At 43.6% G+C, this 71,806-nt stretch overlaps 4 protein-coding genes, 1 long non-coding RNA gene, 1 other non-coding gene and 1 pseudogene across 6 annotated transcripts; 5 read left to right on the top strand and 2 right to left on the bottom strand.

Annotated features, from left to right (window-relative positions):
* Positions 1–25,343: 25,343 nt before the first annotated feature.
* On the bottom strand, positions 25,344–26,797 carry LOC147960310 (uncharacterized; annotated as a pseudogene).
* Positions 26,307–26,413, top strand: LOC147960311 (small nucleolar RNA R71). Its single transcript, XR_015612463.1, has one exon. It is a non-coding gene; the product is annotated as a small nucleolar RNA R71 (small nucleolar RNA).
* Positions 26,798–47,515: 20,718 nt separating the features above from the next.
* Positions 47,516–52,957, top strand: LOC147960309 (uncharacterized). Its single transcript, XM_087533268.1, has 5 exons — positions 47,516–47,596; positions 47,924–48,201; positions 52,117–52,580; positions 52,680–52,738; positions 52,805–52,957. The coding sequence occupies exons 1-5, from the start codon at positions 47,516–47,518 to the stop codon at positions 52,814–52,816; spliced, it is 894 nt and encodes a 297-aa protein (XP_087389394.1). The 3' UTR covers positions 52,817–52,957.
* A 436-nt stretch (positions 52,958–53,393) lies between these two features.
* On the top strand, positions 53,394–56,726 carry LOC125546836 (uncharacterized). Its single transcript, XM_087537407.1, has 5 exons — positions 53,394–53,479; positions 53,867–54,377; positions 54,470–55,764; positions 55,854–55,964; positions 56,049–56,726. The coding sequence occupies exons 2-5, from the start codon at positions 53,907–53,909 to the stop codon at positions 56,200–56,202; spliced, it is 2,031 nt and encodes a 676-aa protein (XP_087393533.1). The 5' UTR covers positions 53,394–53,479; positions 53,867–53,906; the 3' UTR covers positions 56,203–56,726.
* On the bottom strand, positions 53,478–57,329 carry LOC147960308 (uncharacterized). The gene is made up of 2 exons (XM_087537408.1): positions 56,762–57,329; positions 53,478–53,615 (listed from the first exon to the last, which is right to left on the bottom strand). Exons 1-2 carry the CDS (start codon positions 57,238–57,240, stop codon positions 53,573–53,575), a joined length of 522 nt encoding a protein of 173 aa, XP_087393534.1. The 5' UTR covers positions 57,241–57,329; the 3' UTR covers positions 53,478–53,572.
* Positions 57,330–57,422: 93 nt separating this feature from the next.
* LOC125526553 (uncharacterized) lies at positions 57,423–63,146 on the top strand. The gene is made up of 5 exons (XR_007291771.2): positions 57,423–61,320; positions 61,405–61,703; positions 61,782–62,078; positions 62,200–62,602; positions 62,733–63,146. It is a non-coding gene; the product is annotated as an uncharacterized LOC125526553 (long non-coding RNA).
* Positions 63,147–69,585: 6,439 nt separating this feature from the next.
* Positions 69,586–70,392, top strand: LOC147960307 (uncharacterized). Its single transcript, XM_087533267.1, has one exon. The coding sequence runs from the start codon at positions 69,586–69,588 to the stop codon at positions 70,390–70,392; it is 807 nt and encodes a 268-aa protein (XP_087389393.1).
* Positions 70,393–71,806: the final 1,414 nt, after the last annotated feature.

Genomic DNA, 71,806 nt, shown 5'->3' with positions numbered 1-71,806 from the left:
ACGAACTTGGCGAAGGACGGGTTGGGGATGAGGCTGAGGTTCCCCGCGGCGTTGCCGAAGTCCTCATTAAGCCCGGCGTTGAGCGTGCTGAGAAGGAGGTCATCATGGTAAAGTTTCTCTGTAGGTCGAGCTACATGGAACCTCTTATCTTCAGCCCTCCAACATTGCTTTGAGATCCGTACTCTCCAACTAACTCACAACAAGAAGATTTTTCTTTTTTGTTTCTCTCAAATGAAATAACATATAGACTTTAAACTTTCCAGATCAAACAAACTTTACAACTTCAATGTATGAAAAAACTTTTAGATTTTTTGGACCGACATAAATATACAAAATGAGAATTTTCTTGATTAAAAAAATAATTTTTAGCATTTAAAATGCATGAAAAAATCTGAAAGTTTTTTCCCACATAGTAATTAGAATGTTTTGTTGTCCTGCGAAGTTTGAAGTTTATACGTTGTTCCGTTTGAGAGAAACAAAAATGACAAATGTTTCTACATGGATCCTGATGCAAAAATGGATGGCTAAGATAAGGGGTACCACGTAGCTCAAGCTACACAAAACCGCACTCAGGTCATCATCGACCTTGGCGCCGATATCGCGAAGCTCGTCAGCGAGAGTCTTAAGGCGGCGACAATAGTCGTCGATGGAGGTGTTGTCCTGATGACACCCAAAGAACTCTTGTTGTAAAAAAACGCGACGCTGGAGCTTGTTGTTGGTGAAGAGCCCGTTCAGCTTGGTCCACACGGCGCAGGCATCGTCACCGTCCGTCACGACCGTCTGGAAGAGGTCGGGCGTGATGGTGAGAAAAAACCAGCGGATGATCGTGATGTCGATGGTGGACCAGTCGTGAAACTCGGGGACGAGGCTGGAGTCAACGGTGCCGTCCACGTGGTCCATGAGATGATACTTCTGGAACACGAGGGAGAAGTACGTCTTCCATGTGTGGTAGGAGGAATCCGCCTGGGAGAGATGAACCGGCACCCGTTCGAAAATGTTGAGTTTGCGGATGTCGTTGACGTCGGCGAACGGGTTGGAGTTGATAGACGCGGATGACGTGACGGACGACATGATGAGGACGAGACGGCGTGGGTGTTGCGGTGAAAGCTAAGGGGAAGGGGATGGCTACGACACGGAGCAGCGGCGGCGGCACTAGGTAGCGGCGGCGGCTGCTTGGTGGAGCGGCTCGGACTAGCAGGCGTTTGGGGGCGGCGTGGCGCTTCGGTGCATTGGCCGCGATTGATCTGGTGGCTTGCGGAGCGAGCTAGCGATGGATGTGGTGGCTTGCGTAGGTATTGATCTGGTGGCTTGCGTAGCTAGCTGGCGATTGATCTGGTGACGGGCGGTGTTGGCGGCTAGCGGGAGCGATTGGGAGATGCACAGCTCGCGGGAGCGGGTAGCGCTAGCGTGCGCGACCGGCGTAGGAGACGCACGGGCGGCGGCGGCGCGGGAGGAGGCGCGTGGCGGCGGCGGCAGCGGAAGATTAGGGTTAGAATCTAAAAACTGATATCATATTGGATGTGAGAATTGCACGATGTATTAATTCGGTGCAATGTGCACGGTATATATGAGTACAATGTGGGGCCTTTATCTCAATCTATACAATAAACTAAAGAGGTGGGCCTAATGTATAAAAGACAATATACATGCACAAATAATATCCTCAACAACGTCGGCGGCTAGGATGCCCGATCTGGATCCCATTTGGATCTGGGTGGTGGTTCCTCGAGTCGTCGTGCGCACCCTTTGTTCCGGCGCGGCAAGCGGCCTCTGGACTAGGCCCGTGACACGAGGACGTTGAGGGCTCCGGCCCTGGGCGTGGAGGTGGTGGCCATCTTCTTCGCCGGAGGTGGTCGGCTACATAGAGATATTGTCTATGGACCAAAAGGCCACATGAAAAGTTTTTAGACATTGTAGGGTGACAAGGAAGAATATATATGGATTGTAGGAGGCCGGAGGGAGTATACAAATTATTCTCATTGTAGGGTGACAAGGAAGAATATAGACAAAACTCATCTAGTAAGCTACCTTACACGGTTCTTGAGTTAAACAAATTTGACCTTGTGTCTTACGGTTTTGTGGCATATATAGCAAGTTGCTAGTATATATAAATGAATCAAGATAGCTAAAATAGACTAGACAAAGCTCGGAATTTTGTAGGCATACAAAAGGGATCAGGAGAGGAGCAGTCTAGACCGACTATGTTGGGTGATCGGAGAAAGTGTCAAAATGTTGAAGGAGCGCCGGAGCTAAAGTTCCGGCACGGTTCATCAAACATCATCTCACCGTCTATTTTCTGGAATGGTCCAGTCTGTAAAATCCTAACCAAAATCCTCACATATGGTAACAACTAACAATATGCTTGATACTAACGGACAAGGATGTGAAGTAGGACTGGCATCGATCATGAGCATGTCAAACAGCTTTACAGGGCACGTTGGTGCATTGCATCAGGACGCAACGGCGCATAATGCATGCCTGTGTGTTTGGATAAGAAGAGAGTGGGGACGAGCGCGCGTGCACATTGCATGCATTCACACATGTTTCGTCGATCATTTCTTCCTGAGACGTACCATCATATATGCTTCGTGCATGCTCAGCTATTGGAGGAACCAAGCCACCAACTGAAAACTACTTTGGCATAAAGCACTAACAGCAAGATAGATAGATTGATGAGCAATGACTCTGACGTTATTGCTCCATTCGTAGTACTCCCTCTATTAAAAAACATAAGATGTTTCGGATATTACAAAATAGACTACATACACAAATGAGTGAAGAAACACACTGAAACAAGTCTATATACATCCGATTCAGAAAAAAGTTAGAACATCTTATAACTTGAAATGAATGGAGTAGTACGCAAGGAGGTAGACAAACAAATATCCACGTATCAGGCGTTGAGAACTGAATATGACTCGTTAGGAAGTTCGCATGAGACAATACATTAGGAACTGTTACATTTGCAACATCCATAATCTTCCATTCGATCCCTAGCTAACTAAGAAACCAATTGCAAATGAGACGCTATGTGCTAAGATCCTAAACCCTAGGATTATGCTGCTAGCTAGCTAGCTATACATATACTCCTAGGGTTGAGCCGCTCATTATCAAGCTAACCGAAGTGTAGCTCGCCTCAGCGCATATGCATATGATGATGTGCACCTCTAGCTAGGCCAGTGCGCTACATATATGGTGTGGTCCGGCAGGCTCGATCCTGAGGTGTGAACTGTGTAAAGTTGGGTTCAACCACCTGTGCATCAAGTCCACCGTGCTCATGAAAAGATCAATGTAGTACAGCTACTAGCACCAATGCAGTGGCTAGATACTAGGAGGAGGAGGAGCAAATTAAGGATTGGAGAGACCACCCTGAGCCTGGAGCAAGTAGAAGTGGACCACGAAAAAGAAATCTAGGAGGGGCCAAAAGGACGCTGCATATAAGTGGCCTCATGCAATGTTAGATTCATGCAAAAGTTGATCTTGACTTTGGTGCGAGCAATGTGTGCCACTGAGGTGGTGTTTGGTTCTCTAGTCCTATGACTTTTTGAAAAAGACTCTCAAAGAGGTGCTTTTAAGAACTTTTAGCAAGAATCTCAAAAAAGTCGCACCGTGTTTGTTTTGCTAGGGACTTTTTCTAGTCCCAACATAAAAAAGTCCCTGAAACCAAACACCCCCTGACTAACTGACACAGACTTCGCGTGCATGGATGCTTGCATGCATTAGCATTAGCATTAATTAGGGTTTGTTCCACCTAATTGGAAAAGGCCTTCCATTCTTTTTTGTAAGAATATTCATCCAACCTCTAACCAATTCTAGTTTTTGGAGTAGTGCTTGGGTTACAATCTCGAAAACATTTATCTCTTAAGTTACTAAGCTTCCTAGGAATGGAACCTCCGGGTGCATCCAGGTATTTTCTGCATTGGTGGTCCGAATAGATAGATGTTAGGGAGTGAATTGGATGTGCGCTGCGGTTCGGCCTATTCACACATGAATGTGATGCTCCTACGCTGATCCATAGAAAATCTTTAAACATTTTTAAAATTTATGAATATTTTAAAATTCATTAACATTTCTGAAATTCAGGGAACTTTTTTTGAAATGCAGGAATATTTTCTGAATTTGTGAATATATTTTTAATTAGCAAACTTTTTTGAACTTTGGAAACATTTTTTATATTCAATAAAATTTTGCAAATTTAAGATCATTTTCTAAATTTGTGAACATTTTAAAATTCATGGAAAGTTTTTAATTGACAAACATTTTTCGAGAAACATATTTTCCAGAAAGTTTTTAAAATTCATGGAAAGACGTGTGTGGGTTATTTCGCTGTCGAGGGAGGTGTGGTACTGGTTTTCTGCTCTGCGCGTTCCTAAGAGGGTGGCTTCAGCTTGCTGCTTGTACGTCGATCTGTCGAGTCGCTACTTTCGTCTTCCTCCTCGTCGGGCTCCTCGGTTGGCGGATTCGCAGTGGTAGACCAATGTCGTGCTAATGCTAGGGGAAGGACCCGGACATCCAAGCCGAGATTAGCACCTCTTGGAGAGTCGTTGTAGCTAGGCTCTATGGCAGTGAATCTAACCTCAAGGTTGTGAGGCGACTGGGTTGAGGGACTGGAGTCCTCTGGGGGATGAACATCAGTGCAAAGAGAGTGATTCTTAGAGGCAGAGGCATGAGTGGATTGGGTTGGGTTGTATGAGGGGCGTGCATTGTACATGGGCCTAGGACCATGCGCCCATGTGCCAGCAGGGTAGGAAAGTTAGAGAAAAGGAAGGTCGATTCCCATGCATATGGTCTGACAGTCAATTTAGTTTATGCTGGATGAAAACTGGGAATACACCCAAACACTGTGATAGAAACACCGAACCGAATACCACAAATCAATAAGCCAGGAATGTCAGTCAACTTAGTTCAGTTCGGTTCTTCGATTTTCAGTGTAAAAGTGCTCACCTTTAACCATAATAATCAGAAGAAATAAAGACTTAACTCACAACCAAGAAACGGCGCGGCAAAGCGCGTGTTGCCCTCTAGTGACTATCTGAAAGCTCAAGGTCAAAACTTTGGCTACCCGACATTTATCAAATATTTATGGAATACTACTACGAAAACTTGGAATTTGAACTTCCAAAGATGGGAATCCTATTTTATGGGCAGATTATCTTTTGAGCTACAAGATAAATTCATTGGTGCTCTCTACAAAGTGTGGAGGATCATGCATTTATGACCTTTGGGTGCAACCATTGAAGAATGGTAGCATATGATGTCTTCAACCAGTATGGATGATGGTCCAACAATAGATTATTTGTAAGAGTAATATTATTTGTTTGTTTTATTTTTATTTTTCTTTTGGACGACATACACACACTGTGTTGTGCTATCCCGCTAGTAGAAAAACCCCTTATAGAATTTTTCACATCAGCAGCTCCCGTCAGTACCGAAAGTTGCAGCTATTTTGACGAAGATCTAGTTGTGTGTGTTGCAGCAGTAAACGCTGCTAGCAACTTTCTACTTGCAGCATGGTACGAAACGTTGCCAATAGGTGGTGCCCAGAAGATTCCGTGGGTGAAAGAACTAGTAGCATACCATCACATCTGAACGTCGCAAGTGATCGTAGAGCTTGCAACATTCTTTCAAAAGGCAAGCGCCGCTATAGTTTAGTTCCTGACATGGCTGTCAGGCCCGAGCTTTAGTAGCGTTCGGTTGATATGGACGCTGCTAACTTTTCTAGTATTAGCAGCGTTCAGTTTGTGTGAACGCCTATAATATATACGGCCGATCCACTTCTAGCCACACTTTCTTCTACGCCCTATCCTCTCTCTCACTTCTTCTTCCTCTCTCACTTCTTCCCCCTCTCACTTCTTCCTCTCTCACTTCTCCCCCCCTCTCACTTCTCTTCCTCTAGCTATATTCTCTCTCTAACATAGAACTTAAATTTTTTTTGTGAGGGAACTTAGAACTTAATTAGTGTCTCTCTCCCACCCTCTCCATGCAATAAATTAAGTAGATCTCTCTCCCCTCCTCAATATTAATTAGGGCATGATTACCTAAATAAGTTCTTTTGAGGGATCTACCTCTTTTATTCGAGTGACAATGTACTATGTGGTGCAATGCATTTTTCAGGTATATATGCATGAGTGGCCAGTGTTTTGAAAAAATATTGACACTTCACCATTTTGTCGAATTTCTGGCAAACTCCATTTTGTAATTTTTTTAGAAAAGGTCATATCAGAATTTTCTATGATTCATATGCCATAATATACGTTGGTTCTAACTTTCTTCCTTACATAATTAGGTGATTTCCCCGCGCATTGCTGCGGGATTTTAAAGATTAATTTTGGATACATTCTATATGAATGAAATGATCTAACTCGAAAACTATTATTTTCAAAACTAATTATATGTGAACAAAGAGTATGCATGTACGTTGGACTATTGGTGATGGAACAATTAAATTGTGGTATGCATGTGTATAAAATAGTTCTAGTGGATGATGACATGGCATATTTGATGATGTGGAGGGCTGCATGTTGAGAGAATTAGACTTAGTGGGGATCAACTATTTATGTATTATAGATGCATGTTAGGTAGACGAGAGATCTAATGGATCGCAGTATTAAGGGGTTCTTATCATTTGTCTTGGAACACATGAAGCAAATGGGTCACAAATAATTACGGTGTCCATGTCGTAAATGTGACAACACGAATCTATAAACGGCCATTTCTAGCGAAGTGGAGACTCATCTGCTAACGCATGGTATCATAAAAAATTACACAAGGTGGACACGTCACGGAGAGGAGGATGTTGACGATGTAAAATATTATCAAGAGGCTGGAAATGAGCAAGGAATGATGGATCGTGATCATGTCGGAGATGATGAGGAGGCTGGACATGATGAAGAGGCCATAAATGGTGAAGAGGCCGAACATGATGAAGAGGCTGGACATGATGAAGAGGCCGAAAATGATGAGGAGGCCGAAGTGGAGGGCACACAGGAGACGATGTCCACAATGTTGCGGTACCCGAACTTTGTCAAGCTGCTTCACAGGAAGACGACTAACAAAGCAACTGCTTCTCGAGAGGAAGTAAGGTTGGTCAAATTATTGGAAGCCTCAAAAACTCCATTGTATCATGGTTGCAAAGAGAAGCACACGAAATTGAATGTCACGCTTAAACTTCTAAAAATGAAGGCAAAACACAAAATTTCATATGCAAGCGCCGATGACACATTGGAGTATCTGCATGAATTTCTTCCCGAGGGTAACACATTGCCTGGTAGTTTCTAGCGGTGTGGGTTGCGGGTGGTTGCTGCCACAGAGCCATCAGCCCGGGATTTAACACAGAGCCATCAGCGAAGGGCATAGGCTTGAGTATGTTCGTGCCAACCAAACATAGCACATGCTCAACTATATACTCCAACAAAGTGTTCTATCTTTTTATTTTTATTTTTACTTTAGTTTTATGTGTCTCTTCAAGAATGGATAGATTGAGGCAAATCACCTCACCCGATACGAAAAGACTACGTCACCTACAACTGAACTATGGGCCGACCCACTATAGCACTAGCGGAAGTATGCATCGCATTTGTATCCCTAGAAACAATTGTACTCCCTATGATCCGTATTAATTGTCACTGATTTAGCATAACTTTGTGCTAAACAGCGACAAATAATATGGATCAGAGAGAGTAGAACATTTGCATTATTTTCTTTTTGTTAGCCATTTTCTCACGAACAATGACAAAATGTTCACAAATATGAAAAAAAAGTTCATACATTTGAAAATGTTCGTGAATTATCATAAATACTAGGTAAATTTTTTAAAATGTTCACAGGTTCAAAAGATATTCATGAATTTGAAAAAAAAATGAATTTGAAAAGTATTCTCGTATTAAAAAATGGTTCAGGAATTTACAAGAATGCACGCAGATTAAAAAAGCCCGTGGATTCATAAATTGTTCATGAATCTTAACAAATATTTGCAAATTTAAAAATATGTTCACAGGTTCAAAAATTATTCATGAATTCAAAAATCATTTACAAATTCAAAATATGTTCACTAGTTTAAAAGCAGTGTTGATGGTTTCGAAAAAAGTGTTCTTATATATAAAAAATGTTCACAAATTTCAAAATATGATCTGGATACAAAAAATGATAATGAATTTGAAAATATTCCAAATTCAAAAACTATTCAGGATTAAAAAAAATGCTGAATTTGAAAGTCCTTCATGATTTAAAATTATGTTCGAGTATTCAAAAACTATTCATGAATATGAAAAAATTTCGCTAATCCCCAAAAATATTCACCAATTCGCAATATGTTTAAGAATATGAAAAATCTTCACGACTTTAAAATTATGCTCGTGAATTTAAAAAAATATGAATTTAAAAAAATTCTTGAATCTAAAAAGTTTCATGAAGTCAAAACATGTTCATGGATTTAAAAACATTCACAAAATTCAAATATGTTTGTGGATTCAAAAAATGTTGATGAATTTGAAATTTATTCTTGAATTCATAAAATGTCCACCAATTCTTGAATTTCTAACGGTTTCAAAAATTATTTGTTAATTTAAAAAATCATGATTTTTAAAATTATTAAAGAATTTAATAAATTGTTCGTAAAGTTAAAAAAATTGACATATTTGTACAATTTTCTTAAATTTACTAAACATTCATTTATTTCATGAAAGGAAAAAATAAAATAGAAAGGAGAAAGGGGTAATAATTGAAAATTAAATAAGAAACTGATCAGAAACTAGTAAACCAGTTAACCAACAAAGAAAAAAATCATCCTACTAAGATGGTTAGGTGGAGGCAAGCGCGGACAAAAGAATATCAGCCTACGAAACCAGTCCGGGCAGGAGCTAGCACATACACCGGCGATGAACTAGCGCGTGAAGGGGGAAACCTGTCGTATTGGGCCGACAAAATGGGGAAACAATTGTGGGCTACGCCAATGTATTTCTCATACCAGGCAACGTATAGCATTGTATCACCTGTTTCGAGACCAAAGAAGGTCTCGCTTCAAGGGCACCATCCCGTATCTACTATTGGGCCAGCCCAAGTATCTCTTGCAAGTTAGTTTGTTTTCCATTTTTGTTGTCTTCTTCGTTCATAATTTTGAAAGAGAATTTATAAATACATGTATTCCAAAAACTTAAAAAGAAACTAAAACAATTCTATAAACCATGGATTTGATGCAATGTAAAAAAATGTTAGCGTTGTTTAAAGTAATGTTGGTAACATTCATAAAAAAATTCGTGACACTTTAAGAAATATTGACATGTTTTTAAAAAATATAAGTGAAAATTTTAAAATATTTTTATAAATAAAAAAATTGTCCATGTAATTCACAAAAAAGGCTTTGTACATTGAGTATGTAGTCAATATTGGAATCTCTTAAAAAGACCTATATTTAGGAACGGAAAGAGTACATTTTTATAAATATTCACGTGTTTCAAAAATAATTGTTGTATACAATATAACAAATGTTCGCATGGTTTAAACAAAATGGAGTCCTCGCGGCTGCAAATGGAGTTGCTTTGGCACCTGCCGTCCATAGTGAATCCAAGAAATATCAACTGATTAGATCTATTGGGTGGGGCACTGATAAACGGTGGGTACTCATCTTATGGAACAAATCAATGGCTTGTAATTGCTTCTGAGTCTTGGCGGATAGGTAAACCCAATTCAAAAAATGTTTTACATGAATTCAAGAAAAAAATCAGAAAATGTTAAACATGCATAAAAACGTTTTAAGATGTATACTAAAATTGTAAATGTGTATGAAAAACAAGAATACATCAAACATATATATGAAAAAAAATTAATCGTATTTGAAAAATGTTAGACGTGTGTGAAAATGTTTTAGATGTATACAAAAAAATATACATTGTGTATGAAAAAGCTAGACATCAAAACATATATTTCAAAAAAAAAATTAGTCATGTATTATTATTTTTTATGTGTAAAAAAATGTTCTTGTTGTATACGAATATGTACAATATGTAGAAAAAAGTAGACATGTTTTCAAGAAAAGAAAAAACAAAGTAAACCACAGAAATTCAGTGAAAACCCCAAGAAAGAAAGAAAGAAAGAAACTTAAAAATCCAAAAAAATAAAAGAAAAAACAAAGAGAAACCAAAAACATGATGCAAATGGTCAAACCCGATAAGATAAACAACAGAGAGAGAGAGAGAGAAACTCAAGCAAGAGGCGCTGAAGTTCTGGGCTGGCCCGCTCCCTCGCATCCAGAAGCAAGACTGAGTTACGTCTCGATACGGGCGATATATAGCGCTGTCGACATCAGTTGGGCGAACTGCATGGTAGTATACCTTGTTGGCCATAACTTGCGAAATCACTAATTGAGGAGTACCCATTGCAAAGATCACTCCCACTTTCCCAGGTTGTGACAAGTGGCGCGCTGCATATGCGCCACTAGTCGCAACCTGAGAGTTTATCATTTTTTTCGTAGATGTGTTTATTCAAAACGTTCTATCTCTTAAACCGTGCGTCCAAATCTAGAATCGTTTTCACCGTTGGATTCCTCGCGCCGAGATTTTCAAAACTAGATCATATGTTGATAGGTTTTGTGATACGTCTCCAACGTATCTATAATTTTTATTGTTTTATGCTATTATATTATCTGTTTTGGATGTTTATATGCATTAATATGCCATTTTATATTATTTTTGAAGAAAATATGCCCTAGGGGCAATAATAAAGTTGTTATTTATATTTACTTATATCATGATAAATGTTTATTATTCATGCTAGAATTGTATTAACCAGAAACTTAGTACATATGTGAATACATAGACAAAACAGAGTATCCGTAGTATGCCTCTACTTGACTAGCTCATTAATCAAAGATGGTTAAGTTTCCTAACCATAGACATGTGTTGTCATTTAATGAACGGGGTCACATCATTAGAGAATGATGTGATGGAAAAGACCCATCCATTAGCTTAGCATAATGATCATTCAGTTTTATTGCTATTGCTTTCTTCATGACTTATAAATGTTCCTCTGACTATGAGATTATGCAACTCCCGAATACCGGAGGAACACCTTGTGTGCTATCAAACGTCACAATATAACTGGGTGATTATAAAGATGCTCTACAGGTGTCTCCGAAGGTGTTTGTTGGGTTGGCATAGATCGTGATTAGGATTTGTCACTCCGAGTATCAGAGAGGTATTTTGGGCCCTCTCGGTAATGCACATCATGATGACCCTTGCAAGCAATGTGACTAATGAGTTAGTTGCGGGATGATGCATTACGGAACGAGTAAAGATACTTGCCGGTAACGAGATTGAACTAGGTATGAGGATACCGACGATCGAATCTTGGGCAAGTAACATACCGATGACAAAGGGAATTACGTATGTTGTCATTGCGGTTTGACCGATAAAGATCCTCGTAGAATATGTAGGAACCAATATGAGCATCCAGGTTCCGCTATTGGTTATTGACCGGAGATGTGTCTCAGTCATGTCTACATAGTTCTTGAACCCGTAGGGTCCACACGATTAACGTTCGATGCCGATTTGTATTATGAGTTATGTGTTTTGGTGACCGAAGTTTGTATGGAGTCCCAGATGAGATCACGGACATGACGATGAGTCTCGAAATGGTCGAGAGGAAAAGATTGATATATTGGACGAATGTATTCGGACACCGGAATGTTTCCGGATCATTTCGGGTATTTTTGGGAGTACCGGGAGGTTACCGGAACCCCCCGGGGAAGTGATGGGCCAACATGGGCCATAGGGGAGAGAGAGGGAAGCCCACAAGGGAAGGCGCGCGCCCCGCATGGGCTGTCCGAATTGGACAAGGGGAAGGGGGTGCGGCCCCCCGTTCCTTCCCACTCTCCTCTCCTTCCCCTTTCCCCCTTCGAAAGAAAGGAAGGGGGGCCGACTTGGACTAGGAGTCCTAGTCGGTCCCCCCCCATGGAGCACCCCCTAGGCCGGCCGCATCCTCCCCTCCTTTATATACGGGGGCAGGGGCACCCCAAAACACAACAATTGTTCTCTTAGCCGTGTGCGGTGCCCCCCTCCACAGTTTACTCTTGCGGTCATAGCGTCGTAGTGCTTAGGCAAAGCCCTGCGTGGATCACATCACCATCACCGTCACCACGCCGTCGTGCTGACGAAACTCTCCCTCGACCCTCTGCTGGATCAAGTGTTAGAGGGACGTCATCGAGCTGTACATGTGCTGAACTCGGAGGTGTCGTACATTCGATACTAGATCGGTTGGATCGTGAAGACGTTCGACTACATCAACCGCATTAACCTAACGCTTCCGCTTTTGGTCTACGAGGGTATATGGACACACTCTCCCCCTCTCGTTGCTATGCATCTCCTAGATAGATCTTGCGTGATCATAGGAATTTTTTTTGAAATTGCATGCTACGTTCCCCAACAGTGGCATCCGAGCCAGGTCTATGCGTAGATGATATGCACGAGTAGAACACAAAGAGTTGTAGGCGATCATAGTCATACTGCTTACCACCAACGTCTTACTTTGATTCGGCGGCATTGTTGGATGAAGCGGCCCGGACCAACCTTACATGACCACGTTCATGAGACCGGTTCCACCGAAAGACATGCAACTTGTTTTGCATATAGGTGACTAGCGGGTGTCTGTTTCTCCAACTTTAATTGAATCGAGTTTGACTACGGCCAGTCCTTGTTGAAGGTTAAAACAGCACACTTGACGAAATATCGTTGTGGTTTTGATGCGTAGGTAAGAACGGTTCTTGCTAGAAGCCCATAGCAGCCATGTAAAACTTGCAACAACAAAGTAGAGGATGTCTAACTTATTTTTGCAGGGCTTGTTGTGATGTGATATGGTCAAGACATGATGTGATATAAGTTATTGTACGAGATGATCATGTGTTGTAGAAGTTATCGGCAACTGGCAGGAGCCTTATGGTTGTCGCTTTATTGTATGAAATGCAATCGCCATGTAATTGCTTTACTTTATCACTATGCGTTAGCGATAGTCGTAGAAGCAATAGTTGGCGAGACGACACGACGCTACAATGGAGATCAAGGTGTCAAGCTGGTGACGATGGAGATCATGACGTTGCTTTGGAGATGGAGATCAAAGGCACAAGATGATGATGGACATATCATTTCACATATTTTGATTGCATGTGATGTTTATCTTTTATGCATCTTATTTTGCTTAGTACGGCGGTAGCATTATAAGATGATCCCTCACTAAAATTCAAGGTATAGGTGTTCTCCCTGACTATGCACCGTTGCTACAGTTCGTCGTGCTGAGACACCACATGATGATCGGGTGTGATAAGCTCTACGTTCACATACAATGGGTGTAAGACAGTTTTGCACATGCAGAATACTCAGGTTAAACTTGACGAGCCTAGCATGTACAGAGATGGCCTCGGAACACTGAGGCCGAAAGGTGGAACGTGAATCAAATAGTATATATGATCAACATAGAGATGTTCACCATTGAAAACTACTCCATTTCATGTGATGATCGGACATGATTTAGTTGATATGGATCACGTGATCATTTAGATGACTAGAGGGATGTCTATCTAAGTGGGAGTTCTTTAGTAATATGATTAATTGAACTTAAATTTATCTTAGTCCCGATAGTTTTTGCATATCTATGTTGTTGTAGATCAATAGCCCGTGCTACCGTTCCCTTGAATTTTAATGTGTTCCTAGAGAAAGCTAAGTTGAAAGATGATGGTAGCAACTACACGGACTGGGTCCGTAACTTGAGGATTATCCTCATTGCTGCATAGAAGAATTACGTCCTTAAAGCACCGCTGGGTGCAAGGCCTGCTGCAGGAGCAACACCGGACGTTATGAACGTCTGGCAAGCTAAATCTGATGACTACTCGATAGTTTAGTGTGATCAAATGTAAGTATAGTGGGGTTTTACGCCCAAACTGCGAGTGCCGTGTACTCCTCAGGGACTAGGCAACGGCAACTATGCTCGACTAAAGCTAGATAACACAATTAGGGTGGTGATCGCAAGAAAATATAAACCTAAAATAATCAAGGATGATGACAAAATAAAATGACAAACAACATGGAGAGATTAAGATTGAAACTCACTGTATTTTTGGTATTATTTTTTTACTAGAGACACTAAAAAATTAACGTAAAGGGAAGCAACGGGACATGAACATATATATTACTATCATACAAGTAACTAAGGGGAAGAAAGAGTACTGTGATAGAGACAGAAATATATCACAACACAAACATATATATTTTCACATGAAAGTAATTAACATAGGGACTACAAAACACACATCACACACATGCAAACAGGGGGAGGTTACAAGACATAATTCTAGTACTCTGAGATGAACAACATAAGTACTATTAATCAAGCACAAGTCTGAAACTGAACAAGTTTCAAGCACTACTCAAATCTGAACATTACAGAGCATTACACAACTTAGCTTACAGAAAATTCAGAAAATGGGAGGGTGTGTGTGTGAGAGAGAGAGGTTGAAAGAGAATAGCAGTTGTAGGGGATTTAGACTTCAGAGAAGAAGGAAGCAACAAATAGATTCAGGAAGAGAAGAAGAACAGCAGCAAAGGGGCGAAGGGAGTAGAAGAATAGGAGCAGCATAGGTTGGAGTTCAGAGAAGTAAGAGAGGCAGCAGGGAGCGTTGAGGAGGAGCAGCAATAGTAGTGCAATGAGAGGAGAGGAGCGGCAGCAAAAGGCAGGGGAGCAGCAGCAGTTTTGGGGAAGAAGCAGCAGTTGTAGGCATTGAGGGAGAAGAGGGAGCAGCTGAAGGAAATATGCCCTAGAGGCAATAATAAAGTTATTATTTATTTCCTTATATCATGATAAATGTTTATTATTCATGCTAGAATTGTATTAACCGGAAACATAATACATGTGTGAATACATAGACAAACAAAGTGTCACTAGCATGCCTCTACTTGACTAGCTCGTTAATCAAAGATGGTTATGTTTCCTAACCATGAACAAGGAGTTGTTATTTGATTAACGGGATCACATCATTAAGTGAATGATCTGATTGACATGACCCATTCCATTAGCTTAGCACCCGATCGTTTAGTATGTTGCTATTGCTTTCTTCATGACTTATACATGTTCCTATGACTATGAGATTATGCAACTCCCGTTTACCAGAGGAACACTTCGTGTGCTACCAAACGTCACAACGTAACTGGTGATTATAAAGGAGCTCTACTGGTGTCTCCAAAGGTACATGTTGGGTTGGCGTATTTCGAGATTAGGATTTGTCACTCCGATTGTCGGAGAGGTATCTCTGGGCCCTCTCGGTAATGCACATCACTTAAGCCTTGCAAGCATTGCAACTAATGAGTTAGTTGCGGGATGATGTATTACAAAACGAGTAAAGAGACTTGCCGGTAACGAGATTGAACTAGGTATTGGAATACCGACGATCAAATCTCGGGCAAGTAACATACCGATGACAAAGGGAACAACGTATGTTGTTATGCGGTCTGACCGATAAAGATCTTCGAAGAATATGTAGGAGCCAATATGAGCATCCAGGTTCCGCTATTGGTTATTGACCGGAGACATGTCTCGGTCATGTCTACATTGTTCTCGAACCCGTAGGGTCCGCACGCTTAAGGTTACGATGACAGTTATATTATGAGTTTATGCATTTTGATGTACCGAAGTTTGTTCGGAGTCCCGGATGTGATCACGGACATGACGAGGAGTCTCGAAATGGTCGAGACATAAAGATTGATATATTGGAAGCCTATGTTTGGGTATCGGAAGTGTTCCGGGTGAAATCGGGATTTTACCAGAGTACCGGGAGGTTACCGGAACCTCCCGGGAGCTATATGGGCCTTAGTGGGCCTTAGTGGAAAAGAGAAGGGGCATCCCTAGATGGGCCACGCGCCCCTCCCCTCCCTTGGTCCGAATAGGACAAGGAGAGGGGGCCGGCCTCCCTCTCTCTTTTCCCCCTCCACGAATCCTATTCCAACTAGGATTGGGGGGGGATCCTACTCCCAGAGGGAGTAGGACTCTCCTGGCGCGCCTCTCCTAGGCCGGCCGCACCCCCCCCCTCTTTAGTCCTTTATATACGGAGGCAGGGGCTCCCCAGAAACACACAAGTTGATCCACGTGATTTATTCTTAGCCGTGTGCGGCGCCCCCAGCCACCATAGTCCTCGATAATATTGTAGCGGTGCTTAGGCGAAGCCCTGCGGCAGTAGTACATCAAGATCATCACCACGCCGTCGTGCTGACGGAACTCTTCCCCGACACTTTGCTAGATCGGAGTCCGGGGATCGTCATCTAGCCGAACGTGTGCTAAAACTCGGAGGTGCCGTAGTTTCGATGCTTGATCAGTCGGGCCGTGAAGACGTACGACTACATCAACCAAACGCTTCCGTTATCGATCTACAAGGGTACGTAGATCACACTCTCCCCTCTCGTTGCTATGCATCACCATGATCTTGCGTGTGCGTAGGAAATTTTTTGAAATTACTACGTTCCCCAACAGTGGCATCCGAGCCTAGGTTTTATATGTTGATGTTATATGCACGAGTAGAACACAAGTGAGTTGTGGGCGATATAAGTCATACTGCTTACCAGCATGTCATACTTTGGTTCGGCGGTATTGTTGGACGAAGCGGCCCGGACCGACATTACGCGTACGCTTACGCAAGACCGGTTCTCCCGACGTGCTTTGCACATAGGTGGCTTGCGGGTGACAGTTTCTCCAACTTTAGTTGAATCGAGTGTGGCTACGCCTGGTCCTTCGAAGATTAAAACAGCACCAACTTGACAAACTATCGTTGTGGTTTTGATGCGTAGGTAAGATTGGTTCTTGCTTAAGCCCGTAGCAGCCACGTAAAACTTGCAACAACAAAGTAGAGGACGTCTAACTTGTTTTTGCAGGGCATGTTGTGATGTGATATGGTCAAGACATGATGCTAAATTTTATTGTATGAGATGATCATGTTTTGTAACCGAGTTATCGGCAACTGGCAGGAGCCATATGGTTGTCGCTTTATTGTATGCAATGCAATCGCGCTGTAATGATTTACTTTATCACTAAACGGTAGCGATAGTCGTGGAAGCACAAGCTTGGCGAGACGACAACAATGCTACGATGGAGATCAAGGTGTCGCACCGGTGACGATGGTGATCACGACGGTGCTTCGGAGATGGAGATCACAAGCACAAGATGATGGCCATATCATATCACTTATATTGATTGCATATGATGTTTATCTTTTATGCATCTTATCTTGCTTTGATTGACGGTAGCATTATAAGATGATCTCTCACTAATTATCAAGAAGTGCTCTCCCTGAGTATGCACCGTTGCGAAAGTTCTTCGTGCTGAGACACCACGTGATGATCGGGTGTGATAGGCTCTACGTTCAAATACAACGGGTGCAAAACAGTTGCACACGCGGAATACTTAGGTTATACTTGACGAGCCAAGCATATACAGATATGGCCTCGGAACACGGAGACCGAAAGGTCGAGCGTGAATCATATAGTAGATATGATCAACATAATGATGTTCACCAATGAAACTACTCCATCTCACGTGATGATCGAACATGGTTTAGTTGATTTGGATCACGTAATCACTTAGAGGATTAGAGGGATGTCTATCTAAGTGGGAGTTCTTAAGTAAATTAACTGAACTTAAATTTATCATGAAACTTAGTACCTGATAAGTATCTTGCTTGTTTATGCTTTTTTGTAGATAGATGGCTTGTGCTGTTGTTCCGTTGAATTTTAATGCGTTCCTTGAGAAAGCAAAGTTGAAAGATGATGGTAGCAATTACACGGACTGGGTCCGTAACTTGAGGATTATCCTCATTGCTGCACAGAAGAATTACGTCCTGGAAGCACCGCTGGGTGCCAGGCCTGCTGCTGGAGCAACGCCGGATGTTATGAACGTCTGGCAGAGCAAAGCTGATGACTACTCAATAGTTCAGTGTGCCATGCTTTACGGCTTAGAATCGGGACTTCAACGGTGTTTTGAACGTCATGGAGCATATGAGATGTTCCAGGAGTTGAAGTTAATATTTCAAGCAAATGCCCAGATTGAGAGATATGAAGTCTCCAATAAGTTTTATAGCTGCAAGATGGAGGAGAACAGTTCTGTCAGTGAGCATATACTCAAAATGTCTGGGTATAATAATCACTTGATTCAATTGGGAGTTAATCTTCCAGATGATTGTGTCATTGACAGAATTCTCCAATCACTGTCACCAAGCTACAAGAGCTTCGTGATGAACTATAATATGCAAGGGATGAATAAGACTATTCCCGAGCTCTTCGCAATGCTGAAAGCTGCGGAGGTAGAAATCAAGAAGGAGCATCAAGTGTTGATGGTCAACAAGACCACTAGTTTCAAGAAAAAGGGCAAAGGGAAGAAGAAGGGGAACTTCAAAAAGAACGGCAAGCAAGTTGCTACTCAAGAGAAGAAACCCAAACCTGGACCTAAGCCTAAAACTGAGTGCTTCTATTGCAAGCAGACTGGTCACTGGAAGCGGAACTGCCCCAAGTATTTGGCGGATAAGAAGGATGGCAAGGTGAACAAAGGTATATGTGATATACATGTTATTGATGTGTACCTTACTAATGCTCGCAGTAGCACCTGGGTATTTGATACTGGTTCTGTTGCTAATATTTGCAACTCGAAACAGGGACTACGGATTAAGCGAAAATTGGCTAGGGACGAGGTGACGATGCGCGTGGGAAACGGTTCCAAAGTCGATGTGATCGCAGTCGGCACGCTACCTCTACATCTACCTTCGGGATTAATATTAGACCTAAATAATTGTTATTTGGTGCCAGCGTTAAGCATGAACATTATATCTGGATCTTGTTTGATGCGAGACGGTTATTCATTTAAATCAGAGAATAATGGTTGTTCTATTTATATGAGTAATATCTTTTATGGTCATGCACCCTTGAAGAGTGGTCTATTCTTGTTGAATCTCGATAGTAGTAACACACATATTCATAATGTTGAAGCCAAAAGATGCAGAGTTGATAATGATAGTGCAACATATTTGTGGCACTGCCGTTTAGGCCATATCGGTGTAAAGCGCATGAAGAAACTCCATACTGATGGACTTTTGGAACCACTTGATTATGAATCACTTGGTACTTGTGAACCGTGCCTCATGGGCAAGATGACCAAAACACCTCTCCGGTACTATGGAGAGAGCAACAGATTTGTTGGAAATCATACATACAGATGTATGTGGTCCAATGAATATTGAGGCTCGTGGCGGATATCGTTATTTTCTCACCTTCACAGATGACTTAAGCAGATATGGGTATATCTACTTAATGAAACATAAGTCTGAAACGTTTGAAAAGTTCAAAGAATTTCAGAGTGAAGTTGAAAATCATCGTAACAAGAAAATAAAGTTTCTACGATCTGATCGTGGAGGAGAATATTTGAGTTACGAGTTTGGTGTACATTTGAAAAATTGTGGAATAGTTTTGCAACTCACGCCACCCGGAACACCACAGCGTAATGGTGTGTCCGAACGTCGTAATCATACTTTACTAGATATGGTGCGATCTATGATGTCTCTTACTGATTTACCGCTATCGTTTTGGGGATACGCTCTAGAGACGGCCGCATTCACGTTAAATAGGGCACCATCAAAATCCGTTGAGACGACGCCTTATGAACTGTGGTTTGGCAAGAAACCAAAGTTGTCGTTTCTGAAAGTTTGGGGCTGCGATGCTTATGTGAAAAAGCTTCAACCTGATAAGCTCGAACCCAAATCGGAGAAATGTGTCTTCATAGGATATCCAAAGGAGACTATTGGATACACCTTCTATCACAGATCCGAAGGCAAGACTTTTGTTGCTAAATTCGGAAACTTTCTAGAGAAGGAGTTTCTCTCAAAAGAAGTGAGTGGGAGGAAAGTAGAACTTGACGAGGTAACTGTACCTGCTCCCTTATTGGAAAGTAGTACATCACAGAAAACTGTTTCTGTGACACCTACACCAGTTAGTGAGGAAGCTAATGATGATGATCATGAAACTTCAGAACAAGATACTACTGAACCTCGTAGATCAACCAGAGTAAGATCCGCGCCAGAGTAGTATGGTAATCCCGTTCTGGAAGTCATGCTACTAGATCATGATGAACCTACGAACTATGAAGAAGCGATGGTGAGCCCAGATTCCGCAAAGTGGCTTGAAGCCATGAAATCTGAGATGGGATCCATGTATGAGAACAAAGTATGGACTTTGGTTGACTTGCCCGATGATCGGCAAGCAATTGAGAATAAATGGATTTTCAAGAAGAAGACTAACGCTGACGGTAATATTACTGTCTACCAAGCTCGACTTGTCGCAAAAGGGTTTCGGCAAGTTTAAGGGATTGACTACGATGAGACCTTCTCACCCGTAGCGATGCTTAAGTCTGTCCGAATCATGTTAGCAATTGCCGCATTTTATGATTATGAAATTTGGCAGATGGATGTCAAAACTGCATTCCTGAATGGATTTCTGGAAGAAGAGTTGTATATGATGCAACCAGAAGGTTTTGTCGATCCAAAGGGAGCTAACAGAGTGTGCAAGCTCCAGCGATCCATTTATGGACTGGTGCAAGCCTCTCGGAGTTGGAATAAACGCTTTGATAGTGTGATCAAAGCATTTGGTTTTATACAGACTTTTGGAGAAAGCCTGTATTTACAAGAAAGTGAGTGGGAGCTCTATAGAATTTCTGATATTATATGTAGATGACATATTACTAATTGGAAATAATATAGAATTTCTGGATAGCATAAAGGGATACTTGAATAAGAGTTTTTCAATGAAAGACCTCGGTGAAGCTGCTTACAAATTAGGCATTAAGATCTATAGAGATAGATCAAGACGCTTAATTGGACTTTCACAAAGCACATACCTTGACAAAGTTTTGAAGAAGTTCAAAATGGATCAAGCAAAGAAAGGGTTCTTACCTGTGTTACAAGGTGTGAAGTTGAGTAAGACTCAATGCCCGACCATTGCAGAAGATAGAGAGAAAATGAAAGACGTTCCCTATGCTTCAGCCATAGGATCTATCATGTATGCAATGCTGTGTACCAGACCTGATGTGTGCCTTGCTATAAGTCTAGCAGGGAGGTACCAAAGTAATCCAGGAGTGGATCACTGGACAGCGGCCAAGAACATCCTGAAATACCTGAAAAGGACTAAGGATATGTTTCTCATATATGGAGGTGACAAAGAGCTCATCGTAAAAGGTTACGCTGATGCAAGCTTTGAAACTGATCCGGACGATTCTAAATCGCAAACCGGATACGTGTTTACATTAAACAGTGGAGCTATCAGTTGGTGCAGTTCTAAACAAAGCGTTGTAGCGGGATCTACATGTGAAGCGGAGTACATAGCTGCTTCGGAAGCAGCAAATGAAGGAGTCTGGATGAAGGAGTTCATAGCCGATCTAGGTGTCATACCTAGTGCATCGGGTCCAATGAAAATCTTTTGTGACAATACTGGTGCAATTGCCTTGGCAAAGGAATCCAGATTTCACAAAAGAACCAAGCACATCAAGAGACGCTTCAATTCCATCCGGGATCTAGTCCAGGTGGGAGACATAGAGATTTGCAAGATACATACGGATCTGAATGTTGCAGACCCGTTGACTAAGCCTCTTCCACGAGCAAAACATGATCAGCACCAAGGCTCCATGGGTGTTAGAATCATTACTGTGTAATCTAGATTATTGACTCTAGTGCAAGTGGGAGACTGAAGGAAATATGCCCTAGAGGCAATAATAATGTTATTATTTATTTCCTTATATCATGATAAATGTTTATTATTCATGATAGAATTGTATTAACCGGAAACATAATACATGTGTGAATACATAGGCAAACAAAGTGTCACTAGCATGCCTCTACTTTACTAGCTCGTTAATCAAAGATGGTTATGTTTCCTAACCATGAACAAGGAGTTGTTATTTGATTAACGGGATCACATCATTAAGTGAATGATCTGATTAACATGACCCATTCCATTAGCTTAGCACCCGATCGTTTAGTATGTTGCTATTGCTTTCTTCATGACTTATACATGTTCCTATGACTATGAGATTATGCAACTCCCGTTTACCAGAGGAACACTTTGTGTGCTACCAAACGTCACAACGTAACTGGGTGATTATAAAGGAGCTCTACAGGTGTCTCCAAAGGTACATGTTGGGTTGGCGTATTTCGAGATTAGGATTTGTCACTCCGATTGTCGGAGAGGTATCTCTGGGCCCTCTCGGTAATGCACATCACTTAAGCCTTGCAAGCATTGCAACTAATGAGTTAGTTGCGGGATGATGTATTACAGAACGAGTAAAGAGACTTGCCGGTAACGAGATTGAACTAGGTATTGGAATACCGACGATCGAATCTCGGGCAAGTAACATACCGATGACAAAGGGAACAACGTATGTTGTTATGCGGTCTGACCGGTAAAGATCTTCGTAGAATATGTAGGAGCCAATATGAGCATCCAGGTTCCGCTATTGGTTATTGACCGGAGACATGTCTCGGTCATGTCTACATTGTTCTCGAACCCGTAGGGTCCGCACGCTTAAGGTTACGATGATAGTTATATTATGAGTTTATGCATTTTGATGTACCGAAGTTTGTTCGGAGTCCCGGATGTGATCACGGACATGACGAGGAGTCTCGAAATGGTCGAGACATAAAGATTGATATATTGGAAGCCTATGTTTGGGTATCGGAAGTGTTCCGGGTGAAATCGGGATTTTACCGGAGTACCGGGAGGTTACCGAAACACCCCGGGAGCTATATGGGCCTTAGTGGGCCTTAGTGGAAAAGAGAAGGGGCATCCCTAGATGGGCCACGCGCCCCTCCCCTCCCTTGGTCCAAATAGGACAAGGAGAGGGGGCCGGCCTCCCTCTCTCTTTTCCCCCTCCACGAATCCTATTCCAACTAGGATTGGGGGGGAATCCTACTCCCAGAGGGAGTAGGACTCTCCTGGCGCGCCTCTCCTAGGCCGGCCGCACCCCCCCTTTAGTCCTTTATATACGGAGGCAGGGGCTCCCCAGAAACACACAAGTTGATCCACGTGATTTATTCTTAGCCGTGTGCGGCGCCCCCAGCCACCATAGTCCTCGATAATATTGTAGCGGTGCTTAGGCGAAGCCCTGCGGCAGTAGTACATCAAGATCGTCACCACGCCGTCGTGCTGACGGAACTCTTCCCCGACACTTTGCTGGATCGGAGTCCGGGGATCGTCATCGAGCCGAACGTGTGCTAAAACTCGGAGGTGTCGTAGTTTCGGTGCTTGATCGGTCGGGCCATGAAGACGTACGACTACATCAACCAAACGCTTCCGTTATCGATCTACAAGGGTACGTAGATCACACTCTCCCCTCTCGTTGCTATGCATCACCATGATCTTGCGTGTGCGTAGGAAAATTTTTGAAATTACTACGTTCCCCAACAGCAGCATCGGTAGGGTTCAGAGAAAGGAAGAGAAGCGGCGAGGCAAGGAAAGAGGGAGCAGCAACAAGGCGTAGGAGAAGAAGAAGATCAGCAGCACGGGGGCGCTCACGTGGAGGACCAGACGCCCATGACCCTCTTGTCTGGTCGGGCGCGCGAGGAGTGGAGGTGGCTGGAGATGGTGGCGATGGTGGATGGATTTGGTGGCGTGTGGTGGGTGTGCTGGTGGCGTGGTGGCGCGCCGCCACGCTGGCCTGGCCGCGGCCGCGGCCGGTGGTGGAGAAGGAGGGGTGAGAGAGAGATGTGTGCCAGGCCCGAAGGGGATCAGTGGCTAGCGCTAGGGATTTGATTCCACGATCAGATTTTCCACTTTTTGATTTGGCCCTCCTGCTCCCTTCTTTCTTCACAAGCACATCCCTTCCCTTCTCTAGTTTGGCCCTTGGTTTCTTCTTTCCTTCATGCTCAGGTCCCCCTTCTTTCTTTCCCATCCTTGTCTTGTATTCTTCGGCCTCTTAGTCGGAATCTTGAGGTTTATAGTGCCTTTGCGCACTTTTCTGCAGAAGAAACAAATGACGAGTAAATGATCTTTTATATGATTTTCATCCAAATATATCACAGTTCATAGTAAGAATGGATGAACATATAAATGGTGTATATATGTGCCAAAATTATGTATATGAAATGTGCTTATCAAGTTCCCCCACACTTAAATCTTTGCTTGTCCTCAAGCAAAGGAATATGACAAGAGCAAGATTGTGAACAGTGAGCTAACTAGGGAATGCCAAGTGAAGTAGATCTCCAAACAAAGCATGCTTTGAACTTTGCTAGTGAAAATCAATGGTTAAGAGTGCTACAAAGCAGTAGGATACTAGTAAGCATGACAATTTTAAACTTTTACAATGATAAAAGAGGATTAGCAAGTTCAAATGCTGATTGTGCCAAAAGGTTCCTAAAGAGAGCATGATCCCAAAAACAAAAAGAACTTAAACTTGTGATCAGATCACTTATTACCAGGAAAAAACATTGTAGTTGAAAGCACTTATTGTATTTGAAGAAAGTAATGATAATATTTTGTCGATCTCACCAAAGGAACATACCACCGATCCCGAGAACATGGTATACACCTGGCTCAACCAATTATTAGTTAGTTTTTTTGTTTGTCTCCCCAAAGGAACATACCACCGATCCAGAGAACATGATATACACCTGGTTCGACAAGTACAATTTTATTAGCAATTACTGCCCGAGCTAACCCGATTTCACATGCCACCGATCCAGGGAACATGACATGCTACTGTAGGTAGTCAGACTTATTCATTCATTATAAGATATAATTTTTTGAACAAAAATAAGAATCATCACTCAACCATATCTGGTTCACATGCTACCGATCCAGGGAACATAGCATGCTAATCCATAGTGGTTAGGTGATTGCTCTCAATAGGAACACACTTCGCACAAATTCAGCATCTAACATGGTGATCTAGGTGTATCATAGTAAATGCAGAAAATGACGAAGTTTTCTAGTGTACTAGGGATTTGAGCACTCAAAACTAATAGTTCTCACTAATTTCAGCCAAGCATGCATGGTGTAGATCACTAGTTTACAAGGCATTCAGAAATCAAGTCCACAAATTCACAACAAGCACGATGCCAAAGGTGAATTTCAGCTTGACAATAAGTAATAACTGGCTCAAGCAACCCAACTAGCAATTTAATTCAGCATGTATTTATGATGTTCAGAATGGGTCATGAAACAGCTCACCGAGCACTATGAAGTAACACTCGCTTGATCACTCTCTAAGTTGCAGCTCTTCTCCATTGCTTCCTCGTGCATGCTCCAGCTTCACTCTTCTTCGCGTGTGCCCATTTCTTCTCCTCATCACCATGCCGTGAATCCACTAGGATCCCAGGGAATGTCATCTCGAACTCGGTCAACTTGCAGTAAATGGTGCACAAGCATCAACCTGAAAGAACACTCAACAACCAAGCCAATACAAGTGACAAAGAGAATGCCCTCTAAGTCATCGATAGAGTACCCTATCATATAAGTATATCTAGTGAGCAAATCAGGAACGTGTATCAACAACAAGTCACATGGTGCATAGGCAATATCAGCGATATGACATATCTTGTTGAGAAAGTTGCGATCATACCTGAGATAGTTAGGAAGAAGCTTCAGGACTACCTCAATTGACGATACCAAGTGAGGTGTGGTAGTAGAAATTTCCACCGGACTCGTGTCAACAAGTGAAATAGTAGAGCTTGGCTCCTTGACATCTAAACCCACCTCACCATAATCAACCATGAAGCTCTCCATCTCAGGCTCAAGTGTTGAGGAATCAATGTGGCTAACATCATCGAAGGCGAACTTTTCCATATCTGGCTCTAGCAGCACATGATCAATATCAACTAAAGGTGTCTCCTCAATATCAAAAGTAACTAACTATAGCTCTGGTTCATCCATAGAAGAATCATCACAATGCAAAACCGAATCTAGAATACTAGTATCCATATGATCTGAAGTGTGTGTGTCAACTAGGATGGTGTCATCATCATCAAAGATAATCCATGCAAGCTCAATCTTGTCACACGGAGAAACTGGTTCCGGCTTTTGTGTAAGAGATTCTTGTTGAGATGAAGTGATTTGTTGCAAGCAAACCAATGAATCAGACGTGGGCTTCTTATTGTACCACTGAAGTTGGTGGAAAGCTATGCTCTCAATCAGCAGAAAAGCATCATGAAGTATCTTGTTTTAATAGCTCCACCCGCTGCCATATCAATGTAACCGCGAGTGTCCGAAGTCAATCCTCTATAGAATATTTGCAGCTCTAACCATCTCTCGAGCCCATGATTAGGACATCTCCTGAACAAGGCTTTGTACCTCTCCCAAGCATCATACAAACTCTCGCCTTCACGCTGAACAAATTTGAAGATGTCATCTCGAAACGCGGACTGCTTGTGTAGTGGGAAATATTTATCCAAGAATGCTTGTGATATCTCAATCCAACTGTATGACCTTGATGGCAAGGATCGGTACCAAGCACGAGCATCATCACAGAGAGAGAATGTAAACAACCTGCACATGATTACATCTTGAGGAACTCCGTGGTACTTGACTATATCTGAATACTCCATGACTCGGTGTAAGTGCTCATAGGGATCCTCAGTAGGCCATCCTCCAAACTAACATTGTTGAACCAAAGCAATAAGACTAGGTTTCAGCTCGAAGTTCTCTACCTCAATAGTTGGCCAAACCGGTCCTGTGATATAGCACTGACTTTTGGGCATCCAAAGATCACGAAGCAATGCCATCTTAACCGAGTGTAACTATAGAACAACCTGCAATTAGTTCACATTTCCTACGCACACTCATAAACAGTAAACACTAGTCAGAAAGTTAGTATCCTAATAAGCCGAAGCAACAAAAAGTAAAAAGGTAAAAGAAGCACAGAAATAAATTTGACTGGAAATTTAAACAAAAACTATACTAAGCCTAGTCTATAGCTTCACACAATCGTTCGACGCTAGTCCCCGGCAATGGCGCCAAAATGATCAAATGTAAGTATAGTGGGGTTTTACGCCTAAACTGCGAGTGTCGTGTACTCCTCAGGGACTAGGCAACGGCAACTATGCTCGGCTAAGCTAGATAACACAATTAGGGTGATGATCGCAAGAAAATATAAACCTAAAATAATCAAGGATGATGACAAAATAAAATGACAAACAGCATGGAGAGATTAGGATTGAAACTCACTGTATTTTTGGTATTTTTGTTTTACTAGAGACACTAAAACACTAACATAAAGGGAAGCGACGGGACATGAACACATATATTATTATCATACAAGTAACTAAGGGGAAGAAAGAGTACTATGACAGAGACAGAAATATATCACAACACAAACATATATATTTTCACATGAACGTAATTAACATAGGGACTACAAAACACACATCACACATATGCAAACAGGGGGAGGTTACAAGACATAATTCTAGTACTCTGAGATGAACAACATAAGTACTATTAATCAAGCACAAGTCTGAAACTGAACAAGTTTCAAGCACTACTCAAATCTGAACATTACAGAGCATTACACATCTTAGCTTACAGAAAATTCAGAAAATGGGAGGGTGTGTGAGAGAGAGAGGTTGAAAGAGAACAACAGGAGTAGGGGATTTAGACTTCAGAGAACAAGGAAGCAGCAAACAGATTCAGGAAGAGAAGAAGAACAGAAGCAAAGGGGCGAAGGGACTAGAAGAATAGGAGCAGCATAGGTTGGAGTTCAGAGAAGTAAGAGAGCAGCAGGGAGTGTTGAGGAGGAGCAGCAATAGTAGTGCAATGAGAGGAGAGGAGCGGCAGCAAAAGGCAGGGGAGCAGCAGCAGTTTTGGGGAAGAAGCAGTAGCTTTAGGCGTTGAGGGAGAAGAGGGAGCGGCACCTGTAGGGTTCAGATAAAGGAAGAGAAGCGGCGAGGCAAGGAAAGAGGGAGCAGCAGCAAGGCGTAGGAGAAGAAGAAGATCAGCAGCACGGGGGCGCTCACGCGGAGGACCAAACGCCCGTGACCCTCTTGTTTGGTCGGGCACGCGAGGAGTGGAGGTGGCTGGAGATGGTGGCGATGGTGGATGGATTTGGTGGCATGTGGTGAGTGTGCTGGTGGCGTGGTGGCGCGCCGCCACGCCAGCCTGGCCGCGGCGGCGGCCGGTGGTGGAGAAGGAGGGGTGAGGGAGAGAGATGTGTGCCAGGCCCGAAGGGGATCGGTGGCTAGCGCTAGGGATTTGATCCCACGATCAGATTTTCCACTTTTTGATTTGGCCCTCCTACTCCCTTCTTTCTTCACAAGCACATCCCTTCCCTTCTCTAGTTTGGCCCTCGGTTTCTTCTGTCCTTCATGCTCAGGTCCCCTTCTTTCTTTCCTGTCCTTGTCTTGTATTCTTTGGCCTCTTAGTTAGAATCTTGAGGTTTATAGTGCCTTTGCGCACTCTTCTACAGAAGAAACAAATGACGAGTAAATGATCTTTTATATGATTTTCATCCAAATATATCACAGTTCATTGTAAGAATGGATGAACATATATCAATAAATGGTGTATATATGTGCCAAAATTATGTATATGAAATGTGCTTATCATAGTGTGCCATGATTTACGGCTTAGAATTGGGACTTCAAAGACGTTTTGAACGTCATGGAGCATATGAGATGTTCCAGGAGTTGAAGTTAATATTTCAAGCAAATGCCCGAGTTGAGACTTGAGAGATATGAAGTCTCCAACAAGTTCTATAGCTGCAAGATGGAGGAGAACAATTTTGTCAGTGAACACATACTCAGAATGTCTGGGTACCATAACCACTTGACTCAGCTGGGAGTTAATCTTCTGGATGATAGTGTCATTAACCGAGTTCTTCAATCACTGCCACCAAGCTATAAAGGCTTCGTGATGAACTATAATATGCAAGGGATGGAAAAGACCATTCCCGAGCTCTTCGCGATGCTTAAGGCCACAGAGATAGAAATCAAGAAGGAGCATCAAGTGTTGATGGTTAACAAGACCACTAGTTTCAAGAAAAAGGGAAAAGGAAAGAAGGGGAACTTCAAGAAGAATAGCAAGCAAGTTGCTACTCCCGGGAAGAAACCCAAGTCTGGACCTAAGCCTAAAACTGAGCGCTTCTACTACAAAGGGACTGGTCACTAGAAGCGGAACTGCCCCAAGTATTTGGCGGATAATAAGGATGGCAAAGTGAAAGGTATATTTGATATACATGTTATTGATGTGTACCTTACTAATGCTCATATTAGCGCATGTGTATTTGATACCAGTTCTGTTGCTCATATTTGCAACTCGAAAGAGGGGCTACGGATTAAACGAAGATTGGCTAAGGACGAGGTGACGATGCGCGTCAGAAATGGTTCCAAGGTCGATGTGATCGCCGTCGACACGCTACCTCTAAATCTACCTTCGGGATTAGTTTTAGACCTGAATAATTGTTATTTGGTGCCAGTGTTGAGCATGAACATTATATCTGGATCTTTTTTTATGCGAGACGGTTCTTCATTTAAATCAGAGAATAATGGTTGTTCTATTTATATGAGTAATATATTTTATGGTCATGCACCCTTGATGAGTGGTCTATTTTGTTGAATCTCGATCGTAGTGATACACATATTCATAATATTGAAGCCAAAAGATGCAAAGTTAATAATGATAGTGCAACTTATTTGTGGCACTGCCGTTTAGGTCATATTGGTGTAAAGCGCATGAAGAACTCCATCCTGATGGGCTTTTGGAATCACTTGATTATGAATCACTTGATGCTTGCGAACCATGCCTCATGGGCAAGATGACTAAGACTCCGTTCTCCGGAACAATGGAGCGGGCTACTGACTTATTGGAAATAATACATATTGATGTATGCGGTCCGATGAGTGTTGAGGCTCGCGGCGGGCATCGTTATTTTCTGACCTTCACAAATGATTTGAGCAGATCTGGGTATATCTACTTAATGAAACATATGTGTGAAACATTTGAAAAGTTCAAAGAATTTCAGAGTGAAGTGGAAAATCATCATAACAAGAAAATAAAGTTTCTACATCTGATCGCGGAGGCGAATATTTGAGTTACGAGTTTGGTCTTCATTTGAAACAATGTGGAATAGTTTCGCAAACTCACGCCACCTGGAACGCCACAGTGTAATGGTGTGTCCGAACGTCGTAACCGTACTTCATTAGATATGGTGTGATCTATGATGTCTCTTACCGATTTACCACTATCGTTTTGGGGTTATGCTTTAGAGACGACTGCATTCACGTTAAATAGGGCACCATCTAAATCTGTCGAGACGACACCATATGAACTATGGTTTAGCAAGAAACCTAAGCTATCATTTCTTAAAGTTTGGGGTTGCGATGCTTATGTGAAAAAGCTTCAGCCTGATAAGCTGAAACCCAAATCAGAGAAATATGTCTTCATTGGATACCCAAAAGAAACTGTTGGGTACACCTTCTATAACAGATCCGATGTCAAGATATTTGTTGCTAAGAATGGATCCTTTCTAGAGAAGGAGTTTCTCTTGAAAGAAGTGAGTGGGAGGAAAGTAGAACTTGATGAGGTAGTTGTACCTTCTCTCGAATTGGAAAGTGGTTCATCACAGAAATCAGTTCCAGTGATGCCTACACCAATTAGGGAGGAAGCTAATGGTGAAGATCATGAAACTTCAGATCAAGTTACTACCGAACCTCGTAGGTCAACCAGAGTACGTTCCGCACCAGAGTGGTACAGTAATCCTGTTCTGGAAGTCATGTTACTAGACCATGACGAACCTACGAACTATGAGGAAGCGATGATGAGCCCAGATTCTGCAAAATGGCTTGAGGCCATGAAATCTGAGATGGGATCCATGTATGAGAACAAAGTATGGACTTTGGTTGACTTGCCCGATGATCGGCAAGCCATAGAGAATAAATGGATCTTCAAGAAGAAGACTGACGCTAATGGTAATATTATTGTCTACAAAGCTCGACTTGTTGCGAAAGGTTCTCGACAAGTTCTAGGAGTTGACTATGATAAGACCTTCTCACCCGTAGCGATGCTTAAGTCTGTCTGAATCATGTTAGCAATTGTCGCATTTTATGATTATGAAATTTGGCAAATGGATGTCAAAATTGCATTCCTTAATGGATTTCTTAAAGAAGAGTTGTATATGATGTAACCAGAAGGTTTTGTCGATCCTCAAGGTGCTAACGAAGTGTGCAAGCTCCAGCGATTCATTTATGGACTGGTGCAAGCCTCTCAGAGTTGGAATATACGCTGTGATAGTATGATCAAAGCTTATGGTTTCATACAGACTTTTGGAGAAGCCTGTATTTACAAGAAAGTGAGTGGGAGCTCTGTAGCATTTCAAATATTATATGTGGATGACATATTATTGATTGGAAATAACGCAGAATTTCTGGATAGCATAAAAGGATACTTGAATAAGAATTTTCCAATGAAAGGCCTCGGTGAAGCTGCTTATATATTGGGCATCAAGATCTATAGAGATAGATAAAGACGCTTAATTGGACTTTCACAAAGCACATACCTTGATAAAATTTTGAAGAACTTCAAAATGGATCATTCAAAGAAACGGTTCTTGCGTGTGTTACAAGGTGTGAAATTGAGTTAGACTCAATGCCCGACCACTTCAGAAGATAGAGAGAAAATGGAAGTCATTCCCTATGCTTCAGCCATAGCTTCTATCATGTATGCAATGTTGTGTACTAGACCTGATGTGTGCCTTGCTATAAGTTTAGCAGGAAGGTACCAAAGTAATCCAGGAGTGGATCAATGGACAGCGGTCAAGAATATCCTAAAAAACCTGAAAAGGACTAAGGATATGTTTCTCGTTTATGGAGGTGACAAAGAGCTTGTTGTAAATGGTTACGTCGATGCTAGCTTTGACACTGATCCAGATGACTCTAAGTCACAAACCGGATACGTATTTGTATTGAATGGTGGAGCTGTCAGTTGGTGCAGTTCCAAGCAGAGCGTCGTGGCGGGATCTACGTGTGAAGTGGAGTACATAGCTGCTCCGGAAGCAGCAAATGAAAGAGTCTGGATGAAGGAGTTCATATGACTATGAGATTATGCAACTCCCGAATACCGGAGGAATACCTTGTGTGCTATCAAACGTGACAACGTAACTGGGTGATTATAAAGATGCTCTACAAGTGTCTCCGAAGGTGTTTGTTGGGTTGGCATAGATCGTGATTAGGATTTGTCACTCCGAGTATCGGCGAGGTATCTCTGGGCCCTCTCGGTAATGCACATCATGATGAGCCTTTCAAGCAATGTGACTAATGAGTTGGATGCGGGATGATGCATACGGAATGAGTAAAGAGACTTGCCAGTAACGAGATTGAACTAGGTATGAGGATACTGACGATCGAATCTCGGGCAAGTAACATACCGATGACAAAGGGAATTACGTATGTTGTCATTGCGGTTTGACCGATAAAGATCTTCGTAGAATATGTAGGAACCTATATGAGCATCTAGGTTCCGCTATTGGTTATTGACCGGAGATGTGTCTTAGTCATGTCTACGTAGTTCTCGAACCCGTATAGGGTCTGCACGCTTAACGTTCGATGGCGATTTGTATTATGAGTTATGTGTTTTTGTGACCAAAGTTTTTTTGGAGTCCCGGATGAGATCACGGACATGCTGAGGAGTCTCAAAATGTTCGAGAGGTAAAGATGATATATTGGACGATGGTATTCGGACACCGGAATGTTTCTGGATCATTTCGGGTATTTTTCGGAGTACCGGGAGGTTATCGGAACCCCCCGTGGAAGTGATGGTCCAACATGGGACATAGGGGAGAGAGAGGGAAGCCCACAAGGGGAGGCACACCCCCATGGGCTGTCCTAGTTGGACAAGGGGAAGGGGGTGCAGCCCCCCTTTCCTTCCCCCTGTCCTCTCCTTCCCCTTTCCCCGGCCCCTCCGAAAGAAAGGACAAGGGGTGCCGACGTGGTCGTACTAGATCGGTTGGATTGTGAAGACGTTCGACTACATCAACCGCGTTAACCTAATGCTTACGCATTCGGTCTACGAGGGTACGTGGACACACTCTCCCCCTCTCGTTGCTATGCATCTCCTAGATAGATCTTGCGTGATCGTAGGAATTTTTTTTGAAATGGCATGCTACGTTTCCCAATAGGTACACTGCCAGAGGCATTCATATAGAGTCATACTTTGTTTTAGATATCGAGTTGTAATATTGAGTTGTAAGTAAATAAAAGTGTGGTGATCATCATTATTAGAGCATTGTCCCAGTGAGGAAAGGATGCTGGAGACTATGATTCCCCCATAAGTCGGGATGAGACTCCAGACAAAAAATAAAAAAAAAGAGGCAAAAAAAGAGAGAGCCAAAAAAAAGTGAAAAAAATGATGAGAGAAAAAGAAAGAAGGGGCAATGCTACTATCCTTTTACCACACTTGTGCTTCAAAGTAGCACCATGTTCTTCATATAGAGAGTCTCTTGAGTTATCACTTTCATATACTAGTGGGAACTTTCATTATAGAACTTGGCTTGTATATTCCGATGATGTGCTTCCTCAAATGCCCGAGGTTTTCATGAGCAATCAAGTTGGATGCACACCCACTTAGTTTTAGTTTGAGCTTTCATGCACCTATAGCTCTAGTTCATCTGTTACATGGAAATCCCTACTCACTTGCATTGACATCAATTGATGGGCATCTCCATAGCCCGTTAATTAGTCGCGTCAATGTGAGACTTTCTTCCTTTTTTTTCTTCTCCACACAACCTCCACCATCATATTCTATTCCACCTATAGTGCTATATCCATGGCTCACGCTCATGTATTGGGTGAAAGTTGAAAATTCTTGAGAACATTAAAAGTATGAAACAATTGCTTGGCTTGTCATCGGGGTTGTGCTTGATGAAATACTTTGCGTGATGAAGATGGAGCATAGCCAGACTATATGATTATGTAGGGATAATTTTCTTTGGCCATGTTATTCTAAGAAAGACATGATTGCTTTATTAGTATGCTCGAAGTATTATTGTCTTAATGTCAAACGATAGACTATTGCTTTGAATCACTCATGTCTTAATATTCATGCCATGATTAGATTGTGTGATCAAGATTATGCTAGGTAGCATTCCACATCAAAAATTATATATTTTTTATCATTTACCTACTCAAGGACGAGGAGGAATTAAGCTTGGGGATGCTGATACGTCTCCGTCATTTCTATAATTTTTTATTGTTTCATGCCAATATTCTACAACTTTCCTATACTTTTGGCAATTTTTATACTAATTTTGGGGACTAACATATTGATCCAGTACCCAGTGCCAGTTCCTATTTGTTGCAAGTTTTTTGTTTCGTAGAAAATCAATATCAAACAGAGTCCAAACGGGATAAAAACTTCTGGAGATTTTTTTTTGAATATATGTGATTTTGGGGAAAAGGAATCAACGCAAGACGATGCCCGAGGAGTCCACAAGGCAGGGAGCGCGCCCCAGGGGGTAGGGCACGCCCTGGGTCCTTGTGGCCACTTCGTAAGGCGGTTGGTCCCCCTCTTCTGGCACAAGAGAGCTAATATCCGGATAAAAATTGTGTTAAAATTTCAGCCCGTCGGAGTTATGGATCTCCGAGAATTTAAGAAATGGTGAAAGGCCAGAATCGGGGAACGCAGAAACAGAAGGAAACAGAGAGAGAGAGACCCAATCTCGGAGGGGCTCTCTGAAGGAAATATGCTCTAGAGGCAATAATAAAGTTGTTATTTATATTTCCTTATATCATGATAAATTTTTATTATTCATGCTAGAATTGTATTAACCGGAAACTTAGTACATGTGTGAATACATAGACAAACAGAGTGTCACTAGTTTGCCCCTACTTGACTAGCTCGTTGAATCAATGATGCTTATGTTTCCTAACCGTAGACATGAGTTTTCATTTGATTAACAGGATCACATCATTAGAGAATGATGTGATTGACTTGACACATCCGTTATCTTAGCACACTGATCATTTAGTTTGTTGTTGCTGCTTTCTCCATAACTATACATGTTCCTATGAGTATCAGATCATGCAACTCCCGAATATCGGAGGAACACTTCGTGTGCTACCAAACGTCACAACGTGACTAGGTGATTATAAAGGTGCTCTACAGGTGTCTCCAATGTTGTTTGTTGAGTTGGCATGGATCAAGATTAGGATTTGTCACTCCGATTGTCGGAGAGGTATCTCTGGGCCCTCTCGGTAATGTACATCACAATAAGCCTTGCAAGCAATGTAGCTAATGAGTTAGTTACGGGATGTAGCATTACGGAACGAGTAAAGAGACTTGCCGGTAACGAGATTGAACTAGGTATTGAGATACCAACGATCGAATCTCAGGCAAGTAACATACCGATGACAACGGGAACGACGTATATCGTTATGCGGTTTGACCGATAAAGATCTTCGTAGAATATGTAGGAACCAATATGAGCATCCAGGTTCCGCTATTGGTTATTGACCGGAGACATGTCTCGGTCATGTCTACATAGTTCTCGAACCCGTAGGGTCCGCACGCTTAACGTTCGGTGACGATCGGTATTATGAGTTTATGTGTTTTGATGTACCGAAGGTAGTTCAGAGTCCCGAATTTGATCACGGACATAACGAGGAGTCTCTAAATGGTTGAGACGTAAAGATCGATATATTGGAAGCCTATGTTTGGACATCGGAATGGTTCCGGGTGAAAACGGGAGTATACCGGAGCACCGGGAGGTTACCGGAACCCCCCGGGAGGTATATGAGCCTTATTGGGCCTTAGTGGGAGAGAGGGGAAAGGAGCAAAGGAGGGGGTGCCCCCTCCCCCCAAGCCCAATCCTTATTGGGAGGGGGCCGCCCCCTTTCCTTCCTCCTCCCTCCTCATTCCTTCTCTCCTAAATCCAACAAGGCAAGGGGGGAATCCTACTCCCGGTGGGAGTAGGACTCCCCTTGGGGCGTGCCTAGGAGGTCGGCCCCCTCCCCCTCCTCCACTCCGTTATATACGGGGAGGGGGCACCCCATAGACACACAAGTTGATCATTGATCTTTAGCCGTGTGCGGTGCCCCCCTCCACCATAATCCACCTCGGTAATATCATAGCGGTGCTTAGGCGAAGCCCTGTTCCGGTAGCAACATCATCACCGTCATCACGCTGTCGTGCTGACGAAGCTCTCCCTCGAAGCTCTACTGGATCGTGAGTTCGCGGGACGTCACCGAGCCGAACGTGTGCAGATCGCGGAGGTGTCATATCTTCGGTACTAGATCGGTCGATCGTGAAGACGTATGAATACATCAACCGCGTTGTCATAAAGCTTCCGCTTACGGTCTACGAGGGTACGTAGACGATACTCTCCCGTCTCGTTGCTATGCATCACCATGATCTTGCGTGTGCGTAGGATTTTTTTTTGAAATTACTGTGTTCCCCAACACTCTCTCCCCTCCGCTTCCATGGAGGCCATGGACCAGAGGGGAAACCCTTCTCCCGTCTAGGGGGAAGGTCAAGGAAGAAGAATAAGGAGGCGGGCTCTCTACCCCTCTCTCCCGGTGGTGCCGGAACGCCATCGGGGCCATCATCGTGACGATGATCTACACCAACAACTTCGCCGCCGTCATCACCAACTCTCTCCCCTCTATGCAGTGGTGTAACAACTTTTCTCCCCGCTGTAATCTCTATTTAAACATGGTGCTCAATGCTATATATTATTTCGCAATGATGTATGGCTATCCTATGATGTTTGAGTAGATCTGTTTTGTCCTATGGGTTAATTGATGATCATGATTGGTTTGACTTGTATGTTTTATTATTGGTGCTGTCCTGTGGTGCTCTCTGTGTCGCGCAAGCGTGAGGGATCCCCTCTATAGAGTTTGCAATATGTTCATGATTTGCTTATGGTGGGTTGCTAGAGTGACAAGAGTCTAAACTTGAGTGAGTAGGTTGTTTGCATATGGGAGTAAAGAGGACTTGATACTTTGATGCTATGGTTGAGTTTTATCTTAATGATCTTAAGTAGTTACGGATGTTTGGTAGAGTTCCAATCATAAGTGCATATGATTCAAGGAGATAAAGTATGTTAGCTTATGCCTCTCCCTCATATAAAATTGCAATAATGATTACCGGTCTAGTTATCGATTGCCTAGGGACAAATAACTTTCTTGTGACAAAAAGCTCTCTACTAAAACTAACTTAGTTGTTTATTTATCTAAACAACCCTAGTTTTTATTTACATGCTCTTTATTATTTTGCAAACTATCCTACAACACCTTCAAAGTACTTCTAGTTTCATACTTGTTCTAGGTAAAGCGAACATAAAGCGTGCGTAGAGTTGTATCGGTGGTCGACAGAACTTGAGAGAATATTTGTTCTATCTTTAGCTCCTCATTGGGTTCGACACTCTTATCGAAAGAGGCTACAACTGATCCCCTACACTTGTGGGTTATCACCCCTTGAACTAGTTCTTCCTCCTATATATTCACATATATTCCCGAACCTCCAGAAGCATCCACAAAAACACTTTTCCATCGCCGCAACCTTCTGTTCCCATGAGATCCCATCTTGGGACCTTTTTGGCATCCTGCCAAAGGGGGATTCGAACACGGAGGGCATCTACATCAACTCCATTGCCCTTCCGATGAAGCGTGAGTAGTTTACCTCAGACCTATGGGTCCATAGCTAGTAGGTAGATGGCTTCTTCTCTCTCTTTGATTCTCAATACCATGTTCTCCTCGATGTTCTTGGAGATATATCCGATGTAATCTTCTTTTGCGGTGTGTTTGTCAAGATCTGATGAATTGTGGGTTTATGATCAGATTATCTATAAATATTATTTGAATCTTCTCTGAATTCTTATATGCATGATTTGATATGTTTGTATTTCTGTTCGAACTATCTGTTTGATTTGGCCAACTAGATTGGTTTTTCTTGCAATGGGAGAAGTGCTTAGTTTTGGGTTCAATCTTGCGGTGTCCTCACCAGTGACAAAGTAGGGGTAGTGAGGCATGTATTGTATTATTTCCATCGAGGATAAAAAAGATGGGGTTTACAACATATTGCTTGAGTTTATTCCTCTATATCATGTCATCTTACTTAAAGCGTTACTCTGTTCTTTATGAACTTAATACTCTACATGCATGCAGGAGTCGGTCGATGTGTGAAGTAATAGTAGTAGATGCAGGTAGGAGTCGGTCTACTTGACACGAACGTGATGTCTATATTACATAATCATTACCTTGGATATCATCATGACTTTGCGCTTTTTTATCAATTGCTCGATAGTAATTTGTCCACACACCGTATTATTTGCCTTTATGAGAGAAGCATCTAGTGAAACCTATGACCCCAGGGTCTATTTTTCATCATATTAATTTTTGATTTACTATTTTGCAATCTTTTATTTTCAGATCTATAAACCAAAAAAATCCAAAAATACTTAGTTATCTTTTGTTTAGTTTTATTTATCTCTATCAGATCTCACATTTGCAAGTGACCGTGAAGGGTTTGACAACCCCTTTATCGCGTTGGGTGCAAGTGTTTGATTGTTTGTGCAGGTATTGGTGATTTGCGCATTCTTGTTCTACTGGATTGATACCTTGGTTCTTAATTGAGGGAAATACTTATCTCTATTATGTTGCATCACCCTTTCATCTTCAAGGGAAAAACCAACGCAAGCTCAAAAAGTAGCATTTTGATGAAATTTTTTCATGAAAAAGAACGGACAAAAAACTGAACCAGGAGCACGAGTTTTTTCCCTTTCCAAAAGAGGCACGTCCGTGCCTCTCGCGAAATCACAACCGTGCCTCTCACGGAAGCAAAACCGTGCCTCTAGCGAAAGGAGAAAAAGAAGAGAAAATGTGTTTTTTCGTTTCCGAGGAGGCACGGGCATGCCTCTCGCGAAAGTACAACCATGCCTCTCGCGATAGAATAAAAAGTAGAAAACGTGTTTTTTTCCGTTTCCGACAGGTACGGCCGTGCCTCTCGCGAAAACACAACCGTGCCTCTCGCGGAAGAAAAACCATGCCTCTCACGAAAGGAAAAAATAGAAAATATGTTTTTTCCGTTTCCGAGAGGCACGGTCGTGACTCGCGAAGGCACAACCGTGCCTCTCGCGGGAAGAAAAACCGTGCCTCTCACAGAAAAAAAACGTGTTTTTCCGTTTCCGAGAGGCACGGCCGTGCCTCTCGCGGAAGCAAATCGTGACTCTCACAGAAGAAAAAGAAAAAGAAAATGTGTTTTTTCGCAAAAAAAATTCAAATTTTTTTTATTCAAAAGCTAAGGAAAACCGGTGTAAAATAGAAAACCCGTTTAATAAGCCGAAAGCGCTTGCGAAAAAATAAAAAAAAATCTGAAAGAAGCGCCCAGAAAGCGACACGTGGCGAGTGGCTGAGAGCGCCCCAAATAACGTTGATCGTTGCGAGGCTCCCGAAGGAGTGCTCGTCAACTAGTTGTTCCCCATAACTTATTATTGGGTAGCGCTCTTTCTCGCGTTCAGCTGGTCGCGTGTTCTGACTCGCTGAAGCCAGCGAGCATATGGGCCGGCCGATGTGCGCAGGTAGGCAACTACTGTTTCCTCTTTCATTTTTTCATGTTTTTTTTATCTTTTTTGCTTTATTTGTTACTTTTTTTATTTTACTTTAAAATATTTTAAATACATATATTACAAAAACACATCTGAAAAAATATTGAATAGTGATTAAAAATTATTGAACAAGAATTTAAAAAATGTTGAACAAGAATTTAAAAAATGTTGAATAAGTATTAAAAATGTTGAGAATGTATTTGAAAATTGTTGAATAAGTAGTAAAAATATTGAATAGGTATATGAAAAATATTGAACAAGTATTTAAAATGTTAAACGAGTATTTGGAAAATGTTGAGGAAGTATTTAAATTTTTTTACAATAAATATTTGAATAGATGTTGAACAAATTATTTGGAAAAATGTTGATCATGTATAAAAAATATTGAACAATTATTTGGAAAATGTTGAACAAATATTTGGAAAATGTAGAACAAATATTTTGAAAAATGTTAAACAAATTATTTGAAAAAGTGTTGAACAAGTATTTGAAAAAATGTTGATCGTGTATATAAAATGTTGGACAAGTATTTGAAAAATGTTGACCATATATATAAAAATGTAGAATGAAAACAAATAGAAAGAAAAGAAAAACCAAAAAGTCACAAAAAACAAAGAAAAAGGAAAATGAAAAAAACTGAAAAACAAACAAAAAATCTCGTTGAATAAAAAAAGGAAAAGGAAAAATAAAAAATAGAGAAGAAAAAATAAAAAAAGGAGAGAGCCGACACGTATTGTCTCAAGCAGGCCGCGCCTTTTTCCTTTTGCACGAATTGTTGGCTGAGTGAGTGGCTAGTCGTGGTACCCATGATCGCGACGGCCGAGAATCGACCTGTGGTGTTCCCTCTTTTTTCACTTCTATTTTCTGCTCGAGAAGCGAGAATGGGCCAGCCCACTAGGAAAAATGTCGACGCGAGACGTAGTCTTAGAATCGCTTAATGCGATAAATAGGAACTGCGCATATTATTATCGTCCTGCGTCCTGAAGCGCTACTAAGAGCATCTCCAATAGACCGTCTATATGTAAAAATAACCAACTTTTAAAAATTCAAGAGCAAAAAATGTTGCTTCAACATATGGTCCATATGTAAAAAAATTACATCACCGCCTCCCGGAAATGTAAAATACAACACTTCATGATGCAATTTGTAACACGAGATACACCTGATGTAAACCACGGCCGCCCGCGAAACCACCAACCGCCCGTTCATTTCATTTCCCCACACACAACTCGCCTGTCTGCCCCCCGCCATCCGCCGCCACCATAACCAAACCAGATGACCCCGCCGCCTTCTCCGCTGTCGCCGCAGCCGATGGGCTGACACACGTCACCGCCGCGGCGAACTCGCCCTTCGCGACCGCGTCCATGCCGACGCCCACCCCTCCCCCCGCCCACCAACCCGGATTCGCGTCACCCCGGTCGGTCGCCACCGCGCCGGTGGTTCCTACGAAGGCGATGAAGGCGCGAGGCGGAGGTAAACGACCGGCGAATCGCGGCCGCAACCCGGCCAAAAGTGCAGCTCGGGCCGAGGATTCGCAGCCACGACTGGTGGCGTCCTCTAGCAGCCAAGGAGTCATTCCTCGACCTCGCCGCCGCCACCGCCGGCCTTGGAGGAAGATGTGGCCACGCCGATGGCCACCGCCTCCAACATGTTCGATGATATGTCGAAAAGGTAAAAAAAACCTTTTGTGCTCTCTTTTGTTGTTTCAAATTGAAAGTGATGTTGAATGTTTGTATGTCCAATTGTAGTCTTGATGATGAAGCTTTCATGCACGCGGCAAATGTAGCAACATGACCGGCATGGGAGGCAATGAAGGTGCTTCCGGTGGTGCTCCTGGCAACGAGACTTCACCACTTCACACTGTCGACAAAGAAGCTGGTGATGATGATGATCGTACCACGGTTCACAACGCCGGTGATTTTGATGACCCGCATGGATGATATTCATGTGCATTTTAATTTGTAGGACGAAAACTTTGATTCGGACGATGCACTTTTGGTAGAGGGATTTCAAACTATGATGATGATGATGCACTTTTGTTAGGGATTTGAAACTTTGATGATGATGCACTTTAATTTGAAATTTTAAGTGATATTTCAATGCAAAACCGCGGTTGTACAACGGCTGAACAGCAACCACGCGGCGGGCGGCCGGTTTTACATCTTCGTTTTGGACCATCTGTTGGAGTTGCTCTTTTACATCTCCGTTTTGGACCATCTGTTGGAGTTGAGACTTTTTGGGAGATGTAAAAAACACTTTTTGGTGCACCAAATTTTTACATCACCAGTTTGGAGCACCAAAATGTACATAATCTATTGGAGATGCTCTAAGGGGGGCCATAGTTTCCACTGCCCACTGAAAAGGTACTTTCTCTCTTTCTTTTTCATATGAATCTTTAAACATTTATTTAAATATTTTCTAAATCAGGCTAATAACATAAAATGTTGATGTGTTGTAAAAGTAAATGTACACATCTATAAAACATATTTTTCATATTTCTAATAATAAGTGTCCATGCGGCCCACTAAAAAGGTACTTTCTCTCTCTCTCTCTCTCTCTCTCTCTCTCCCATGAATCTTTAAACATTTATTTAAATATTTTCTAAATCAGGCTAATAGCATAAAATGTTGATGTGTTGTAAAAGTAAATGTTCGCATCTATAAAACATATTTTTCATATTTCAAATAATAAGTGTCCATGTGGCCCACTAAAAATGTACTTTCTCTCTGTCTTTCGTATGAATCTTTAAACAATTATTTAAATATTTTATAAATCAGGCTAATAACATAAAATGTTTATGTGTTGTAAAAGTAAATGTTCACATCTATAAAACATATTTTTCACATTTTAAATAATAAGTGTTCATGAATCTTCAAAATTGTTCACGTAAATAGTATCCTTATATGTTTACTATATGTTCACACTCCTCGTTGGTTCAACACGTATTTGTAATAGTCTTCAGTGGTTGCTGTTCTCCCTTGTCTTGGTCTCCTTCAGTCTGTCATAGACTCATCTATTTAACGTTGTCTGATTACTTTAAAGGAAAATTAGGGGTGGCATGTTTGTGAATGTCGGTGAGTCCTTCATGTCCCCTTGGGGCCTGCTTATATGGGTTTACTTGGCCCGGACACAACGGGCACGGTATGGGAATGGGCCAAATCCACTTCCTCTAGGAAAACATTAAGATGTGTTGTCAATATAGTTGTCAAATTATGTTCAGATAAATCAGCAAGATATGTTTTGAAGTTATCCATTGATAATAAAGTCGTACAGATAGAAACTGAGTGTGGACTCGGGAAATAAAATCCATTAATTTGCACATATCAGGTGGAAGGTGTCTTCTTTAGGTTAGTATTTTCTAAGACTAATCTCTTTTTTGGATAAATATATATTAAACAGAATATATATCGTTGATGATTAGCAAATTTGTTATGTTTCATGTTTTGAAAAGGCAAAGGGTTAAAAAGGAAACATGTAAAAAATTGGTTGGTCATATATTGAGAAACCAAAAAATCCAATAAGTACCAAACGTGGTTTCCATGGGTTTCATCAATCATTTTTCACCTTAATTGACGCTGAATTTGAGACCAACACTTTGGTTCAAATCAAAATCGTTACAACTATATAAATATGAGGATCCACAAAGATCAATCATCATATTATTATTTTGTTCTTTAAAATGTTGGACCTCGTCAAGACAACTTATATATGTCTAAGCCATGCTTCTATAGATATTATACCATTAAGTCATATCTAAATGTGTGATTTATATGACTATAGTTTTCACTAATAAATGGCTAAATCTTCGTTCTCCTTATTCTCTTTGTATTTTTCACCAAAGTATTTGCATTTGCACTTCTTTCGTTAATGGTACTCTTCTAAAATTTTGCATTGGCACTTCTTTTGTTAATGATACTCCTCTGCAATTTATTAAATTTGCATAGAAAATTTATAGGTTAGTGGTATTTAAAATAGAAGATAGACAAAATACTATGAACAATTTGACTGAGCTCACGATTGTTAATTTCACGGTTGATAAAAGGCAAAATAAACGAGAAAGGTAAATTAGAACATTTACCAACCGTGGGTTTGATGGGCTCCGTTATGGAGCCTCAACTGATGTTGAATTCAAGACGTAGACTATTTGGTTTGAATCTAAGCCGTTAAAACCGCATAATTATGCGGGAGCATGAAGATCAATGGTGAGATATTTTTCCTTTTTAAGTTTTCTAGTCTTTCCCCTTTTTCTTATTGTGTTTTTCATATTGTATATATACTAGTAGTATAATAACATATGGGGACTTTGCCAGGAGGGGGTGGCATTTGCAAACGATTTCACTGTCATTTTTAGTTGTTTAGAGGTGGTAGTTTCTTTAGAGCAACATGACAATTTTTGTTAAAGAAAGTCATTTTTCCCGTTTAAAACTGACACCATTTGATCTCGTCTCATAACTCAAACTGCCATCAAAATGGCTTTGCTTGCCACTCTTCTCCTAGCGAACGGTCACTAGATAGGATTTCCGTAATAGATACTCCCTCTGTTCCTAAATACAAGTCTTTTTAGAGATTCTATATAAACTACATACGAATGTATATAGACGTATTTTAGAGTGTAGATTCACTCATTTTTCTCCGTACGTAGTCCATATTATAATCTCTAAAAATACTCATATTTAGGAATGGAGGGAGTAGATGATAAATAGATGGGTGTATGCTCGAGAATGGCGTTTTGGCTCCGGGGAGCGTGCGCTCCCGCGTGAATAGTAAAATATACTCCTCCATTCCATAACGCAGTGCATCCATACTTTTCGAGATTTAACTTTGACCATAAATTTAACCAGCATGGGAAACTGCGGCGGGAGCATGATATATGCCTTTGAATTCGTATTCGAAAGAAGTTTTCAACGGCATACATTTTCAGTAAAATGATTTATGTATTATTGGTCTAATTTATTGTCAAAGTTGAACCTGGAAAACATGGGCGCGCTATATTATGAAATGGAGGGATATAGTAAATGTTTCAAAAAAATCTGAAATTTTTAGATGTTTGTGTTAGTGTCACAATCATCCTTGAAAATTTTCATGCGAAATGGAGCTATGGTGTTTCGTCGATGAAAAAATCAAATTTAGGGTAACATTTGGTGTGTGTTTTTCACATGCTAAAATGTTTAATATTTTTTGCCTACAAATTTGCATGTAGCATTTGGATGTGACAAAAGAACAGATAGAATTTTTGTTAGATTTTTTTAACATTTTTTTAACATTTTCACACGTGGGAACGCACTCCCAGGAGCACCAACAAATTATCAACTTCTTCTAGCCATATTTGAACCACTCCAACATCGACCCGCAAACTCCCACATCCCTCTAGTCCGCATTGTTCGGACCACGAAAGCCATCCAACATGGTCGGGGCGTACTTTCTCCCGCAAACCGCCATAGCCCACCAAAAACCCATCCCCCCTCCCGCCCGCGCTTCCAACTTGCCGCCAGCTGTCCACACATGTTGTTCTAGAGCGCGCCACTCCACATTGAAGGCGGCTCGGGCGGACACACCTCTCACTCCCTCTGCCATTTAAGAGGCGCGCCGGCCGAGGGCGCTTTTCGCTGCACGCTCGACTGAACACGTCTCCTCACCGCATTCAAACGCCTTCATTTAACCCGGATTGGAGCGAGGAACCTACTCCAGCCACACGTCCGGTCAAGAGCTGTCCGGCATTAAACGCAACCTCGGGCAAGCTCCTCCCGTTCGCCCTCTATTTAAACGAGGCCAGACGTCGGGCATCGCACCACTCCGTCGCTCCCCATCTCCTCCTTCCACCATTTTCTCCACTCTTTCGATGGCATCCGATGAGCAAGAGAAGAGCAGTTCTCCGGCATAAAAGCCGGTTGGGTGGTCCGCTGAGCCCGTCGGATACGAGCGAGGTAGCTCGCTGCTCCACCTTCCTCACCAAGCCCGGCAGAGCAAGTTGCCACCCCAAGTCGGCGTGTGCTTCACCAACTCGCCACTCCAGGCCAGCTCGCGGAGGGGCGAGTTGCGTCAGGCCGACATGGGGGTGGGGGGTGGGGGAGGGAGCGGAGACACGGACATCATTGTTGCCGTGGACAACGTTGCATTGTCCAGCACCTCTCGTGCCTGTGACCGCGCCATCCGCCGTCAACGCACACGTACCCGCGCCCTTCCAGCAGAGAAAGAAGCCGAGTGCATGGAGATTGATGAGTCGGTGGCCAACGCGCCCGTGTCCGCTGCCAACATCAAAGGAAAGTAGAACACGGAGGCCGCCGTCGCCGCTTAGGTCCCAGGAAGGCCACCACCGACGCGTCGCGGGCTTGTACAGCCAGTGACCTGTCCGGTTCTTTATCTCAGACCATCCTGGGCACCCGTCTGGGCTCCACGGAAGCACCGCACCCTCTTTGCCACTCCGATGAGCGGCGCAGCCGGACATAGGGAAGATATGGGGGAAGAATATGCCTCTGAGGATCCCGGCAGTTCGATGAACGGGCTGCCATACATGAGGAAGACAAAGGGATCTGTCGCGGTCGGCCATAGACTAGTATAGTGTACCGTGTCGTGGGAGTGGAGCTCCGGACGATTGTATGTGCATATAGTTTTACCCCTTTAGTTAAAATATGTTCAAATTGTAACCGTTTTCGTCCAGTTTATATGAAATATGTCATGTTTATATGAAATCCGGCCGTGTTTGCATGAATTTCGTCCCGTTTGTTGAAAAAGGATTTGAAATGTATACGACTATAGTTGAATTAGACCTCCCACATTGTCTAGGACTGATCTCCCGTGTGCGCGGACTGGTCCTTCTGTCCGCTGCCGGAATGCGGCAGGAAATTTGCCCTTACCTAAGATGGACATATTTTTTTTCAAAACTATCACTTTTTATAGCACTTTCGGAAACTATAGCAGACAATGCAAAAAAATCAAACGTATGTCGGCCACCACTTGGCTGAAAAGGGAGTTTTCGGCCTCCACTTGGCCGAAAAGGGCTTTTCAGCCTTCCTTGGGCTGAAGAGGTGGCGTCGGTGCTGGGCTGGCCGAAAATAGTAGCTTCGGCCCGCGCGCGACCGGAAAGGCCTGTTTTCGGCCTGGCAGCGGCCGAATAGCTTTTTGGCCGACGCTCGACTGAAAAGGCCTAGATAAGCATCACGCTCGCCTCCTTCCTCCCGTGCTCGCCTCTGTCTCTCGTTCTTCTCTGTAGCTTCTCTGTAGACGAAGCCAACCCGCGTCGATCTCCTCCGTTTTCCACCCATTTTCACATCCAAGGCACATAATAGATAGATCATAGCATTCTCCGACGGCCTACGGTGGTTTTTTTGCTATGGGATAGTTTTTTTGTGCATTTGGGGAGAAGGAGCCATGGTGGGGTGGAGGAGGTGCGGTGGAGAAGGAGGTGGTGGTGAGGAGGAGCAATAGCTGTGGAGGAGGAGGTGGTGAGGAGGAGGTGCAGCTTGGGTTGTATCCGGAGTTGAATCTCCGGTCATCGAGGGGACGGCGGTGGTGCTGTCGTTGTTCGCTGGTGCAAGCACCTCCACTAAGGTATAATCATGTCCTTACAAATTTTCTCTGAGTTTTATAGTTTAGTTAGTGTAGATAAATTATATTGCAAATTGTAGTATTAATTTGTATGTGGTGGCATTTTAGCAGAGTAATAATTGTGTTAGTGTAGCAGATAATAATAATTGTGTTAGTGTAGCGGATAATAAAAACTGTGTTAGTGTTAATTTGTATGTGGTGGCATTTTAGCGGATTTTAGTTAGTGTAGCGGGTAATATTAGTGTTCGTTGTGATTAATGAGAAGATGACAATGACAATGTCTAACGGGTGAAAATCTGAATCAGTAAATCTGACTGTTTACTACGGCGCTGGTAATGTTCGATATAATGAGTTGGGGGTTGATCTTAGCGAGTTTAAAAATGGCGTCATGACACTAGCAGACCCGGACAGACTGGACATTAGACAGTTGAAGTACTGGTTGACAACTAGTTTTGGGCTGGATCCTGAAGTATGTTCCGTCAGTATTCATGCATTGTGGACCAAATCCTGTAAAAATGTCAAGTGGGAGTTGATGCCGATAGACAGGAGCCAGCATTAGTTGTCCCTGTTAAGACGTTGCCGAGACCGAAGAATCCACCCATATGCACTTGTGCAACCTGTGCCGAAGGAGGAGAATACCGTACAACTCCACAGGGGGTATGAACCCAGCCAAGGCAGTGAAGTGGATAACGAGATTGTTTTATCTGGGTCACAACCACAAGATGTGGATGCTAGCCAACCCGAGAAAGAGTCAGACTATGTGCCACACAATGATTGTGGTCCTGATACTGGGCAGTGTAGCCAGTCGATAATATTAGCTGGTTCTGGTTTTGCTGATGGGGATGAGGAAGGGGATGAAATGCAGAGGGTGATGGAGGAAGAGGACGAGGATGGATTGGCGGAGGAACTGGATTCTGAAAATTCTGAGGATGAAGTGGAGGTACCGATTCCTTCTGCATGGGATCAGGACATATCCACCGGCCTGATGGTCAACGATGGCCATGAGACTCCGTGGCAGTATAATCTGAACCAAGTGCAGATAGGGGATATGTTTGATACAAAGAAAAAATCGAAGTATGCGGTGATAAAGTGGGCCATGTCTACGCAGAGGGTTTTCCGTACACACATATCAAGTCCAACAAACTATACCGTGAAATGTGTTGAAACAAGTTGTCCTGGGAAGGTGCACAGGCACGTGTCGAAGTATGAAATCCACTGGGTTGTTGAAGGAAATATGCCCTAGAGGCAATAATAAAGTTATTATTTATTTCCTTATTTCATGATAAATATTTATTATTCATGCTAGAATTGTATTAACCGGAAACATAATACATGTGTGAATACATAGACAAACAGAGTGTCACTAGTATGCCTCTACTTGACTAGCTCGTTGATCAAAGATGGTTAAGTTTCCTAACCATAGACATGAGTTGTCATTTGATTAACGGGATCACATCATTAGGAGAATGATGTGATTGACTTGACCTATTCCGTTAGCTTAGCACTTGATCGTTTAGCTTGTTTCTATTACTTTCTTCATGACTTATACATGTTCCTATGACTATGAGATTATGCAACTCCCGTTTACCGGAGGAACACTTTGTGTGTCACCAAACGTCACAACGTAACTGGGTGATTATAAAGGTGCTCTACAGGTGTCTCCAAAGGTACTTGTTGGGTTGGCGTATTTCAAGATTAGGATTTGTCACTCCGATTGTCGGAGAGGTATCTCTGGGCCCACTCAGTAATGCACATCACTATAAGCCTTGCAAGCATTACAACTAATGAGTTAGTTGGGGGATGATGTATTACGAAACGAGTAAAGAGACTTGCCGGTAACAAGATTGAACTAGGTATTGAGATACCGACGATCGAATCTCGGGCAAGTAACATACCGATGACAAAGGGAACAACGTATGTTGTTATGCGGTCTGACCGATAAAGATCTTCGTAGAATATGTAGGAGCCAATATGGGCATCCAGGTCCCGCTATTGGTTATTGACCAGAGAGGTGTCTCGGTCATGTCTACATAGTTCTCGAACCCGTAGGGTCCGCATGCTTAACGTTCGTTGACGATATAGTACTATATGAGTTATGTATGTTGATGACCGAATGTTGTTCGGAGTCCGGGATGAGATCACGGACATGACGAGGAACTCCGGAATGGTCCGGAGATAAAGTTTGATATATGGGATAATAGTGTTTGGTCACCAGAAGGGTTCCGGAAATCACCGGAAGGGGTTCCGGATGTTTCCCAAAATGTTTGGGTACGAGAACACTTTATTTGGGCCAAAGGGGAAAGCCCACAAGGTTTTTGGAAAGCGCAAAAAGAAGTTTTGCGGAGTCCAGGGGTCAGACGCCAGGGTCCCTGGCGTCTGGGTCCAGACGCCGGGAACCCTGGCGTCTGGCCCTGGAGTCTGAGAAGGACTCTTGCCTTTCGGGTGAAACCGACTTTGTGGAGGCTTTTACTCCAAGTTTTGACCCCAAGGCTCAACATATAAATAGAGGGGTAGGGCTAGCACCCAGGAGACATCAAGAAACACCAAGCCGTGTGCCGGCAACCCCGTCCCCTCTAGTTTATCCTCCGACATAGTTTTCGTAGTGCTTAGGCGAAGCCCTGCGGAGATTGTTCTTCACCAACACCGTCACCATGCCGTCGTGCTGTCGGAACTCATCTACTACTTCGCCCCTCTTACTGGATCGAGAAGGCGAGGACGTCACCGAGCCAAACATGTGCAGAACTCGGAGGTGCGGTGCTTTCGATATTTGGATCTGTCGGACGTGAAGACGTACGACTACATCAACCGCGTTGATATAACGCTTCCACGAACGGTCTACGAGGGTACGTAGACAACACTCTCCCCTCTCGTTGCTATGCATCACCATGATCTTGCGTGTGCGTAGGATTTTTTTTGAAATTACTACGTTCCCCAACAGTTGTCACCAATGTCGTCCCACATAATTGTGTGAGAAAGAACCTGCTGGTGAAGCATCTGAACTTGACTTCAACTCTCATTGCGCACTACAAGAAACATGTCAACTAGTGACCTTCTGTCAGTGACCCTGGAAGAATTGGTCATAGAACTATGACCATTTGAGACCAATTGGTCAAAAGCTGTTCGGGGGGCTCCAAACCCTAAACCATTGCGACCATTTTTGGTCAGAAAGGTCGTGCACAATATGAGATCATTTGAACAAACTATGCCATGAATGTGGCCATAAGATTGGTCATCTGGCTTGAAAGTCATTGATCTCCACACGTGATAGCTCATTTCTGAGAACACTTTTTTATAATAATTGTCGTATCACAAGTTTGTTATTTTTCCTGAGACTTGGCCACATATTATGATACAATGCGAAGGTTTCCCAATTTTTTAATTTTTTTTGATTTTTTATGCCCGTTTCAAAATGCGGTCAAAACGGCGGGAATGACTGTTCCTAGCTACTGGTTGAATCTTGGAAAACTTTTGGTGTTTCTCTAATAAAATAGATACTTATGTACCTAGAAATGATTTTTGGAAAAAATAAATAGCAAACTATGAGGCACCTACAGTTCAAATTTGACCCACTTCCATCTGAATCGGCGAATTTTTTTCTTTTTCACGAGAGGTGGATCATAACTTTTTACACCCAACCATTTGGTCAATTGTGCATTAAATATGGCCTAGTATTTTAGAAAAAAATATTTGGTTCAATTTTGCAACAATTATTTGAGAGGTCATTCACAAAAAAAAAATTCCTTTTGGGCACTCGAAAAATGGAAAATGGTTTTTTTGTCCAAAGAAAATGAAAACTTTCTTAGGCAACATTGTTTGCCATTTCAATATGCACCCTTGTGCACAATATGAGATCATTTTAACAAACTATGCCATGAATGTGGCCATAAGATTGATCATTTGGCTTGAAATTCATTGATCTCCACACATGATAGCTCGTTTCTGAGAACACTTTTTTAAAAATAATTGTCGTATTACAAGTTTGTTATTTTTCCTGGTAACTTGGCCACATATAATGACACAATGCGAAGGTTTCCCTATTTTTTGATTTTTTTTGATTTTTTTATGTCCGTTTCAAAATGCGGTCAAAACGGCGGGAATGACCGTTTCTAGCTAGTGTTCGAATCTTGAAATTTTTTTGGTATTTCTCTGATTAAATAAATACTTTTGTACCTAGAAATGAATTTTGGAAAAAATAAATAGCAAACTATGAGGCAGCCGCAGTTCAAATTTGACCCGCTTCCAGCTGAAACGGCAAAAATTTGTTTTTTTCACCAGAGGTGGATCAAAACTTTTGACACCCAACCATTTGGTCAATTGTGCATTAAATATGGCCTAGTATTTTAGAAAATTGATTTGGTCCAATTTTACAACAAATATTTGGTAGATTCTTCATAAAAAAACCATTTTTGCCACAAGAAAATGATTAAAAATATCTACAAAGATAAAAAATGCATGCAAATCGGTGATCATCCATAAAAATGGGGTCTAACTTGAGTGAAAAATTTAATTGTGCCGTTTTGCAAAACATTTTTATAGTTACTTCACAAAATTCTCCTATTTTTACTACTTAAAAATTATTTTAAATCACTGATTTTCCAAACCAATCAAGGCTCTTCCCACGGATCCATGACATGGCGTCCATCCATCCATCCATCCATCTCCCCACCCCACATCCATCCATCCATCCATCTTTCTACAGAAAAAAGGAAAAAAAAAAGAAAAAGAGATACCCCACGCACCCCCAACCCTAATCAAACCCCTCCTCCCTCCTCCCAATCTCCTCGCCGCCGCCGCCACCTCCTCCTCCCCCTCCTCTCCCACCCACCACCGACCTCGTCGTCCTCCTCACCCACCGACGCCGACCTCGTCCCTCCCTCCCCTACCCGCCAGCCCCTCTGCAACCACACCAACCCCATACGCACGGATCCGGCGTCTCCGACCTCCATTCCACTTCCCATCCCCCTTCCCCACGCTCGTCTCGAGCTCCAGATCCCCGGCCGCGGCGACCCCTTCCTCAGCTTTGCCGACGGCGGTGCCCCCACGCCGCATCCCCGGCTCCTCACCACAAGCTCCATCAAGCCCGCCCTCCCCACGCCCCTCGGCAGCGGCCGCCGCGCCCTACGGCTCGCGAGGCGACGAGCTCCGCAGCGCCTCCGACGATCGCGCCCAGAGCGCGACGGCGGCGCCGTTCCGAGCACTTGACGCCATGCTCCGCCGCCGCTCCTCCGGGCTCTGCACCTCGCCGAATTCCCCCTTTGTCACGGCCTCTCGTGCGGGCTCTGCACCTCGTCCACGGCTTCTGCACCTCGTCCACGGCTTCTGCACCTGGATGGTTGCTGCTGGACTCTACCCCTCCAAGTTGCCTGGACGCCTCCCCAACTCTCCCTCCTCCCCGACAAGGCCGCTGCCGTCCTGGCGGCGTGCCTTGGCCCAGCGGCGGCGGACCAGCCCGGGTAGGTGCCCCTCGTCCCCGCTTGTTTTCCCCCTCCGATCCGATCGATCCGTAGGAGGCTGTAGCTGACCCCCTCTCTCACCTCGCCTTGTGGATGCAGATCTGTCGAGGGATACACCATCGCCGGCCGCCGCTCATTCGTGCCTTCCTGTTACTGAGGTCCGCCCTTCTTTCCAGCAAGTCGTGTGCTGCTCTGCTCTGACGAACGGTTTTATTTCTGTGCAGGTTGGGGAGTAGGATCTGGCGCTGGGGTTCAAGGTCAACGCCAAGGGCACTGCTGCTACACGCCTTCATTAGCGTCTTCTCCTGGCACAACGAGACCATCAACATCTGGACGCACCTGCTCGGCTTCTTGTTCTCGGGAATTTTTAGAGTAGCATTTCGGGAGATTGGATCTTTTGCCCCACTTTACTTGGGCATTAGATGATTTGCCCCATTTTATATAGGATTAGATCATTTGCCCCACTTTTCATTTTTCTTTTGATGATTTGCCCTTTTCAATTACTGTAATCATTTTTTATTTTGTATCCCTTTTTTCTCCATGCGAAAAGACACAATTGCCCCTGTGGCTAATTTACAATTTGACACTGTACAAATCTTTTTTCTTTACAAGCCTGTATCCAACCGAAGCAACTAATTAACAGGGAACAAATCACATTACTTTCTTTACATGGCTTTATCCAACGGAACCAACTACTAACAAATCATAGATTGATTTTGTTGTGTCGTGGTGTTCATGGCTAGTGGAGAGGCGGATCCACCGCCGGCCCCCAAGCCATCAACTCCGACGACCCCTGCACAGTGAGGCTTCACACAGATGACAACTGAGACGATCCCATAGACTGCCGGACAGGGAGGCGACTGTTGCGTCCATGGATCACCACGATCTGCTCCAGATTGGTCAGTATATTATCTCCCCTTCCTCCCACCCCACGCCAAACACACACACAGTGCCACACGGATCCAGGGTTTGAACCTCTTGGCATCTCCTCGCTAGGCAGCCCCTAACGCTGCTACACTTGTAGTAACCCTGCAACTGCAACAATATGATGGAAACATAATTATCAGGATTCAGGAGTATAAAGTTCTGAAATTATCCAAATCTTTAAACCATGTGGATGAATACTTCTACGAGGATCATGAATCCAATGACATGGGCATACACTTAGTTTTACTGGAAAATGAATATTAAACAATTTGTTAATTGTTTCCTAACATAACAAAATGACAGTTAGATGATGCCCTTATGTCCCCTCCATAACTGAAAATCTTTTGTTCTCCAAGTAGGTCTTGGCCGGTGGCTAGCAATGATACATATGTATCAACTATGGAAGGAAGTGTTGATTGGTCCAAGATTGAGATAGCACCAATGAATGATGAAGAAATTGATGTTCCTATAACAGAAGAGAACATGTGCTCGGTGCTTGGCATCAATGATGAACCTGAGCATCGGAAAATTGTATCTGAAGCAGCTATGAAAGCCTCCATTGCAGATGTTGATGCATGTGTGGCTGATATTGATGAGGATTTACTTGCTGATGCGGCTCTTCCTGTGCCTGACCATATGCCTGAAGAGGATCACTTTTGGTATGATAAGGAACATCCTGTGATAGAGGAAGGATCTTTGTTTCGTTCAATGAACGAGTTTAGGATGCTCATGAGAACATTTGCTATTAGAGGCAAGTTTGACATCAAGACCAAGGATAGTGACACTACTAGATTTGTGGGTCACTGTAAAGGAAATGCATGTCCTTGGAGAATAACTGCTAGGACAATAGAAGATGGAAAAACAGTCAGGGTACAAACTTATCTAACATGAATCATCTTTTATGTTAAAACTATCTTTTATAAATTACTTGCAACTAATGGTTGGTATTGTGTTTTCTGCAGGTAAACAAGATAGTAAAGCCTCATAAGTGTTCATCAACCGCTGCAGTGATTACAAGCATGGCAGACCAAGCATGGGTGGCAGAAAAGGCAATGGGGTATCTTCAAACTGAACCAAACATTGGTGCCAGTGAGCTCCGAAAAAAGCTACAGGCCGAATACAAATGTACTATTGGGTATCATACTGTTGACAAGGGAAAAGAAAGGGCCAAGAATAGTTTATATGGGACCTGGGGAAAAAGCTTTCAGTCATTATTGAATTTCAAAGCTGAGATTGATAAAAGATCTCCTGGTAGCATTGTCGAGGTTGATGTCAAGAGGGAAGGAGGTGAAGTGCATTTCCGCAGATTTTTTATGGCACTTAAGCCGTGCATTGATGGCTTCTTGGCTGGTTGTAGACCATATGTCAGTATAGACTCCACATTTTTGACTGGAAAGTGGAATGGTCAATTAGCAGCATGTACAGCACTAGATGGACAAAATTGGATGTTTCCTTTAGCATTTGGTTTCTTTGGTACGGAGACCGAGGGTAACTGGATTTGGTTTATGCAACAACTGCATAGGGCAATAGGACATCTTCAAACTCTAGCTATTTGTACTGATGCATGCAAAGGGTTAGAGAATGCAGTTAAAATTGTGTTTCCTCAAGCTGAGCAAAGGGAATGCTTTAGGCATCTAATGGCAAACTTCAAAAAGAAGTTTCACGGAGATGTTTTTGGTCGCATGTGGCCAGCAGCCAAGGCTTATCATTTGGAAACATTTAATTATCATATGGGCAAGATATTTGAAGCTGAACCTGCAGTGAGTACCTACTTGTGTACCTATCATAACTTAAAGTGGATGAGATGTGACTTCAACACAGAAATAAAATGTGATTACATTCACAACAATCTAGCTGAGTGCTTCAATAGCTGGATCAAAGGAACAAAGGAGCTGCCCATGGATGTACATGAGTACTACTCCGTGAGTAGGTTTCGGGCTGCCTATGCTGGAGAGATTGAACCAATCACGGACAAGTCTCAATGGCCTCATGTTAATCTAGATTTTGAGATGGTGCCACCGGATTTAAAGAGCTCCGTTGGGAGACGGAGGAAGCAGAGAATCAAAAGTTGCCTTGAAGACGGTGGTGGCAGCAAACGGAAGAAAAAAGATGATAATGGAAAAACAAATGACCAAGAAGGAGGTGACAAAGAAAAGGAAAAGGAAAAGAAGAGATTTCGCAGCAGAAATAGGTGCAAAGAATGTGGGATATTGGGGCACAGGAAAGCAACTTGCAAAAAAAATGAAGCTAAAGAGAGGTAAACCATGCACTAATATCTCCTTTATATTAGTATCAAATTAGTACTATTATACCATTTCTAACATCCGGTGTGACTGAACTTTCTAGTGATGTGTCTGCTCGCGAGCTCGCTCCAGTTGTTGTTGCGACACCTACACGCACAACAACAATCACACTGCCTCCCAGCCTTCATAACAGCCCTGGGCCTATCACAAGGAGGTACCTATTATATTTTTCATAAGCACATTTGATTCATGCAAAAGAAAAATCCTACTTTTATAACATTGGTGTGTAAACATGCAGGAGGCTTGCTATGGCCATAGCTGGAGACGATGCATCACAGCCATGTGGGACAAGTACTGTTAATTCTATAGCATCACCTACTTCTCACTTCCCTTCACGCTCTACGGCATGCAAGAAAAAATTGACCCCGAAGAGGAAGAAGCTCTCATTTTAGTGCATTCAATTCTATTTTAAATTCGTAGAGGTGTTGAAATTTGTCAATTTCAAAGATATTGGCTCGAAAAAAATACTTTTTTGCTTGATGTAAACTCGGATTAATTTATCATGTCGCTTGAACCAAGCAAACCTTTTTGTGGCATCAGTTCGTGATTTCAGTGTGATATATTCTCTCAATTCCATGTGCTAAGTGAACATATGTTGTCAGTCTATTTTTTTTCCTATGAAGATGTTATATGCTGCCAATTTCCAACGAAATGCATATGCCAGGATGCACATCATATATATAGATCTCTGACCAGTGACTAAAGTAGATCCAGCAAAAGATGAAGCATATATATTTTGAGTGTGATACAATTAAAGTATGAAGCATCTGGAGGAGATAACTAAGCAAAGCATTTTATATAATGTACCCAGCTCCATGATTGAAGCAGTACCAGCTGCTAGGGTAATTAGTACTATCAACACTGTCGTCCAGCCATAGCTATTACCGACCAACGAGCTGACACACATCAAAACTGTAAATCCATTAATCATTGGAAGAAGGTAGTTTTTACCAGCAACGAGCGCACCATCTGCCGAGCTGCAGCTGGAGCCCTGGAATCCGCCCGTTCGCCGAGCTGGAGCGGGAGCCGCCGCGGCGGGCCGCCGAGCTGCAACGGGAGCCGCCGTCCCGGGCCGAGGAGCTGCAGCGGGAGCCACGGAACCCGCTGGTCCGCCGAGCTGCGGCGTGAGCCCCGGGAATCGCCGGTCCGCCGAGCTGCGGCCGGAGCCGCCGCCCCAGGCCGAGGAGCCGCAGCGGGAGCCCCGGGAGCCGCCGGCGCCGGCCGACCATCTGCGGGAGCTGCCGCGTCGGGCTGCTGCTGCCAAGATGGGGGCCAAGGTGCCGTGGTCGGCCTCCTCTGGTATGAGTAAAGAAGAACAGAGGAAATGCGTTGAACTGGGGAACAGTGAGCTCGTCGATGCAACTTAGTGTCAGTCCAACAGCGGTGTCAAATTGTAAATTAGCCACAGGGGCAATTGTGTCTTTTCGCATGGAGAAAAAAGGGATACAAAATAAAAAATGATTACAGTAATTGAAAAGGGCAAATCATCAAAAGAAAAATGAAAAGTGGGGCAAATGATCTAATCCTATGTAAAATGGGGTAAATCATCTAATGCCCAAGTAAAGTGGGGCAAAAGATCCAATCTCCCCACATTTCTCATGACTCCGTGAGTAACTGTTCTTTCTTTTCACCTTTGACGAACATCTCATTCTGGTGTGCTCCCTTGTGGATCGGTAGGAAGCTGCTACACATTTTTTTTGGGGTCTGAATACGATACGAGTACTCTAAAATTCCCCTGTTGAGGATCGTTGATTCTCGTACAGCGAAACTTGCCTTACTACTAGGTGGTTAGGTGTGATTAATTAGCACCATTTGTAGAACTCGCGAAGTTATATCTTCAGTTATGAACTTTCATTTGCTCATGAAATTCAGTTACCATCCGTCTATGCAAATCTACACAAGAAAGTCATAAACCTTATGTATCTTTGCAAGCATTTACCTGTAAGATGTTGCTTATATCTGGATTTACTTATGTGTGTTGAATTAGTAAGGTGGTATGACATGAGGACTCAGGCTTAGTCAACATTCCTGCAGGTTTATGCCATTTTTCTTTCCTGAAATACCTTTTCACTTTCCTGTGATAATAATTAATATCAACAAAATAGTTGTTATAATAGAGCCCTTGCAGTAGTAAAAACTGGCATGTAGGTTATTTTTATGAGATTTTGCACTGAAAAGTTGGCACTGTGTCTTACCCTCATAAGTGTCTTTGATTAATATGAGGTGAGGATGAAATGTTCTGTCAGATGTGAATTCCTGCTGTCTGGCAGGCAGATCCACATGTCTTGGAGATTCAATTCAATTGCTTCAGTACTACTAGAGTGCTACTAGCTACTGTTGCCTTCGCTGTCTGCTATCTACGGGTAGATGATTCGGACTTAATTTCGGTGCTGTGTAGGTCATGCGGTTCCGGTTGCTTTTACTTGACCAACCTTGCTGCCTACCTAATCTGCAACTTTTACGGTGCCATGACAAGAAATATACACATGTTCCTTTCAACCACGACAAACTTCATTTATTTATACTGTGTAATGCTGAGTTTCCTTGTGAATTCTGTGTCCTGATCTGGTTTGGGTTGGTCGAATCGCAGATTGGCAAGGCCGATGGTGAGAAGTGGAAGTACCTGAGTGATGATGTACCGTGGAATATGCCCAGCCACGTGGAAGCAACAACTCTATTTCAAGGCCTCCCTCTACATCTCCCTGTTCCGATTTCCTTGGCTTAGTCCCTGATTTCTGCTGCTCCAAAACTAAATTTTATTGTTTGCCAATTAAGTTGCTTGCTTGATGCCCCAAAAATTCAGTGCAATTTTGTTTACCAATTGGTTTGGTTGGATTTCTCCCAAGTTAACTGCTGTTGTTACAAAATAGATGGTTGTTGTCCAATTGGTTCAGTAGAACAAAGGTAGATGTCTGACATGTGTTGTTTGCTGATAATTAACAAAGTTGGGGCGTTGTATTGAGGTTAACCTGCGAAGAATACTTGCTTATGATCCGACTGGACTTCTTTGATATGTCCAACTGAACTACATATGTCAATTATATGTTGTTGTATTATGCTTATGCTACTTGTATCACCAGTTGTTGGCTTCGGTAGCTTGCTGAATATGCTTTAGTTATATATAGAAATGACGTGCCTTCTATGCTTAAATGATTGTTTGGCTCTATATAATTGTAGACATGAATATCTTGACTTCCCAAACAAGTATAGGACTGTACCTATGCATACAGATTATCCTAACAAAACTGAAAATAAAAATTGAAGCATGAAATAAGCAATAAGTGGCTGATTTTTATTTGCATGTTAAGCGGAAAGTTGTAGCTAAGGCTTGTATATTACGAAATATTGTCACACCTCTAAACTTCTACTGTTGTTAGGGACATCGTAGTGTGATCTTCATGATTTTTCGCTTGAAGATGTACTGATTCATTAGTCAAGCAGAGACCAAAGTCATCTTTTGCTACTGTTAACTCTATGGATGTGTATTTACCTGCAACTTCTGCGAGCTCTAACTTGGTTATATAGCAGTTCAATTTAGTCAATCTGTTGGAACTAGTTTGTCTATTACTTGTATCCGATTTCATATCCTGCCATATGCCATTGTCGACTTTCTTAGGTACATAATTGTTTATACCTTTCTTAGGTACAAAAGAACCTGGGCTGAAAAGCTATTCAGAAGTATTATAAGAAGGCCTCGACTCAAATAGAAAATAGAAACAAAAAGGAAATAAACTATGTGGAAGGTAAAAGCCCATTATAGAAAAGGCCCAAAAACATCAAGCAAAAAATATATCCTAAAAGGCTGAATTAATGGGCTCGGCCCATGTAAAACACCGAATCAGATCGGGCTCAATCTTGTCAGTGACCTTTTCAATTGGTCGCAATTTTGCCACGTCGGATCCGACGTGGCCTGGGCCGACAACCAATGACCAAAACAGAAGGTCATGGGTTCAATGACCTTCTGAGAGAAGGTCATTAATTTCAATTTACGACCGTCAGCTTTTGACCTTTTGTTTTTTGTCACAAAAAGGTCACAAATGAAAAACTATTACCTTTTAGAGGCCAATAGTGAGGGTCACAAGTTGACATGTTTTTTGTAGTGGCGCAACTCATGTATACTGAGATAATAGAGAAGAAAGATATGGAAGCAAAGCACATCCAGACAGCAGTGAAGGTCAGATGAAATTATGTCATTCCTTATGGGAAGGCTTGGAGGGCTAAGCAGAAGACTATGGAGGAAAGGTTTGGGACGTTCTTTGACTCATATGATAATGTTGTCCGTCTCCTTGGCATACTGAAGGAGAGAAATCCCGACACTTATGTGAAGGTACAACACATGAGGTTGCTGAGTATACCAGATTTCAAGGTGTTGAAACGAGTGTTCTTCTCTTTCGCTATTTGCATCGAGGCTTTCCGGCATTGTCCTCCTGTTATGTTTGTGGATGGTACACTCCTAACCGGCCAGTATAGAGGGCAAATTCTGACTGCTATTGGTGTGGATGGGAACAATCAAATCATCCCACTTGCCATGGAATACATCTTATTGTAGCCGTGTCATGGAATACATGGCAAAGAAGATAGAGAAAACAAAGAAGCACACTGTCAGACTCATAGGGAATCAAGAAAGGAGGTATGAGGTTCAGCTTCCTACCGATGGTTTTGGTTCTAGACATGAGGTAAAAATTGGAACGGAATTTTATCCAACATGTGAGTGTACATGCAACAAACCAAAGTTGTTGCACCTATCTTGCTCTCATGTGTTGGCTGCATGTGGCCAGATTGAGTTGGATGCTATCTCCTTCATGTCCCCATACTATTTAAAAGAGGCAGTTCTCAACACATGGATAGGTGAGATGACAGGGTTTAGAGTCGTCGGCAATTTCAACAAGGTAAACGACGGTGAGAGAGTATACATCCCGCATCCAGACCTTCGGCGAACAAGTAGGGGCAGACGAAAGGCCCGTCGCATCTGAAACGATATGGACCAATCTGAAGCTGGTGGAGCAACCAGACAATGTTTGTTATGCGCGGCTTATGGGCATAGGATGAAATATTGTCCCGACCTGAACAAAGATGGTGTTTCCACATCGACGGCTGCGACAACAGGAGCAAGAGGCGGACGTGGTCGTGGCAGTCGAGGCCAAAGGGGCGGACGAGGACGAAATAACTCACAAGCTATATAATGTGTCAGGACTATGTTTTAATTTGTAATATGTCAGGACTATGTTTTAATTTGTAATATGTTAGGACTATGTTTTAATTTGTAATATGTTAGGACTATGTTTTAATTTGTAATATGTCAGGACTATGTTTAATTTGTAATATGTCAGGACTATGTTTAATTTTTTTGATGTCCATTATTGTTGCAGCTCTGGTCATACGAGAGATTCCCTATTGGATGATCCTATGTCTACGTTGATAAACCTTTTGGTTTGGAGGACTTAGCTAGGGCTTATGTGCCTGCTATCGGCGACTTGCCTACTATGGGATCTGTTTGGGCACGACGAGAGGTACTTTTATATTAAGTAACAATTAATTCCATTATTTCTTGCCATTCAATAGTATTACTAATGCTTATTTGTTGTCATGCACAGAGACAATTTGCACATAGCCAGGTTAGGGGATGCTACCCGTCCTTCACGGGGCAGTTTGATAGTTTGCATGAGGATCAAGTTATCTGGGAGCCATACTCGCCTCAGGCTATATCATCGAGGTGCCCAGTTGGGATTTTTGGATTGTGCACTAGAGATCAGTACTATTGGATGACCAAAGCCAAGTTGGTGTTCAATGTGACGGTTGAGGAGATGGCTCTTCATAGGGTGATGAGACAGTTCGGTCTATATCAAGAGCCTGATATTCCAGATATTCCACACTTGCCAGAACACGTGCAGAAGTAAGTACTAATACTATTTTAGTTGTCAGCTCTGCATTCAGAATATACCTAATCATGTATCGCGCATGTCAATCTCAGATACAGTCGCCTAGGAGGAAACAAGTCCATGGCTTATTGGCTTAATAGCATTACTCCTTATTGGCTTATTGGCTTAATAGCATTACCCCTTACGTTAACGAATGGACTACCGCGCCGACAAATATCTGGGGTGAGGTTCGGCCCTTTAACTGGGAAATGTTCGGGTTGTATCTGCAGCGTTACCGGCATACAACGAGGATCTATTGGTTCCATCAGCTGCTCCTGATCAGACTGAAGCCCCCTCTCACTAGCGATATGTACCCAACTATCTCTGTTGTGGGAACCAGACACCACGCGGTACGTGCCTTGGTTCTCATATGTTAAGTATTTTGTTAACCTAGACATATTCGCTTGGTTATCTATGCGTGGTGTCTGGTTCATACAACGAGGATATAATTGGTTAACTCTTCGTGTATAGGGTGACTTGACAGTACATGCGCGAGAGGAGGTTTCAGCCTTAATGTAGCGCTTTCAAAGGGGATAAACTATCCCACCACGATAGGGCGTCTCATGGTTGAGGCGTCTTGATGACAAGCTACGCGGGATTTATGCAACTGTTACGTGTAGACGGTCTTCAGATGTTGCACGTCCTCCTCCAGCACATCGTCCACCACGTTCCTCTGTACAACATTCAGAACCACGACCCTCTGTGCACCATTCAGAACCACGACCCTATGTGCATCATGCAGAACCTCATCCTTCACAGCAAGGGAGCTCTTCCTGGCATCAACCACCTCCTTCACAGCCAGGGAGCTCTTCCTGGCATCAACCACCTCCTTCACAGCTAGGGAGCGCTTACTGGCATTAGCAGATGGAACTAGGTGACACTACTCACTACATTCTTTTCAACATTGTAGTAATCGTTCCTGCATTCTCAGCAATCACTGATGCTTAGTGGTGGTGCTTCGTTCATGCATTTCTATCAATTTTACATGTTTTACTTTACTGCAGGTGGCAACCAGTCGCAACCGTTCATGCATTCAGTGCAGTCACCGATGCTTAGTGGTGGTGCTTCGTACTTTGAGGGCGACGACGAGGATGATGACCAAGCTGCAAACATTTCTGACTTCTTGCTGACAGTGTTTCACACTCCACCACCACCACCGACGCAAGAGACACAGACCGTGACAGACGAGGTTAACTATGGTTGTGGTTACCGCGAGCCTCGTCCACCACCTTAGCGCTTATCGCCTTCCGGTCCTCGCCCGAGGAAGACCCAGACTCGTCGTCGTCCTCCACAGTGATATGCTTATCTATCTATGTATGAGTCATTATCTATGTTAGTTTCAGACAATTCGCAGCTGTGAGTCAGTATTTATGTATGAGACATGCTTCATGTATGTGTTACTATCACACTTGCTTCTATCTGATCAGGAGAAATATATTGTTTTATGTATGCGAGAGACATATTACTATTAATCCGCATTCTTATTCCAGTTGCATTTCCAAAGAGACTACAACCGATAATTAAGATACAAGTACATCTGAATTAAATGGTGCGACTGAACTTAATAAATACATCTTACATACTACAAAATGAAATTCAGATAGAACACAATGCCCTACAATAATACAGTACAAACTAATAATGCAAGTACATCTGAATGAAACGGTAGAACTGGAATACAACTTACATACTACATGAAGTCATCATCGTCATCCTCCGTTGATGCGGCCCTCTTGCCCTTCGACGATGCGGTCCTCTTGCCCTCCGTCTATGATGAACTCTTGCCCTTCGAGGATGCAGAACTCTTACCCTTTGACGATGCAGAACCCGGAAGCGGCGGCATAAAGATATCATCTTCGTCCTCGCTCTCCTCAGTCCATAAAATGGATGCTTTGCAGCAGTCCTTCTAAAAGTTTCACTCTTCGGCTTCACTACCTTCTTCCACCTTTCATGCAACCTAAGAAGTTATTTACGTACCTCCTCATAGGTCCTTTCAGGCCACCCAGATCTACATAATTCGTGAGCCAACTCATTCATTATGGTGTCACTACCGGTGAGTTCGTCCCATGGAACTATCCTATTGTCCATCCTGAAATCGGCAGCTAGACTCAGAAGAGTCCTGCTCATCCCAGGGTGAAAACTATGATCGAAAGGATAATGGGACATCTCGACTACACTACACTGGACTGCTTATCCACCTTCATCTGAAGGGGTTTTTATAGGTTGAGAGGAGAAAATGGCGGGAAAGAGCGACTGTGGTATGGCGGGAAAGGGTTGGCGGGAACATATGGCGGGAAGGGGTTGGCGGGAAATGGGTGGCAGGAACATATGGCGGGAAGGGGTTGGCGGGAAAAGGGTGGCGGGAAAATATTGAGGGGAAAGGGTTGCGCGAAAATATATTTTTTCAATGTATAAGATGGGCAATGATTGCACAGTATTTATATACCAAAATTAAAAAAAATTGCTTCGGCCTAACGTAAGCCGAAGAGTGGAGCCATGCAACATCAGTTAACCATTAACGTGACAAGGTGGGCCCAAAGAACTTTTCGGCCTACTCCGGACCAAAAATGTCTTTTCGGCCCTGGTAGGCCTCTCTTCGGCCAAGCGAAGGTTGAAAAGTCCTTTTCGGCCAAGCCATGGCCGAAAACCCCCTTTCGGCCTAGTGGAGGCCGACAGGGTCATACTTTTGATTTTTTTTGCATTGTCTGCTATAGTTTCCGAAATCTTTACCTAGTATTAAAGTACAGAGGCTTTCATAGTTTTCCATACGTCACCCCTTTTATATCCGTTAATTTTATGTAATCATAAAGATTGACGGCTAAGATATAAAACAGTATCTATACCTATATACTTCGACACATGTTGAAAAAAAAGGCTCCAACCCCCTCTTGTCCCATGGGCACCACCCCTTGAACCACACCCTCCATCATCCCTCAACTCCGCGGGTTATCTGCGGGATGAGCTCGCCTAGGGACAAACTCCAGCCCGGGGAGGCATTGTAGACGTGGCCTCTGGAGCTGGGCATGATTACGAGAGATGCGAGCAGGGATGATATTCTGTGTTGGGATTTGAGACGCGGCGCGCGCTATGTGGGTAGACCGTCAGTGTTCGTGCTTGGGCTAGGCGGACGCGCATGTGCAAGGGCTGGGTCGGTCGCGTTCGTGCTATGGCTTGGCTAGGTTGTGTGTGGGATAGAGACAACTAGGCAGGGAGGCGGTGGGAGAAAGGTTGTGCTGGATTCATGCAGCAGACGTCGATATGTGGTAGAGGAGTTGGTTCGCGCCATGGACGAGCCTGTGGTAGTGGTCTGTGCTGGGCGGGGCAGAGAGCATATAGGAGAGATTGAGGATTGAGAGAGGGATTAAGAAAGAGTGGATACAGTTCAGAGAGAGATTTCTACTGATTTTTGTCGCGAGCTGTTTCTGGGAGAAGATCCACCTTCTCCTTTTTTTGTGAGGTAGATCCACGTTCTCCATGGATGCTCACGAGGGAGAAGGAGAAAGGGGATCGGCCGAGATTTTTGTGGTGGCCCTAACTAAGTTTTTTTTTGAGGCAAGGCCGTGACTACGTCTTTCTCTTTTGAGACAAAGCCGTGACTCAGGTGTGCTTGCGGATAGAAGATGTGTTAATTCTGCGTGAGCGTGTTGGGCTAATGCACAGTAATTATTCTTTTTTTGTGGGCAGCCCAGCTAATTATTCCAGCCCATAAACTCTCTTTTTTCTGAAATAGAAAAAACTTCAGATTCTAAAAAGCAAAACTGCAACTAATGAGCTATGGTTATATTCGTGTACAACAAAGTGGGTGTACATACATGTGTTTAGCCAAAATTATATGTTTTTTTAATTTCTATATGATTATATGAGAAAAATAAACCGATACCAACATTGATATTTGAAGTGAAATTTGATGCACAAGTAACTTCAAAAAATAGCTGATATATGACACAAAAAGTGATTTAGAATTGAACTGACAAATATGTACCTGCTGCAATTTTGAACAACTGGTAATTTTAGGTGGCATATGATAATAATATGGAAAATTCTCAATGGTAACACAATATTTACTTGAACAAATAGTATGTAATTCATGCATAACATATGTTGTATATTTAAATATTAGAACGAGAAATGAAACATATCTAAAAAGAATACTATATTTGGCAACATGCACATATTTGGAAATGTTAACACATATTTTTTCCTAATTCTTAGAAGAAACCAAATAACGATGTTATTTCTTAGAAGAAACCAAATAACATATGTTGTATGACTTTGTTAAATTATTGCCTCTCTCTCTCTCTGCCCCCCGTTCGATCGGTTACCGAAAATTAGATTTGAAAGTATAAAACATTCCCATGTGCTGGCGTGGTTCTGTGATTCATCTCCTTGTGATCGACCATGTTAAGACATATATTGATCGATTGGCTAACATGGCCACCATGGTTGAGGATGGGAAGGAGAATAAGTGGGAGTATAGATGCGGCCTCATGTTCAAATAAAGGACTTGAACATGTATGTGTGTGTGTGTGTGTTTGGGTGGGTCTTGAACCATGCTTATTGAGTTAGAGCATCTACAACTGTAAATAGTAAATGGTGCCTCCCAAATGCCGCGCGTGACCACAAACACTAAATTTGCTAACTGTGTTTGATACAAGGGTTTGGCACCTGATTTACTTTTTGTGGGGACAATGGTGGGAGCGGCGTTGGCCATACCGGGCCAGGCCGACGGTAGTGTTCGGTTGGATCCGAGCCTCCTTATATCCACCCCACATATGAGCCAGATATGGGGGTTGCTGGACAGCCCAGACACTTGGGCTAGGTTTGGGGAGCCTGGTTGGGTGGCTAATTTTTGTCCGGACATTGACCGGGCAGGTCACTCGGTAATTTGAGCGGAAATGGAGGGTCCAGTTGTAGATGCTTTTAGGGGCATGTGATATTTTATTTTCCGTTGCAACGCACGGGCATGTTTGCTAAGTGCTATAAAAAAGTGATAGTTTTAGAAAAAAAAATCTGATGGACAGGTTATGTAGACTTTTACCATATTGCCCTATCACTTTACCTCAATTATGTGGACGCCGATGTGCGGAGAAGTCGAGAAGATATTGTAACCGCGAGCGCTAGTTTGATTCTAGACCTCTGCAGAAATGCTACGGGCCACAGTTTGGACGAACGGGCTTGATTGCTACCGAAACAGATAATGAACCACGAAGAAAAACTGCAGATTCAGACGGCCAACTGGATGGACGACAGTAGAGTAGAGGCTAGATCCAAAGCAGCTTGACTCTGTCGACATCTCCATCAGTCGCCGTTGCGTTGCATCCTCCACCTCACGCACATTAATTTCCACATTCAGTTAATTCGGTTCGTGAGGGCCACCAGATTTGTTCCTAGTGCTGTGACGGCCAAACCATCCCCACTTCGAAAGAAGGCGACAATCCATGTCACAGTCAGAGCGGATCATCACAAACACATTTTTTGTTCTTTTGCGGGATCACAAACACAATTTTGACTGCCGTGTCACGCATGGCACAATCACACCACAGCCTTTCCAAGGAAGCGACCTCGCTCGTTTCCTGAAGCTAGCTCCCAAAAATCGCCCTAAATTTCAGGCGTCTCGGACGCAACTTCGAATTTTGTATCTACCCTTAAAATCTGCCCGAGCAGTGCTGGCTGAGTGCAGAATTTGGCAGCAGTCGGCGTGACTCGGTGATCACTTCACGCTCAAACCTGCTGGTTGCACGTGACACTACAGGCCTACGGCCAAACGAGATGCATGCATCGGCGCTCAGTTCAAGCGAGATTTATGCCATCCAACACCGTGCATCAAAACCCCGCTAAACACAATGTACTTCTAGCACCCCTCGTCCCCCTACCCCTTCCCAGTTGTAACGAGAGTGAAGCGGACAATTGCAACTGAATTTAAAGTCCCCCATTTCTGTCATCTTCTACGATGCGCTATCATCAATTGCGTCTTCGATGGGTCGACACCTAGGGTGGTGACTGTCTCCCCTTCTGGTGCCTTATATGTCTTTCCTCTATTTCCTCCCACAGTCACATGGGAGTGGCATGGACCCTAGTGACAACACAAAGATTGCAACTAAATTTGAAGCCTTGCGGTTTTGTCGTCTTCTTCGTTGTGCCATCATCAACTGCGTCTCTGATGGATCGGTGCCTAGGGCGGTGGATGTGTTCCCTTCTAGTGCTTTCCTTGTCCCTCATCTATTTTACTTCTAACAAAGCCTACTTTGACTGATGCACCCGCATTGAAGCGGTATCGATCCACCTGGCTTGGCTATTTAAGCAGGCCGGCCTCGCTGGCAAACACCATTTCTGCTCCACGCACAGCCGCCTCTCATCTCCTCCTCTCCACTCCTCCAGACACCGTAGAGATGGGCAAATTCGATAGCGGATGCGACCGGTTCTCGACTCCGGCTGGTAGATCCCAAGGTCGAAAGGAGCATGGCGCCGCTACCCACACTCTTTGGGTTTGCCGGTGTCCACCACTCTGTCGGCGCCTACGGTAAAGGGGGGGGGGGTCATCTCCGACAAGGAGGAGCAGCAGCCACGCCTCCTCTCCGAGGCCGCGTGGATGGACGACAAGTAGGTGAGGCAGACCGAGTTGCTGCTCCAGCTGTCGCTCCTCGACCGCGGTCCGGCACCGCCCCCGCCTTCGTAAGACCGCCGCGTCAAGGAGAATCCACCCTCCATGCCGCACACCTGCGTCAAGGAGAAGTCGGCGGCCCCATCGCAGCACCGCGTCAAGACATGGCCGTTGTCCCCGCCAGCTAGTACGGGCACCTCGTCCAGCCGGCGTCCCCGCCGAGCCATTTCAAGCACGACAAAGAGCTAGTCTGCGAGTCCGGGGCTAGTGGCGCCCAATGAAGAAGGAGGAGGAGGCTCTCGCGCTGACGATAGCCAACACGTGCGACCTCCTCGTATACTACCTCGGATGTGGCGGCGGCGTCGCCTCCTCGCGCAATAGGACGACAACTGATAGGGCGGCATTCTGGAGGAGCACCGGAGAAGTGCAACGCGATGTGCCATTCGTTCTTCGCGACGTCGGACGTGGTGCTAGACTGGGTGCGCGCCGAAATAGACCTTGCGTTGACCTGGGCCAAGGATTTGTCCAGGATCACCACATGGTGCTGGAATGGGACACTGGGTGCACGCCAAAACAGACCATGCGTTGACCTGGGTCGAGGATCTGTCCAGGATCATCATGTTGACGTGTAATATAAGACTAGCTTAAATTTTGTTTGATTTTCATGAATTTCATCTGTTTGTCAATTATCGGTTTAAAATATGGGCGGATGTTTGATGTATAAGGTTGGATTGCCTCTCCTCATGTAGCGTTGGTGGATGTTTGTATTGTATGTTTTGATGGACGACGTTGGATCATTCTTCATTCACCTTGACTGTTGAATATATTGTGCATGTATATTGTGTCGTAGGCCCACCTCCTAGCTTTCTTGTATAGTTGAGGTTGTGGCCCTAGTCTTGTACACCATATACACGTGCCTAGTCCACCCGATCAATGCATTGAGAGTTGCACGGCCCAAACCTCTTCTACATGCTATCTATCACAGGACAATTCTGACCTATCCCTAGCCGCCGCCGCCGCACCTCCCTTGCGCCGCCGCCGCCGCTACCCCGTGTCGCCACCCCCAACCGCTGCTACTAGCTGCTGCCGCTGCCCCTGCCCCCCTCTCGCTTCTGCCAACAGTCGCCGCCTCCCATCCTCCCTCTGTCGCCGCCTCTCCCACCAGCCGCCACCTGCTGCCGCCGCCGCCGCTTCGTCCCCCCGCCATCGTGCGTCGCAGCCCCACCCCTCTCCTACCCGCAACCCTAGCCGCCGCCATGAGCTCCTCCGTATCAACCGCCTCCAACCCCTTTGCCGGTCTGGATGTCACCCTTGTTCATGATCACAACATCCACGAGCGCGTCCTGGTAATCCTTGATGAATCCACCGCCTCCTACTCCGCTTGGAAGCTGTATTTCTCCTTAGTGTTTCGCGAGTACTTGCTCCATGGTCACATTGATGGCCCCGTGGACTCTAGCCTCATGGTGAATGACGAGGAGTGGTTGATCCTCGATGCCACCATCATCCACTGGTTCTACCTCACCATATCCAAGGACCTCTTCCACACAGTGGTGGATGACGACAACGATGCCTACGCCGTCTGGGCCAAGCTCAACGGCCTCTTCACCGACAACAAGCCCCAACACAAGGTTCTCCTCTACGGCGAGTTTTATGGGTGCCAACAGTTTGACTCATCCATTGATGACTTTTTCATGCGCCTCAAGAAGCACGCCGACGAGCTCTGTGATCTCGGCGAGACAGTCGGTGACGAGCTCCTCATCAGCACCCTCACTGTCGGTCTCAACGAGAACTCTGGGAAAGCCGCCTCCAACCTTACTCTCATCCCCGAGCTAACCTTCGCCAAGGTGGTGGCGTACCTCAAGCTGGAGGAGAGGCGGATGAAGATGGCCCGGACTCGGGCCACACACACCGTCCTCACCGCCGGCACCCGTGGGGGCCCGGCGCCGCCTCAGCTGTGTCCCGCGCCGACCCTCCCACCACCGCCAGCCTACCCGCAGGCCCCGACCCCCTTCCTGCCACCCCCACCGTCTACTAATGGGGGTTGCCGCAGCGGCCACAAGTAGCAGCAGGCCCCCGGCGCCCAGGGAGGCGCCGCCCGCCCTCAGCGGCAGCTTTGGCCCGCCCCGTGTTATGCCGGTCAGAATTCCTGGACCGGCGTTGTGCATGCCTATTCCATGTCGGTTCCTCATGCTCCTGCCCCTGGCATCCTCGGCGCGAGGCCTCCCTCGCATCAGGCGTTTTACGCTACGCCACAGCCCTAGCGGCTCCCTATGGGCCTCTCTCCTACGGGCAGCTGCTGCAGCCAGGAGGGCTGCCGCTACTGCCCCTGACGGCCCCTGACGGCCCCGCTGCAGCCGTCGAGTTCCCCACTTCCTCCCGCCTTGCACTCTGCTCCCACTCTGTCCACCTACACCGGCGGTGGCGACTAGTACATGGACATGGGAGCTACCACGCATATGGCTGGCCATCCCGGTAACCTCCACACCTCCTATCCTATCCACACTTCCACTCACTTCCCATTACTCACATAGGACATGCATCTTTTTTGTCTACGTCTACTCCATTGTCATTATCTAACATCTTAGTTTCTCCTGATCTTATTAAAAATCTTGTTTCTCTTCTTTCTTTTACACATGAAATCCTGTTACCGTTGACTTTGACAAGTGTGGTTTTTCTGTCAAGGACGCTCGTACCCGGATGGTGCTCCACCGATGTGACAACTGTGACAAGCTCTACCCGTCCATTCCACCACCACCACCACCCCCACCGCTCCTATTGCCCTCGCCACCGGTGTGGACCTTTGGCACGCTCGCTTGGGTCATCCCAACCCTGCCACCCTTTGTCATATACTTCGGAGTTTTTCATTCACGTGTAATAAGATCGACGATCACTCTTGTCATGCTTGTCGCCTCAGCAAACATGCTCGTCTTCCATTTAGGGCTTCTTCTCATGTTGCATCGTACCCATTTGAGTTAATTCATAGTGATGTGTGGACCTCTCCAGTTGCAAGTAATACAGGCTATCTTTACTATCTTGTCATTCTTGATGATTTTTCGCACTATGTGTGGACCTTCCTGTTGCGGAGTAAGTCCCATGTTATTTCCGCTCTTGCCGCATCTTACTACTATGTTTTCACGTAGTTTGGGCGTCACATTCTTGCGTTCCAAACAGATAACAGGAAGGAGCTCGACAACTTAGCTGTTCGTACTCTCCTCATCACACATGGCATGACTTTTTTGTCTCACTTGCCCATACACTTCACAACAGAACGGTCACGCGGAATGCGTTCTTTGCACTCTTAATGACTGCGTTCGTACCCTTCTCTTTCATGCCAATGTGCCTCCATGCTTTTGGCTTGACGCTCTGCCACCGCATCACTCCTCATCAACCTTCGCCCCCGCCGTACTCGCGGGAACTTTGCACCCCATCATCTTCTCTTCGGAACACCGTCGTCTTATGACAAGCTTCGCATTTTTG

The sequence above is a fragment of the Triticum urartu genome, chromosome 7A (genome assembly GCF_056163025.1).
Source record: "Triticum urartu cultivar PI428250 chromosome 7A, HENAU_Tu73, whole genome shotgun sequence".
In the NCBI taxonomy this organism is placed as follows: Eukaryota; Viridiplantae; Streptophyta; class Magnoliopsida; order Poales; family Poaceae; genus Triticum; species Triticum urartu.
The sequence above is the reverse complement of the archived record's forward strand: the minus strand, read 5'-3'. Positions and strand labels throughout refer to the sequence as shown.

Excerpts from the sequence above, each read along its gene's own strand:
- LOC147960309 (XM_087533268.1), top strand. The coding sequence starts at position 47,516 with ATGACACTAGCAGACCCGGACAGACTGGACATTAGACAGTTGAAGTAC. Across the intron at positions 47,597-47,923 it reads GTTTTGGGCTGGATCCTGAA|TGTAGCCAGTCGATAATATT; the intron begins GTATGTTCCGTC and ends GATACTGGGCAG. Across the intron at positions 48,202-52,116 it reads GATACAAAGAAAAAATCGAA|ATCCCCGGCCGCGGCGACCC; the intron begins GTATGCGGTGAT and ends CTCGAGCTCCAG.
- LOC125546836 (XM_087537407.1), top strand. The coding sequence starts at position 53,907 with ATGGAAGGAAGTGTTGATTGGTCCAAGATTGAGATAGCACCAATGAAT. Across the intron at positions 54,378-54,469 it reads AAGATGGAAAAACAGTCAGG|GTAAACAAGATAGTAAAGCC; the intron begins GTACAAACTTAT and ends TGTTTTCTGCAG. Across the intron at positions 55,965-56,048 it reads CCTGGGCCTATCACAAGGAG|GAGGCTTGCTATGGCCATAG; the intron begins GTACCTATTATA and ends GTAAACATGCAG.
- LOC147960308 (XM_087537408.1), bottom strand. The coding sequence starts at position 57,240 with ATGCGAAAAGACACAATTGCCCCTGTGGCTAATTTACAATTTGACACC. Across the intron at positions 53,616-56,761 it reads AGATGGTGCGCTCGTTGCTG|TTGCAGGGTTACTACAAGTG; the intron begins GTAAAAACTACC and ends ATATTGTTGCAG.
- LOC147960307 (XM_087533267.1), top strand. The coding sequence starts at position 69,586 with ATGAGCTCCTCCGTATCAACCGCCTCCAACCCCTTTGCCGGTCTGGAT.